The sequence below is a fragment of the Macaca nemestrina genome, chromosome X, assembly GCF_043159975.1.
Source record: "Macaca nemestrina isolate mMacNem1 chromosome X, mMacNem.hap1, whole genome shotgun sequence".
Lineage (NCBI taxonomy): Eukaryota > Metazoa > Chordata > Mammalia > Primates > Cercopithecidae > Macaca > Macaca nemestrina.
Genome location: NC_092145.1, coordinates 103,462,329 through 103,534,417, shown reverse-complemented (window position 1 = coordinate 103,534,417; position 72,089 = coordinate 103,462,329). Strand labels below are relative to the sequence as shown.

The 72,089-nt window shown below is 39.2% G+C and overlaps 1 protein-coding gene and 1 pseudogene across 11 annotated transcripts; both read right to left on the bottom strand.

Annotated features, from left to right (window-relative positions):
- Positions 1-40,174: 40,174 nt before the first annotated feature.
- LOC105465868 (spindlin family member 3) lies at positions 40,175-65,189 on the bottom strand. Of its 11 annotated transcripts, none has more exons than XR_011618347.1 (4): positions 63,413-65,188; positions 52,877-54,140; positions 48,229-49,079; positions 40,175-46,846 (listed from the first exon to the last, which is right to left on the bottom strand). XR_011618347.1 is itself a non-coding variant. In XM_011714512.2 (2 exons), the coding sequence occupies exon 2, from the start codon at positions 64,576-64,578 to the stop codon at positions 63,802-63,804; it is 777 nt and encodes a 258-aa protein (XP_011712814.1). In that variant the 5' UTR covers positions 64,579-64,580; positions 64,885-65,189; the 3' UTR covers positions 60,462-63,801. The 11 variants fall into 11 exon arrangements, 2 of the variants coding, with proteins under 2 accessions (XP_011712814.1, XP_070945060.1); XR_011618346.1 differs by having other exon boundaries at positions 40,175-48,395; positions 48,949-49,079; XR_011618350.1 differs by having other exon boundaries at positions 40,175-48,309; positions 48,949-49,079.
- A 3,506-nt stretch (positions 65,190-68,695) lies between these two features.
- Positions 68,696-69,807, bottom strand: LOC105465869 (peptidyl-prolyl cis-trans isomerase D pseudogene; annotated as a pseudogene).
- Between the last annotated feature and the right edge of the window lie 2,282 nt (positions 69,808-72,089).

Genomic DNA, 72,089 nt, shown 5'->3' with positions numbered 1-72,089 from the left:
CCCAAATCTCAATTTGAATTGTATATCTCAGAATTCCTACATGTTGTGGGAGGGACCCTTGGGGAGGTAACTGGATCATGGTGGCTGGTCTTTCCTGTGCTATTCTTGTGATAGTGAATAAGTCTCATGAGATCTTATGGGTTTATCAGGGATTTCTGCTTTTGCTTCTTCCTCATTTTCTCTTGCTGCCTACATGTAAGAACTACTTTTCACCTCCGGCCATTATTCTGAGGGCTCCCCAGCCATGTGGAACTGTGAGTTCAATTAAACCTTTCCTTCCCAGTCTCGGGTATGTCTTTATCAGCAGCATCAAAATGGACTAATGCATGCTCAAAAGTCAAGGATAAAGAAAAAATCCTACAAGCAGCAAGAGAAAAGGAACAAATAGGCCAGACACGGTGGCTCACGCGTGAAATTCCCGCACTTTGGTAGGCTGAGGCGGGTGGATTGCTTGAAGTCAGGAGTTCGAGACCAGCCTGGCCAATATAGCAAAACCCCACCTCTACTAAAAATACAAAAATTAGCTGGGCATGGTGGCGGGTGCCTGTAATCTCAGCTACTCCAGAGGCTGAGGCAGGAGAATCACTCAAACCCGGTAAGCAGAGGTTGCAGTGAGCCGAGGTCATGCCACTGCACTCCAGCCTGGGAGACAAAGTGAAACTCCATCTAAATAAATAAATAAATAAATAAATAAATAAAATAACATACAAAGGAGCTCCAATATATCTGGAAGCATATTTCTCAGTAAAACCTTATAGACCAGGAAAGAGTGGCATGACATTTAGAGTTCTGAAGAAAAAAAAGAGAAAACTTTTATCATAAAATAGTATCTCCAGTGAAAATATGCTTCAAACACAAATGAGAAATAAAGACTTTCCCATACAAACAAAACCTGAGGAATTCCATCAACACCAGACATGTCTATGAGAAATGCTACAAATGTTTCCTTAATTTGGAAAAAAAGCTCTTAATGAGCAATAAGAAATCATCTGAAGGTACAAAACTCACTGGTAATACTAAGTTCATAATACTAAAATTGTGTTGTATGAACTACTCATATCTTGAGTAGAAACAGTAAAAGATGAACCTATCAAAATAATTACAACTTTAAGGCATAGTCAATATAATAATGTTTAAGTCGAAAAAGCAAAATGTTAAAAAGTAGAGGGGGGATAAATTAAAAGTATAGAGTTTTTATTAGCTTCCTCTTTGCTTGTTTGTTTTTGCAATCAGTGTTAAGTTGTGATACATTTAAGATAATAGGATATAAGATGTTATTTGTCTCATGGTAACCTCAAATTAAAAAAAAAACCCTACAAACCTACAACAGATAGACAAAAAGTTAAAAAATAAAATAAAATAAAACATACTACCTGAGAAAATCACCATCACCAAAAGGAAGACAGAAAAGAAAGAAGAAAGGAAAAAAAAGACCACAAAACAACCAGAAAACAAATAACAAAATGGCAAGAGTACGTTCTTAATTTTTTTTCTTTGACATGGAGTTTCACTCTTGTTGCCCAGGCTAGAGTGCAAAGGCACGATCTCGGCTCACTCATATATATATATGAGATGGGGTTCTCCATGTTGATCAGGCTGGCCTCAAATTCTTGACCTCAGGTGATCCACCCACCACAGCCTCCCTAAGTGCTGGGATTACAGGCATGAGCCACCATGCCCAGCCAGTTCTTACTTATTAATAAGAACATTGAATGTAAATGCACTGAACTCCCTAATCAAAACACATAGAGTGGCTGAATAGATTTATTTTAAAGAAGACCAAATGATCTGTTCCCTTCAAATAACACATGTCACCTATAAAGACACACATAGAATGATAATAAAGGGATGTATCTATACCTCTCTCAGTCAAAACTGATTTGAAGACAAAAACTATAAAAAGAGACAAAGAAGGTCATTACATAATTATAAAGATATCAATTAAACTAGAGGACATAATAATTGTAAATGTATACACCCCCAACACTGAAGCACCCAGATATAAAGCAAATATTATTAGAGCTGAAGAGAGAGATAGGCCCCTAAACTGTAATAGCTGGAGACTTCAAGACCCTACGTTCAGCATTAGACAGGTCATTTAGATAGAAAATAAACAAAAATATCAGACTTAATCTGCACTATAGACCAAATGACCCTAAGAGCTTTACAGAATATTTCATCAAGCAGGTGCAGAACACACATTCTTCTCCTCAACACGTAGAACAACACAAACAATAGACTATATGTTAGGTCACAAAAAGTCTTAAGTTTTTTTTTAAAATAATATTAACCATCTTCGATCACAATGGACCAAAACTAGAAATCAATAACAAAAGTATCTGTACTAATTACAAAAACACAGGGAAATTAAAAAAAAAATGCTCCTGAATAACAAGTGACTCAGTAAAGAAGTGAAGAAACATTTCAGTAAAAAATTAAAACAAATGAGCTGGACGCGGTGGCTCACGGGCTCACGCCTGTAATCCCAACACTTTGGGAGGCCGAGGCAGGCAGATCACGAGGTCAGGAGATTGAGACCATCCTAGCTAACACGGTGAAACCCCATCTCTACTAAAAATACAAAATATTAGCTGGGCGTGGAGGCAGGTGTCTGTAGTCCCAGCTACTCAGGAGGCTGAGGCAGGAGAATGGCTGTGAACCCAGGAGGCAGACCTTGCAGTGAACCAAAATCGCGCTGCTGCACTCCACCCTGGGCGACAGAGCGGGACTGTCAAAAAGAAAAAAAAAAAAAAAAAAAAAATGGAACTGCAACCTACCAAAACCAATGGAAGAAGAAAGTTTATAGCAATAAGAACCTACACCAAAAAAAGTAGAAAAACTTTAAATAAACAACGTAACAATGTATCTTGAAGAACTATAAAAGGAAGAACAAACCAAAACCAAAATTAGTAGAAGAAAAGAAATAACAAAGATCAGAGCAGAAATAAAGTTGAAACAAAAATACAAAAGATCACCAAAATAAAAAATTTTTCTTGTGAAAAGATAAAAATATTCATAAACCTTTAGCCAGACTAAGAAAATAAAGATCCGAACAAATAAACTCAGGGATAAAAAAGGGATCATATAACTGATCTTACAGATATTCAGTGGATTATTTAGAGACTACTAAGAGCAATAATATGCTGATAAATTGGAAAAGCTAAAAAAATAGATAAATTCCCGGACATATGCAACCTACCAAGATTGAAACATTAAAAAAAAAAAATTCAAAATCTGAATAGACCAATAAGAAGTAGTGAGATCAGCTGGGCATAGTGACTCACGCCTGTAATTCCAGCATGTTGGGAGGCCAAGGTGGGGGGATCATTTGAGGTCAGGAGTTCACAACCAGCCAGGCCAGCATGATGAAACCTCATCTCTACTAAGAATACAAAAATTAGCCAGGCGTGCTGATGTGCACCTGTAATCCCAGGTACTCAGGAGGCAGAAGCAGGAGGAATGCTTGAATCTGGAAGGCAGAGGTTGGGGCGAGCCGAGATTGTACCACTGCACTCTAGCCTGGGAAACAGAGTGAGACTCTGTCTCAAAAAAAACCCCAAACCAAACCAAACCAAAACAAACAAACAAACAAAAAAAACCCAGTTAAGATTGAAGCTGCAATAAAAAGTTTTCCAGCAAAGGAAAGCATAGGACTCAATAGCTACACTGCTGAATTTTACCAAACATTTGTTGTATAACTAATACCAATTCTACTCAAACTCTTTAAAAAAAATAGACAAGGAGATAATACTTTCTTTTCTTTTTATTTTAAGTTCTGGGATACATGTGCAGAATGTACAGGTTTGTTACATAGGTATACATGTGCCATGGTGGTTTGCTGCACGGATCAATCCATCATCCAGAGTTCAAGCTGCGCATGCATTAGGTATTTGTCTTAATGCTCTCACTCCCCTTACCCCCTAACCCCTGACAGGCCCCAGTGTGTGATGTTACTGTCCCTGTGCCCAAGTTGAACAAGTGCTCATTGTTCAACTCCCACTTATGAGCGAGAACATGTGATGTTTGATTTTCTGTTCCTGTGTTAGTTTGCTGAGGATGTCTTTCAGCTTCAACCATGTCCCTTCAAAAAAACACGATCTTATTCCTTTTTTATGGATCCATAGTACTCCATGGTGTATATGTGCCACATTCTCTTTATCCAGTCTATCATTGATGGGCATTTGGGTTGGTTTCAAGTCTTTGCTATTGTAAATAGTGCTGCGATAAACATATATCTGCATGTGTATTTATACTAGAATGATTTACTTGCTGGGTCAAATGGTATTTCTGGTTCTAGATCCTTGAGGAATTGCCACACTGTCTTCCACAATGGTTGAATTAATCTACACTACCATCAACGGTGTACAGGTTTTCCTATTTCTCCACAGCCTCATAAGCATCTGTTGTTTCCTGACTTTTTAATAATTTCCATTCTAATTGGCATGAGATGGTATCTCATTGTGGTTTTGATTTGCGTTTCTCTAATGACAAGTGATGATGGGCTTTTTTTCTTTTTCATATGTTTCTTGGAAATATAAATGTCTTCTTTTGAGAAGTGTCTGTTCATATACTTCACCGAGAATTTAATGGGGTTGTTTCTTTGTTTGTTTTCCTGGAAATTTGTTTAAGTTCACCATTTATTAAATAGGGAATCTTCAACCTGATTGCTTGTTTTTGTCAGATTGGTTGAAGATCAGGTGGTTGTAGATGTGTGGTGTTATTTCTGAGGCTTCTGTTCTATTGCATTGGTATATATATCTGCTTTGGTACTGGTACCATGGTGTTTTGGTTACTGTAGCCTTGTAACATAGTTTGAAGTCAGGTAGTGTGATGCCTCCAGCTTTGTTCTTTTTGCTTAGAATATACAGGCTCTTTTTTGGTTCCATATGAAATTTAAAGAAGTTTTGCCTAATTCTGCAAAGAAAGTCACTGGCAGCTTGATGGTAATAGCATTGAATCTATAAATTACTTTGGGCAGTATGGCCGTTTTCACAGTATTGATTCTTCCTATCCATGAGCATGGAATGTTTTTCCATTTGTTTGTGTCCTCTCTTATTTCCTTGAGCAGTGGTTTGTAGTTTTCCTTGAAGAGGTCCTTCACATCTCTTATAAGTTTTATTCCTAGGTATTTTATGCTCTTTGTAACAATTGTGAATGGGAATTCACTCATGATTTGACTCTCTGTTGGTCTATTGTTGGTGTATAGGAATGCTTATGATTATTGGACATTGATTTTGTATCCTGAGACTTTGCTGAAATTGCTTATCAGCTTAAGAAGTTTTTGGGCTGAGATGCTGGGGTTTTCTAAATGTATAATCATGTCATCTGCAAACAAAGACAATTTGATTTCCTCTCTTCCTATTTGAAGGTGCTTTATTTCTTTCTCTTGCCTGATTGTACTGGCCAGAAATTCCAATACTATGTTGAATAGGAGTGGTGAGAGAGGGCATCCTTGTGCTGGTTTTTTAGGGGAATGCTTCCAGCTTTTCCTATTCGGTATGATATTGGCTATGGGTTTGTCATAAACAGCTCCTATTATTTTGAGATATGCTTCAATACTAGTTTATTGAGAGTTTTTAGCACGAAGGGATGTTGAATTTTATAGAAGGCCTTTTCTGCACCTATTGAAATAATCATATGTTTTTTGTCATTGGTTCTGTTTATGTGATGAATTACATTTATTGATTTGCTTATGTTGAACCAGCCTTGCATTCCAGGGATAAAGCTGACTTGATAATGGTGGATAAGCTTTTTGATGTGCTGCTGTGTTTAGTTTGCCAGTATTTTGCTGAGGATTTTCCCATCGATGTTCATCAGGGATACTGACTTGAAATTTTCTTTTTGTTTGTGTGTATCTGCCAGGTTTTGGTATCAGGATGATGGTGGCTTCACAAAATGAGTTAGGGAGGAGTCCTTCTTTTTATATTGTTTGGAATAGTTTCAGAAGAGATGGTACCAGCTCTTCATTGTACCTCTGATAGAATTTGGCTGTGAATCTATCTGTTTCTGGGATTGTTTTTGTTGGTAGACTATGAATTACTGCCTCAATTTCAGAACTTCGTATTGGTCTATTAGGTGATTTGACTTCTTTCTGGTTTAGTCTTGGGAAGGTGTATTTGTCCAAGAATTTATCCATTTCTTCTAGATTTTCTGGTTTATTTGTATAGAGGTGTTTATAGTATTCTCTGATGGCTGTTTGTATCTGTGGGATCAGTATTTGGATTCCCTTTATCATTTATATTGTGTCTATTTGATTCTTCTCTCTTTTCTCCTTTATTAGTCTAGCTAGTGGTCCATCTATTTTGTTAATCTCTTCAAAAAAACAGCTCCTTGATTTATTGAAGTGTTTTTCATGTCTCTATCTCCTTCATTTCTGCTCTGATCTTAGCAGTTTCTTGTCTTCTGCTAGCTTTTGAATTTGTTTGCTCTTGTTTTTCTTTTCTTTTAATTGTGATGTGAAGGTGTCAATTTTAGATCTTTTCCACTTTCTAATGTTGGCATTTAGTGCTTTAAATTTCCCTCTTCACACTGCTCTAGCTGTGCCCAGAGATTCTGGTACCTTTTCTCTTTGTTCTCATTGGTTTCAAAGAACATCTTTATTTCTGCCTTAATTTCGTTATTCACTCAGTTGTCATTCAGAAGCAGGTTGTTCAGTTTCCAGGTAGTTGTGCAGTTTTGAGTGACTGTCTTAATCCTGGGTTCTAATTTGATTGCACTGTGGTCTCAGAGACTGTTTGTTATGATTTCCATTCTTTTGCATTTGCTGAGGAGTGTTTTACTTTTAATTATGTGGTCAATTTTAGTATAAGTGCTATGTGGTGCTCATAAGAATGTATATTCTGATGATTTGGGGTGGAGAATTCTGTAAATGTCTTTTGGGTCCACCAGGTCCAGAGTTGAGTTCAAGTCCTGAATATCCTTGTTAATATTCTCTCTCATTGATCTGTTTTATATTCACAGTGGGGTGTTAATGTCTCCCACTACTATTGTGTGGGAATCTAAGTCTTTTTGTAGGTCTCTAAGAACTTGCTTTATGAATCTGGGTGCTCCTGTACTGGGTGCACATATATTTAGGATAGTTAGCTCTTCTTGTTGCATTGGTCCCTTTACCATATTTTTGTTCTTTGCTGGTTTAAAGTCTGTTTTATCAGAGACAGATTTGAACTCTGCTTTTTCTACTTTCCATTTGCTTTGTACACATTCCTCCATTTCTTTATTTTTAGCCTGTGTGTATTTGCATGTGAGATGGGTCTCCTAAATATACCATGTCAATGGGTCTTGACTCTGTCAATTTGCCAGCCTGTGTCTTTTAATTGGAGCATTTAGCCCATTTACATTTAAGGTTAATATGGTTATGTGTAAATTTCATCCTTTCATCATGATGCTGATTATTTTTCATATTAGTTGATGAAGTTTCATCATAGTGTCATTGGTCTTTATATTTTGGTTATTTTGGTGTGTTTTTGCAGTGGCTGGTACCAGTTTTTCATTTTCATGCTCATTACTTCCTTCAGAAGCAGGTCTCGTGGTGACAAACTCTCTCAGCATTTGCTACTCTGGCAAGTTTTTTATTTCTCTTTTGCTTATGAAGCTTAGTTTGGCTGGATATGAAATTCTGGGTTGAAAATTTTTTTCCTTAAGAATGTTGAATATTGGCCCCTACTCTCTTCTGGCTTGTAGGGTTTCTGCAGAGAGATCCACTGTTAGTCTGATGGGCTTCCCTTTGTCCGTAACCTGGCCTTTCTCTCTGGCTGCCCTTAACATTTTTTCCTTTTTTCAATCTTGGAAAATCTAACAATTATGTGTGTTGAGGTTGCTCTTATAGAGTAATATCTTAGTGGTCTTCTCTGTATTTCCTGAATTTAAATGTTGGCCTGTCTTGCTAGTTTGGAGAAGTTCCTCTGGATGATTTCCTAAAGTGTGTTTTCCAACTTGGTTCCATTCTCCCCATCACTTTCAGGCATACCAATCAAAAGTAGCTTTGGTCTTTTCATATAGTTCCGTATTTCTTGGAGGCTTTGTTTATTCCTTTGCATTCTTTTTTCTCTAATCTTGTCTTCATGCCTTGTCTCAGTAAGTTAATCTTCAATGTCTGATATCCTTTCTTCTGCTTGATTGATTTGTCTATTGATACTTGGATATGTTTCACGAAGTTCTCATGCTATGTTTTTCCGCTCCATCAGGTCATTTATGTTCCTATCTAAGGTGGTTATTCTAGTTAGAAGTTCCTGTAACCTTTTATCAAGGTTCTTAACTTCCATGGATTGGGTTAGAACATGCTCCTTTAGCTCAGAAGAGTTTGCTATTACCCACCTTCTGAAGCCTACTTCTGCCAATTCATCAAACTCATTCTCTGTCCAGTTTTGTTCCCTTGCTGGAGAGGAGTTGCAAATTTTTGGAGAAGAGGCATTCTGGTGTTTTGAATATTCAGAATTTTTGTGCTATTTTATTTTCTCATCTTTGTGGATTCATCTACCTTTGATCTTTGAGGATGATGATCTTTGGATGGTGTTTTTGTGTGTGTGGGGGTCCTTTTTGTTTATGATGATGTTATTGCTTTCTGTTTGTTAGTTTTTCTTCTAAGAGTCAGGCCCTTGTTCTGCAAGTCTGCTGCAGATTTCTCGAGGTCCACTCCAGACCCTGTTTGCCTGGGTATCACCAGCAAAGGCTGCAGAACAACAAACATTGCTGCCTGTTCCTTCCTCTGGGAGCTTCGTCCCAGAGGGACACTTGCCTGATGCCAGCCAGAGGTCTCCTGTATGAAGTGTCTATTGACCGTTGCTGGGATGTCTCTTAGGCAGGAGGCATGTGGGTCAGTGTCCCACTTGAGACAGTCTGTCCCTTAGCAGAGATCAAGCTCTGTATTTGGAGAATCCTCCTTGTTAAGATCAGCTGCTGTCTTCAGATCTGGCAGGCAGAAAAGTTTTTTTTTTAAAATTTATTTATTTATTATTATTTTTATACTTTAAGTTCTAGGGTACATGTGCATAACGTGCAGGTTTGTCACATATGTATACTTGTGCCATGTTGCTGTGCTGCACCCATCAACTCGTCAGCACCCATCAACTCGTCATTTACATCAGGTATATCTCCTTATGTTATCCCTCCCCCACCTATGAGGCAGAACATGCAGTGTTGGGTTTTCTGTTCTTGCGATAGTTTGTTGAGAATGACGGTTTCCAGCTGCATCCATGTCCCTACAAAGGACATGAACTCATCCTTTTTTATGGCTGGATAGGATTCCATGGTGTACATGTGCCACATTTTCTTAATCCAGTCTGTCACTGATGGACGTTTGGGTTGATTCCAAGTCATTGTTATTGTGAATAGTGCCACAATAAACATATGTGTGTATGTGTCTTTATAGCAGCATGATCTATAATCCTTTGTGTATATACCCAGTAATGGGATGGCTGGGTCAAATGATATTTCTAGTTCTAGATCCTTAAGGAATCGTCACACTGTTTTCCACAATGGTTGAACTAGTTTACAGTCACACCAACAGTGTAAAAGTGATCCTATTTCTCCACATCCTCTCCAGCACCTGTTGTTTCCTGATTTTTTAATGATTGCCATTCTAATTGGTGTGAGGTGGTATCTCATTGTGGTTTTGATTTGCATTTCTCTGATGGCCAGTGATGATGAGCATTTTTTCATGTGTCTGTTGGCTGTATGAATGTCTTCTTTCGAGAAGTATCTGTTCATATCCTTTGCCCACTTTTTGATGGGGTTGTTTGTTTTTTTCTTTTAAATTTGATTGAGTTCTTTGTAGGTTCTGGATATTAGCCCTTTGTCAGATGATTGGATTGCAAAAATTGTCTCCCATTCTGTAGGTTGCCTGTTCACTCTGATGGTAGTTTCTTTTGCTGTGCAGAAGCTCTTTAGTTTAATTAGATCCCATTTGTCAATTTTGGCTTTTGTTGCTCTTGCTTTTGGTGTTTTAGACATGAAGTCCTTGCCCATGCCTATGTCCTGAATGGTATTACTTAGGTTTTTCTTCTAGGGTTTTGATGGTTTTAGGTCTAATATTTAAGTCTCTAATCCATTTTGAATTAATTTTCGTATAAGGAGTAAGGAAAGGATCCAGTTTCAGCTTTCTACTTATGGCTAGTCAACATTCCCAGCACCATTTATTACATAGGGAATCCTTTCCCCATTTCTTGTTTTTCTCAGGTTTGTCAAGGATCAGATGGCTGTAGATGTGTGGTATTATTTCTGAGGGCTCTGTTCTGTTCCATTGGTCTATATCTCTGTTTTGGTACCAGTACCATGCTGTTTTGGTTACTTTAGCCTTGTAGTATAGTTTGAAGTCAGGTAGCGTGATGCCTCCAGCTTTGTTCTTTTGGCTTAGATTGTCTTGGCAATGAGGGGTCTTTTTTGGTTCCATATGAACTTTAGAGCAGTTTTTTCCAATTCTGTGAAGAAAGTCATTGGTAGCTTAATGGGGATGGCATTGAATCTATAAATAACCTTGGGCAGTATGGCCATTTTCACTATATTGATTCTTCCTATCCATGAGCATGGTATGTTCTTCCATTTGTTTGTGTCCTCTTTTATTTCACTGAGCAGTGGTTTGTAGTTCTCCTTGAAGAGGTCCTTTACATCCCTTGTAAGTTGGATTCCTAGGTATTTTATTCTCTTTGAAGCTATTGTGAAGGGGAGTTCATTCATGATTTTGCTCTGTTTGTCTGTTACTGGTGTAAAATAATCCTTGTGATTTTTGCACATTGATTTTGTATCCTGAGACTTTGCTGAAGTTGGTTATCAGCTTAAGGAAATCTCGGACTGAGACAATGGGGTTTTCTTTTTCTTTTTCTTTTTCTTTTTTTTTTTGAGATAGAGTGTCGCTCTGTTGCCCGGGCTGGAGTGCAGTGGCCGGATCTCAGCTCACTGCAAGCTCCGCCTCCTTGGTTTATGCCATTCTCCTGCCTCAGCCTCTTGAGTAGCTGGGACTACAGGCGCCTGCCCCCTCGCCCAGCTAGTGTTTTTTTTTTTTTTTTTTTTGTATTTTTTAGTAGAGATGGGGTTTCACCGTGTTAGCCAGGATGGTCTCAATCTCCTGACCTCATGATCCGCCTGTCTCGGCCTCCCAAAGTGCTGGGATTACAGGCTTGAGCCACCGCGCCCAGCCACAACAATGGGGTTCTCTAAATATACAATCATGTCATCTGCAAACAGGGACAATTTGACTTCTTCTTTTCCTAACTGAATACCCTTGATTTCTTTCTCTTGCCTGATTGCCCTAGCCAGAACTTCCAACACTATGTTGAAAAGAGTGGTGAGAGAGGACATCCCTGTCTTGTGCCAGTTATCAAAGGGAATGCTTCCAGGTTTTGCCCATTCAGTATGATATTGGCTGTGGGTTTGTCATAAATAGCTCTTATGATTTTCAGATATGTTCCATCAATACCGAATTTATTGAGAGTTTTTAGCATGAAGGCCTGTTGAATTTTGTCCAAGGCCTTTTCTGCATCTATTGAGATAATCATGTGGTTTTTGTCTTTGGTTTTGTTTATATGCTGGATTACGTTTCTTGATTTGCATATGTTGAACCATCACGTTTTCTTTATCCATTCATCTGCTGATGGACTCTTCGATTGCTTTCAAATCTTGGCTACTGTGAACAGTGCTGCAACAAACATCAGAGTGCAGATATCTCATCAATATACAAATTTCCTTTCTTTTGGATATATACCCAGCAGTGAGATTACTAAATCATATGGTAGCTTTATTTTTGGTATTTGGAGGAACCTCTAAACTGTTCTCTATACTGGTTTTACTCATTTACATTTCCACTAACAATGTACGAGGGTTCCCTTTTCTCCAAATCCTTGTCAGCATTTGTAACTGCCTGACTTTTGTATAAAATTCATTTCAACTGGGGTGAGATGATATCTCATTGTAGTATTGATTCGCATTTCTCTGATGATCAACAATATTGAGCACATTTTCACATGCGTGTTTGCCATTTATATGTCTTCTTTTGAGAAATGTCTATTCAGATCCTTCACCCATTTCAAAATCAGTGTATTAGATTTTTCCCTATTGAGTTTTTGAGCTCCTTATGCATTGTGGTTATTCATCATTTTTTAGATGCGTAGCTTGCAAATATTTACTCCCATTCTGTAGGTTGTCTATTTGCTGATTGTTTCCTTTGCAGTGTAGAAACTTCTTAACTGGGTGTGATCCCATTTTTCTATTTTTTGCTGCCTGTGCCTGTGGGATATTACTCAAAACATTTTTTCCTAGAGCAATGTCCTAGAGAGTTTCTCCTTTTTTTTTTTTTTTTTTTTTTCCGGTAGTAGTTTCATAGTTTGAGGTCTTAGATTTAAGTCTTTATTTAACTTTTACTTGATTTTGGTATAAGGCAATATATGGTCTAGTTTCATTATTCTGAATATGAATATCGTGTTTTCTCAGCACCATTTATTGAAGAGACTGTATTTTCCAAAGTATATGTCCTTGGAACCTTTGTTGAAAAGGGGTTCACTGTAAGCTTGTAGATTAGTTTCTGGGTTCTCTGTTCTGGTTCCTTGGTCTATGTGTCTGTTTTATGCCAATACTATGCTGTTTTGGTTACTATAGAGCTGCAGTATTATTTGAAGTCAGGTAATATGATTGCTACAGTTTTATTCTTTTTGCTTATGATAGCTTTGGCTATTCTGTTTTTTTTTTGTGATTTCACATAAAAGATAGGATTGTTATTTCTATTCTGTGAAGAATGTAATTGGTATTTTAATAGAGATTGCATTGAATCTGTAGATTGTTTTTAGTAGTATGAACATTATAATAACACTTATTCATCCAATTTATGAATATAAAATATCTTTCAATGTTTCATGGTTTTCATGAAAATTTTGCACTTTTTTGTTAATTCCTAGGTATATTTATTTATGGCTATTGTAAGTGAGATTACTTTTTAAATTTCGGATTTTTCGCTGTTGGCATATAGAAATGCTACTGATTTTATTATGTTGATTTTGTATCCTGCAACTTTACTGAATTTGTTTATTAGTTCTAATAGTTTTTTGGTGGAACCTTTATGTGTTTTCCAAATATAAGGTCATGTCATCTGCAAACAAGGATGATTTTACTTCTTGCATTTTAATTTGGATGTCTTTTATTTCTTTCTGTTGTCTGATTGCTCTATCTGGTATTTATTACTATGTTGAATAACAGTAAAGAAAGTGGACTTTCTTGTCCTGTTACAGAGCTAAGAGAAAATGCTTTCGGGTTTTTCACATTCAGTACAACACTTGCTGTGGTTCTGTCATATATGTCTTTTAAGATGTTGAGGTATGATTCTTCTATATTCAGTTTTCTGAGAGTTTTTATCATAAAAAATGTTAAATTTTATCAAACACTTGTTTCAGCATCAATTAAAAGGATCTTATAGTGTTGTCCTTAATTTTGCTGAAATGATGCATCACATTGATTGATTTGCATATGTTGAACTATACTTGCACACCTGAAAAGCATCTCACTTGGTCATGATGAGTAATCTTTTATTATTTTTTGTTATACTTTAAGTTCTAGGGTACATGTGCACAACGTGCAGGTTTGTTACATATGTATACTTGTGCCATGTTGTTGTGCTGCACCCGTCAACTCATCAGCACCCATCAACTCGTCATTTACATCAGATATAACTCCCAATGCCATCCCTCCCCCATTCCCCCTCCCCATAAGGCCCCGGTGTGTGATGTTCCCCTTCCAGAGTCCAAGTGATCTCATTGTTCAGTTCCCACCTATGAGTGAGAACATGCGGTGTTTGGTTTTCTGTTCTTGCGATAGTTTGCTGAGAATGATGGTTTCCAGCTGCATCCATGTCCCTACAAAGGACACAAACTCATCCTTTTTTATGGCTACATAGGATTCCGTGGTGTATATGTGCCACATTTTCTTAATCCAGTCTGTCACTGATGGACATTTGGGTTGATTCCAAGTCTTTGCTATTGTGAATAGTGCCGCAATAAACATACATGTGCATGTGTCTTTATAGCAGCATGATTTATAATCCTTTGGGTATAGACCCAGTAATGGGATGGCTGGTCATATGGTATTTCTAGTTCTAGATCTTTGAGGGACTGCCATACTGTTTTCCACAATGGTTGAACCAGTTTACAATCCCACCAACAGTGTAAAAGTGTTCCTATTTCTCCACATCCTCTCCAGCACCTGTTGTTTCCGGACTTTTGAATGATTGCCATTGTAACTAGTGGGAGATGCTATCTCATTGTGGTTTTGATTTGCATTTCTCTGATGGCGAGTGACGATGATCATTTTTACATGTGTCTGTTGGCTGTATGAATGTCTTCTTCTGAGAAGTGTCTGTTCATATACTTTGCCCGTTTTTCAGGGTGTTGTTTGTTTGTTTTCTTGTAAATTTGATTGAGTTTTTATAGGTTCTGGATATTAGCCCTTTGTCAGATGAGTAGATTGCAAAAATTTTCTCCCATTCTTTAGGTTGCCTGCTCACTCTGATGGTAGTTTCTTTTCCTGTGCAGAAGCTCTTTAGTTTAATTAGATCCCATTTGTCAGTTTTGGCTTTTGTTGCCATTGCTTTTGGTGTTTTAGACATGATGCTCTTGCCCATGTCTATGTCCTGAATGGTATTACCTAGATTATTTTCTAGGGTTTTTATGGTTTTAGGTCTAACATTTAAGTCTCTAATCCATCTTGAATTAATATTTTCGTATGAGGAGTAAGGAAAGGATCCAGTTTCAGCTTTCTACTTATGGCTAGCCAATTTTCCCAGCACCATTTATTAAATAGGGAATCCTTTCCCCATTCTTGTTTTTCTCAGGTTTGTCAAAGATCAGATGGTTGTAGATGTGTGGTATTATTTCTGAGGGCTCTGTTCTGTTCCATTGGTCTATATCTCTCTTTTGGTAACTGTACCATGCTGTTTTGGTTACTGTAGCCTTGTAGTATAGTTTGAAGTCAGGTAGCGTGATGCCTGCAGCTTTGTTCTTTTGGCTTAGGATTGTCTTGGCAATGCGGGCTCTTTTTTGGTTCCATACGAACTTTAGAGCAGTTTTTTCCAATTCTGTGAAGAAAGTCATTGGTGGTTTAATGGGGATGGCATTGAATCTATGAATTACCTTGGGCAGTATGGCCATTTTCCCAATACTGATTCTTCCTATGCATGAGCATGCAATGTTCTTTATTTGTTCGTGTCCTCTTTATTTCACTGAGCAGTGGTTTGTAGTTCTCCATGAAGAGGTCCTTTACATCCCTTGTAAGTTAGATTCTTAGTTATTTTATTCTCTTTGATGCTATTGTGAAGGGGAGTTCATTCATGATTTGGCTCTTTGTTTGTCTGTTACTGGTGTATAAGAATGCTTGTGATTTTTGCACATTAATTTTGTGTCCTGAGACTTTGCTGAAGTTTCTTATCAGCTTAAGGAGATTTTAGGCTGAGACGATGGGGTTTTCTAAATATACAATCATGTCATCTGCAAACAGGGACAATTTGACTTCTTCTTTTCCTAACAGAATATCCTTGATTTCTTTCTCTTGCCTGATTGCCCTAGCCAGAACTTCCAACACTATGTTGAATAGGAGTGGTGAGAGAGGGCATCCCTGTCTTGTGCTACTTTTCAAAGGGAATTTTTCCAGTTTTTGCCCATTCAGTATGATATTGGCTGTGGGTTTGTCATAAATAGCTCTTATGATTTTGAGATACGTTCCATCAATACCGAATTAATTGAGAGTTTTTAGCATGAAGGGCTGTTGAATTTCGTCAAAGGCGTTTTCTGCATCTACTGAGATAATCATGAGGTTTTTGTCTTTGATTCTGTTTATATGCTGGATTATGTTTATTGATTTGTGAATGTTGAACCAGCCTTGCATCCGAGGGATGAAGCCCACTTGATCATGTCGGATAAGCTTTTTGATGTGCTGCTGGATGCAGCTTGCCAGTATTTTCTTGAGGATTTTTGCATCGATGTTCATCAGGGATATTGGTCTAAAATTCTCTTTTTTTGTTATGTCTTTGCCAGGCTTTGGTATCAGGATGATGTTGGCCTCATAAAATGAGTTAGGGAGGATTCCCTCTCTTTCTATTGATTGGAATAGTTTCAGAAGGAATGGTACCAGCTCCTCCTTGTACCTCTGGTAGAATTCAGCTGTGAATCCATCTGGTCCTGGACTTTTTTTGGTTGGTAGGCTATTAATTATTGCCTCAATTTCAGAGCCTGCTATTGGTCTATTCAGGGTTTCAGCTTCTTCCTGGTTTAGTCTTGGAAGAGTGTAAGTGTCCAGGAAATTATCCATTTCTTCTAGATTTTCTAGTTTATTTGCGTAGAGGTGTTTATAGTATTCTCTGATGGTAGTTTTTATTTCTGTGGGGTCGGTGGTGATATCCCGTTTATCATTTTTTATTGCGTCTATTTGATTCTTCTCTCTTTTCTTCTTTATTAGACTTCCTAGTGGTCTATGAACTTTGTTATCTTTTCAAAAAACCAACTCCTGGATTCATTGATTTTTTGGCAGGTTTTTTGTGTCTCTATCTCCTTCAGCTCTGCTCAGATCTTAGTTATTTCTTGCCTCCTGCTAGCTTTTGAATGTGTTTGCTCTTGCTTCTCTAGTTTTTAATTATGATGTTAGAGTGTCAATTTTAGATCTTTCCAGCTTTCTCTTGTGGTCATTTAGTGCTATAAATTTCCCTCTACACACTGCTTTAAATGTGTCCCAGAGATTCTGGTATGTTGTATGTTTGTTCTCATTGGTTTCAAAGAACATCTTTATTTCTGCCTTCATTTTGTTATATACCCAGTAGTCATTCAGGAGGAGATTATTCAGTTTCCATGTAGTTGAGTACTTTTAATTGAGTTTCTTAGATCTGAGTTCTAGTTTGATTGCACTGTGGTCTGAGAGACAGTTTGTTATAATTTCTGTTCTTGTAAATTTGCTGAGGAGTGCTTTACTTCCAATTATATGGTTAATTTTGGAATAAGTGTGATGTGTTGCTGAGAAGAATGTATATTCTGTTGATTTGGTGTGGAGAGTTCTGTAGATGTCTATTAGGTCTGCTTGCTGCAGAGATGAGTTCAATTCCTGAATATCCTTGTTAACTTTCTGTCTTGTTGATGTGTCTAATGTTGAGAGTGGGGTGTTGAAGTCTCCCATTATTATTGTATGAGAGTCTAAGTCTCTTTGTAAGTCTCTAAGGACTTGCTTTATGAATCTGGGTGCTCCTGTATTGGGTGTATATATATTTAGGATAGTTAGCTCTTCCTGTTGAATTGATCCCTTTACCATTATGTAATGGCCTTCTTTGTCTCTTTTGATCTTTGATGGTTTAAAGTCTCTTTTATCATAGACTAGGATTGCAATCCCTGCTTTTTTTTTGTTCTCCATTTGCTTGGTAGATCTTCCTCCATCCCTTTATTTTGAGCCTATGTATGTCTCTGCATGTGAGATGGGTCTCCTGAATACAGCAAACTGATGGGTCTTGAGTCTTTATCCAGTTTGCCAGTCTGTGTGTTTTAATTGGACCATGTAGTCCATTTACATTTAAGGTTAATATTGTTATGTGTGAACTTGATCCTGCCATTATGATATTAACTGGTTATTTTGCTCGTTAGTTGATGTTGTTTCTTCCTAGCCTCAATGATCTTTACATTTTGGCATGTTTTTGCAATGGCTGGTACTGGTTGTTCCTTTCCATGTTTAGTGCTTCCTTCAGGGTCTCTTGTAAGGCAGGCCTGGTGGTGACAAAATCTCTAAGCATTTGCTTGTCTGTAAAGGATTTTATTTCTCCTTCACTTATGAAACTTAGTTTGGCTGGATATGAAATTCTGGGTTTAAAATTCTTTTCTTTAAGAATGTTGAATATTGGCCCCCACTCTCTTCTGGCTTGGAGAGTTTCTGCCAAGAGATCTGCTGTTAGTCTGATGGGCTTCCCTTTGTGGGTAACCTGACCTTTCTCTCTGGCTGCCCTTAAGATTTTTTTCCTTCATTTCAACTTTGGTGAATCTGGCAATTATGTGTCTTGGAGTTGCTCTTCTCGAGGAGTATCTTTGTGGCGTTCTCTGTGTTTCCTGGATTTGAATGTTGACCTGCCCTACTAGGTTGGGGAAGTTCTCCTGGATGATATCCTGAAGAGTGTTTTCCAACTTGGTTCCATTTTCCCCCTCACTTTCAGGCACCCCAATCAGACGTAGATTTGATATTTTTACATAATCCCATACTTCTTGCAGGCTTTCTTCATTTCTTTTTCTTCTTGTTGCTTTAGATTTCTCTTCTCGCTTCATTTGATTCATTTGATCCTCAATCGCTGATACTCTTTCTTCCAGTTTATCAAGTTGGTTACTGAAGCTTGTGCATTTGTCACGTATTTCTCATGTCATGGTTTTCATGTCTGTCAGTTCGTTTATGGCCTTCTCTGCATTAATTATTCTAGTTATCAATTCTTCTACTCTTTTTTCAAGATTTTTAGTTCCTTTGCGCTGGGTATGTAATTCCTCCTTTAGCTCTGAGAAGTTTGATGGACTGAAGACTTCTTCTCTCATCTCGTCAAAGTCATTCTCCATCCAGCTTTGATCTGTTGCTGGCAATGAGCTGCGTTCCTTTGCAGGGGGAGATGTACTCTTATTTTTTGAATTTCCAGCTTTTCTGCCCTGCTTTTTCCCCATCTTTGTGGTTTTGTCTGCCTGTGGTCTTTGATGATGGTGACGTACTGATGGGGTTTTGGTGTGGGTATCCTTCCTGTTTGTTAGTTTTCCTTCTAACAGTCAGGACCCTCAGCTGTAGGTCTGTTGGAGATTGCTTGAGGTCCACTCCAGACCCTGTTTGCCTGGGTATCAGCAGCAGAGGCTGCAGAAGGTTGAATATTGCCGAACAGCGAGTGTCTTGTCTGATTCTTCTTTGGAAGCTTCCTCTCAGGTGTGTACTCCACCGTGTGAGGTGTGGGGTGTCGGTCTGCCCCTAGTGGTGGATGTCTCCCAGTTAGGCTACTCTGGGGTCAGGGACCCACTTGAGCAGGCAGTCTGTCCGTTCTCAGATCTCAGCCTCCATGTTGGGAGATCCACTGCTCTCTTCAAAGCTGTCAGACAGTGTCGTTTGCATGTGCAGAGGTTTCTGCTGCTTTTTGTTGTTGTTGTTTAGCTGTTCCCTGTCCCCAGAGGTGGAGTCTACAGAGACAGACAGGCCTCCTTGAGCTGCTGCGAGCTCCACCCAGTTCGAGCTTCCTAGTGGCTTTGTTTACCTACTTAAGCCTCAGCAATGGTGGGTTCCCGTCCCCCAGCCTCCCTGCTGCCTTGCGGTTAGATCACAGACTGCTGTGCTAGCAATGAGGGAGGCTCTGTGGGTGTGGGACCCTCCCGGCCAGGTGTGGTATACAATCTCCTGGTGTGCCCGTTTGCTAGGACCCTTGGTAAAGTGTAGTATTGGGGTGGGAGTTATCCGATTTTCCAGGTGTTGTGTGTCTTAGCTCCCCTGGCTAGGAAAAGGGATTCCCTTCCGCCTTGCACTTCCCAGGTGAGGCGATGCCTCGCCCTGCTTCAGCTCTTGCTGGTCGGGCTGCAGCAGCTGACCAGCACCAATTGTCCGGCACTCCCTAATGAGATGAACCCAGTACCTCAGTTGAAAATGCAGAAATCACCTGTCTTCTGTGTCTCTCACGCTGGGAGCTGGAGACTGGAGCTGTTCCTATTCCGTGAGTATTCTTAACTTATGGGAATATAATTGTTTGCATCAGTGCAATAGGAATCCATTTTTGAGGCCGGGCGCAGTGGCTCACGTGTGTAATCTCAGCACTTTGGGAGACCAAGGTGATTGGATCATTTGTGGTCAGGATTTCAAAACCAGCCTTGCCAACATGGTGAAACCCCATCTTTACTGAAAATACAGAAATTAGCCGGGCGTGGTGGTGGGTGACTGTAATCCCAGCTAATTGGAAGACTGAGGCAGAAGAATTGCTTAAGCTCGGGAGGTGGAGGTTACAGTGAGCTGAGATCATGCCATTGGACTCCAGCCTGGGTGACAGAGCAAGAGTCCATCTCCAAAAAAAAAAAAAAAAAAAAAAAAAAAAATGTCAATTTTTCTTTTGCAAAAGGACACAATTGGAAAAACTGGTAATTTTACCAAGGCTTTAACTGGAAGGGTATGCTTTCCTTTAAGGGGTCATCTCAACTTGCAGAGCCACTAAAACCCAGTGGGGAAACTGGCCTCATACCCTCATCTACACAGTCTCTGTAAAGGGTTCCTGACCTGTGGTCAGTAAAGAATGTCACATTCTAACAGGTCTAGGAGCTCCAAGTTTATTTGGGGCTTTAAGAGAAGAGGATCACCCAACTCACAGGTATTTGGGGATATAAACCCATGGCTGGGCTCAGCTTTAAAAGGTCTTATTTAAGATTCCTTGTGGAACAAACTTCCATTAAAGCCAATCTAGAAAGCCTATGTAGAAATAATTGTTCTTGCTGCACTTTATGCAGATAATCAGGCCATGTATAAGACTAAAGTATAAATTTCAAACCATTCAGTCCTATAATGATTTTTTAACAAAAATGAGGACTGGAGAAAGAGAAATCGTGTTTCAAAACTTATCATACATTTGTTATTAAATTCTAAACTCACTAGTTGTTTTCAAGTTTTCGCCTACATTTTAGGCTAACCCTGCTTGTTCCTGTGAACCAACCAGCAATCTCCAGCTGCACCTCCGAAAGAACAAGAGGAATGGGCAATGTAAAAATCTGGATCAATATTCTAGTTCTGAGCAATTATCCTGCAAATCCTGCCAGGTGATGAGAATAAATAGGATTCGTATCAAGAGAAGTTTTCCTTTTTGGGAAAGTAAGACCAAGGGAACTCACCAAAGCCAAGCATCATGCACCGAAACCTTAGCAAGCACTATAGCCAGCAGTTATCTGGGTGTGTTGCAAGACATCCTTTTCTCTCCATTGCTGGAGGAAGACTCAGGTCCACAGGTGCACCTTAGCATTTGGCTTACAATAACGAGTTAATGCAACACTCCCCTGAGACACATTTTTTTTTCCAAACTCAATTCCAACCTTCAGGTTAAAACTCGAGGAAGGAAAACTGGATCTGAGCAATCCAGAGGCATACAATAACAGAGGTTAAAAGGCACAGCACAGGTGAGTGTGGCTGATTCCTGTAGATTAAGCCAACCCGAAGCTTCTTGTTTCATGGATAATATCCATGGCATAAATGAGGTCTAGGGAACTCCAAGGCTACTGACAGTAGGTGGGAAAGAGACATAGGTCAGAGCAGATAATTTCTATTCTCTAGGCCCCCTGCTTCATGGGTGCAAGCCGCTTTGGTACTCATGGTGGACCTGCCAAGGTCACTGGGATTCGGGGATGCAAGGATAGAAGAGGGAAAGAGGATGCTCTTCTCTCTCTCTCTCTCTCTCTCTCTCTCTCTCTCTCTCTCACCCCTGGTATCTGCTAGGAAGGGAAGGAAACCAGAGACACCTGCTTCCCTCTTTCTAGATGGGTAGCCATTCAGCCTCAGTCTCTACCCCTTTAAAATGCATCCTAAACCCTTGGAACTCCTTTAAAAAGTGCCTTCTTTTATTCATTTCTCCTCTTCAGTTCTCTCTTCACTGATTGGTAATTGTGTCTCCATACTATTAGAGACTCCCCTCAGATGCATCCTCTAAACTGGAAAGAGTTAATTTCCCAAACCTTAAACTGGATGGCTTAGGATTGGACTCAGGGGAAGGGAACCCAGAAGCCCAACATGCTAGCCAAAAGGAAAAGTCATTTTTACCAGTCGGGCTTTTGGCCTCCCTCTCCCTGTGCAAACTGGAAAAAGGCCTTGGAATTTTTGAGCTGTCCTTACCTCCCCTTTGTTTCGTTTTGATATATGTTTTCTAACAACTTGATTTGTTTGTTCTTGCCTTTAGGCCATCAAACTCTAAACAGTCATGCAACCGAAGCCTCTGACAATGGCCCTTTCTGCTAGGAACTTCTAGATAGGCCTCTGAGGGAGCTCTGACTGCCGTTTCCCCAAAACAGCACCTGCTGTCAGTAGAAAGCAGTTAAGATCAGTCTTTGTCTTTATCCTTAATCTAACGGCAGTCAGATGTACTTCTTTAGAGTGGGGAATGATACAGCCAGGTGAGAGGGGGTCCCTAAAGAAACTCCAAGCGGCCTGCCCACTGGAGTGGAACCACAGAATTTCCCGCCCTTTGTAGTGGGAGGAGCCAGGCTCCTCCTCCTCCTGGGTAGAACCTGGGATTTATGGTGGGCAGGAAGCACTCTAGCGGAGGGCCTCTGGCCTCTCGAGAGTCCCTGTTTCCCCCTCTTCTTCCTTTTTTCACTCAATAAAACCCTGTTTTACTCACCACTTAAATTGTCTGCAAACCTGAATTTTCATGGCCATAGGACAAAGGACTCTTTCTTTAGCTGAACTAAGGAAAAGTTCTGCAACACTGGGTTCTTTTCCAGCTTCACTGTTTACTACTCCTGTAGCATTTACTACAATTTCCAGCTCATTATGCTTCAGGTCATGTCCCTCAACATCCCTTTTTGTTTCAATGGTTTTATTTCATATATATATCTATACACATATGTATATGTGTATATACATGTATACATATATATGTGCATGCATAAGTATACATGTATATGTGTACATATATGTATGTGTGTGTGTCTATATATAGACACACCCACACTGTGGAGGGTACTCTCATTTTCAACATACATATGTGTGTGTATATATATAGAGTCGATCTCGTAGCTGATTTGTCCTGCAAATGCACACCCACATGCACACACATACATAGTGATACATAGTGTGTGTGTGCTTGTATGTGTGTTTAGAGGCAGGTGTCTTGCTATGTTGTCCAGGCTGGTCTCAAAATCCTGACCTCAAGTGATCCTTCCACCTCAAATTCTCGAGTAGCTGGTATTACAGGTGTAAGTCACTGTGTCTGGCCCTTTTTGTTTTTTGTGTAATTCCCTGTCTCATTCTGCACCTGTAAGTGAAATGTCAATTTGTTGATTGGATACATAGAAAATTGTTAACTAGGTATATGACATATTAAGGTTTTAACCTATATAAGCCATGGTCTTTGATTACACAGATTAATAGAATTCCAGAGCTGTGTGGGCCTGAAGATTATCTAATCTACTTTCTCATTTGTATAGAGTGTGAATCAGATCCAGAGAGAGAAGGGATTTAAAGTACTACAGTAATGTCCTGTAAGTCAGGCCCTAAAGTAATATTTTCTCATTCTCAGGCCAGGTTGCGACTGTTGCTGCTCTTCCTTTTGTCTTTCAGTCATTGATTAATTGATTGACACTGGGATCTGGTTATGTTGCCTAGGCTGGGCTCAAACTCCTGGGCTCAAAGGGTCCTCCTTCCCCTGTCTCCCAAGTAGCTGGGACTATATCCTTCTGTTTTTTTCAAAGGAAATAAAACATTCAATATGAATTTGTAGCCCTTATTGTGTCCCTTCCCCATTTATTCCTCTTTGCCCCCGAACTGAGGTTGGTATAGTGAAATGTTTGTAATTTCACTATATGTTTCCCCGAAATGTATAGTAGAGATGAGGCAGGAAAATAGGGTCTGGAGGCAGGGAACATAAGGCTGATTCACACTTGAGCTATAACAGGAAATATCCTCTCCATAGTTCGTACACTGAGTAAATGACTTTGTAACTTTACTTCCTCCTTTTCACTTACATAGGGTGTACCCCAGTGTAGGTATTTAAACTCACAAAAACTCTGTAACAGGGTCTTTGAGCCCCTATGCTCAGGCCCACTCCCACACTGTGGGGTGTTCTTTGAGGAGGCTTTAATTGCTGTCAGTGTTTGAGATTTAGCAGGACTTGGTGTCTTTAATGCAGGAGTTAATGCCCTGTAACTCAATGTTACAAGGACTTTAAAAGCACATACAGAACATGAATATAATAACCTTAATTAAAAAAAAGTTGGCCGGACATGGTGGCTCACGCCTGTAATCCCAGCACTTTGGGAGGCCGAGGCAGAGAATTGCTTGAATCTGGGATATGGATGTTGCAGTGAGCTGAGATCGTGCCACTGTACTCCAGCCTGGGTGACAGAGTGAGACTGTCTCAAAAAAGAGAGAGAGAGAGAGAAATATATCATTTTGTTTTCCTAAGTAAAGCAAAACTTAATAGTATGACAACTTGATTATATAAAAGTTTTTTTTTTTTAATATATATAAATCCTCTTATTGTGACTTACACTGACTGTTCATGACATGGTCGGACTTTCTGATTTGTTCTCAACATCTCTCCTTTTTAAACAACCAGTTGTTTTATTTTAGGACTAATGTTACCACACAAGATTCTCATAAAAATAATTTATGTTTAGCTTTTTTACCTCAAAAAATACTTCTTTACTTTTATAACTTTCTTTACATCTTTTTTTTATTCCTGGATTCTTTCACCTTGTTTTATACATAACCTTTAAATAAGGTTTGAATTACACAAAACTTATTCACTATTTTTTAAAATTTATTTATTATTATTATACTTTAAGTTGTAGGGTACATGTGCATAACGTGCAGGTTTGTTACATATGTATACTTGTGCCATGTTGGTGTGCTGCACCCATCAACTCATCATTTACATCAGGTATAACTCCCAATGCAATCCCTCCCCCCTCCCCCCTCCCCATGATAGGCCCCTGTGTGTGATGTTCCCCTTCCTGAGTCCAAGTGATCTTATTGTTCAGTTCCCACCTATGAGTGAGAACATGCGGTGCTTGGTTTTCTGTTCTTGTGATAGTTTGCTAAGAATGATGGTTTCCAGCTGCATCCATGTCCCTACAAAGGACACAAACTCATCCTTTTTGATGGCTGCATAGTATTCCATGGTGTATATGTGCCACATTTTCTTAATCCAATCTGTCACTGATGGACATTTGGGTTGATTCCAAGTCTTTGCTATTGTGAATAGTGCTGCAATAAACATACATGTGCATGTGTCTTTATAGCAGCATAATTTATAATCCTTTGGGTATATACCCAGTAATGGGATGGCTGGGTCATATGGTACATCTAGTTCTAGATCCTTGAGGAATCGCCATACTGTTTTCCATAATGGTTGAACTAGTTTACAATCCCACCAACAGTGTAAAAGTGTTCCTATTTCTCCACATCCTCTCCAGCACCTGTTGTTTCCTGACTTTTGAATGATTGCCATTCTAACTGGTGTGAGATGGTATCTCATTGTGCTTTTGATTGGCATTTCTCTGATGGCCAGTGATGATGAGCATTTTTTCATGTGTCTGTTGGCTGTATGAATGTCTTCTTTTGAGAAATGTCTGTTCATATCCTTTGCCCACTTTTTGATGGGGTTGTTTGTTTTTTTCTTGTAAATGTGTTTGAGTTCTTTGTAGGTTCTGGATATTAGCCCTTTGTCAGATGAGTAGATTGCAAAAATTTTCGCCCATTCTGTAGGTTTCCTGTTCACTCTGATGGTAGTTTCTTTTGCTGTGCAGAAGCTCTTTAGTTTAATGAGATCCCATTTGTTAATTTTGGCTTTTGCTGCCGTTGCTTTTGGTGTTTTAGACATGAAGTCTTTGCCCATGCCTATGTCCTGAATGGTACTACCTAGGTTTTCCTCTAGGATTTTTATGGTATTAGGTCTAACATTTAAGTCTCTAATCCATCTTGAATTAATTTTCGTATAAGGAGTAAGGAAGGGATCCAGTTTCAGCTTTCTACTTATGGCTAGCCAATTTTCCCAGCACCATTTATTAAATAGGGAATCCTTTCCCCATTTCTTGTTTCTCTCAGGTTTGTCAAAGATCAGATGGCTGTAGATATGTGGTATTATTTCTGAGGACTCTGTTCTGTTCCATTGGTCTATATCTCTGTTTTGGTACCAGTACCATGCTGTTTTGGTTACTGTAGCCTTGTAGTATAGTTTGAAGTCAGGTAGCGTGATGCCTCCAGCTTTGTTCTTTTGACTTAGGATTGTCTTGGAGATGCAGGCTCTTTTTTGGTTCCATATGAACTTTAAAGCAGTTTTTTCCAATTCTGTGAAGAAACTCATTGGTAGCTTGATGGGGATGGCATTGAATCTATAAATTACCTTGGGCAGTATGGCCATTTTCACGATATTGATTCTTCCTATCCATGAGCATGGTATGTTCTTCCATTTGTTTGTGTCCTCTTTGATTTCACTGAGCAGTGGTTTGTAGTTCTCCTTGAAGAGGTCCTTTACATCCCTTGTAAGTTGGATTCCTAGGTATTTTATTGTCTTTGAAGCAATTGTGAATGGAAGTTCATTCCTGATTTGGCTCTCTGTTTGTCTGTTACTGGTGTATACGAATGCTTGTGATTTTTGCACATTAATTTTGTATCCTGAGACTTTGCTGAAGTTGCTTATCAGCTTAAGGAGATTTTGGGCTGAGACAATGGGGTTTTCTAAATATACAATCATGTCATCTGCAAACAGGGACAGTTTGACTTCTCCTTTTCCTAACTGAATACCCTTGATTTCTTTCTCTTGCCTAATTGCCCTAGCCAGAACTTCCAACACTATGTTGAATAGGAGTGGTGAGAGAGGGCATCCCTGTCTTGTGCCAGTTTTCAAAGGGAATTTTTCCAGTTTTTGCCCATTCAGTATGATATTGGCTGTGGGTTTGTCATAAATAGCTCTTATTATTTTGAGGTACGTTCCATCAATACCGAATTTATTGAGCGTTTTTAGCATGAAGGGCTGTTGAATTTTGTCAAAAGCCTTTTCTGCATCTATTGAGATAATCATGTGGTTCTTGTCTTTGGTTCTGTTTATATGCTGGATTATGTTTATTGATTTGCGAATGTTGAACCAGCCTTGCATCCCAGGGATGAAGCCCACTTGATCATGGTGGATAAGCTTTTTGATGTGTTGCTGAATCCGGTTTGCCAGTATTTTATTGAGGATTTTTGCATCGATGTTCATCAGGGATATTGGTCTAAAATTCTCTTTTTTTTGTTGTGTCTCTGCCAGGCTTTGGTATCAGGATGATGTTGGCCTCATAAAATGAGTTAGGGAGGATTCCCTCTTTTTCTATTGATTGGAATAGTTTCAGAAGGAATGGTACCAACTCCTCCTTGTACCTCTGGTAGAATTCAGCTGTGAATCCATCTGGTCCTGGAAATTTTTTGGTTGGTAGGCTATTAATTATTGCCTCAATTTCAGAGCCTACTATTGGTCTATTCAGGGATTCAACTTCTTCCTGGTATAGTCTTGGAAGAGTGTAAGTGCCCAGGAAATTATCCATTTCTTCTAGATTTTCCAGTTTATTTGCATAGAGGTGTTTATAGTATTCTCTGATGGTAGTTTGTATTTCTGTGGGGTCGGTGGTGATATCCCCTTTATCATTTTTTATTGCATCTATTTGATTCTTCTCTCTTTTCTTCTTTATTAGTCTTGCTAGTGGTCTGTCAATTTTGTTGATCTTTTCAAAAAACCAACTCCTGGATTCATTGATTTTTTGGAGAGTTTTTTGTGTCTCTATCTCCTTCAGTTCTGCTCTGATCTTAGTTATTTCTAGACTTCTGATAGCTTTCGAATGTGTTTGCTCTTGCTTCTCTAGTTCTTTTAATTGTGATGTTAGAGTGTCAATTTTAGATCTTTCCTGCTTTCTCTTGTGGGCATTTAGTGCTATAAATTTCCCTCTACACACTGCTTTAAATGTGTCCCAGAGATTCTGGTATGTTGTATCTTTGTTCTCATTGGTTTCAAAGAACATCTTTATCTCTGCCTTCATTTCGTTATGTACCCAGTAGTCATTCAGGAGCAGGTTTTTCAGTTTCCATGTAGTTGAGCGGTTTTGATTGAGTTTCTTAGTCCTGAGTTCTAGTTTGATTGCACTGTGGTCTGAGAGACAGTTTGTTATAATTTCTGTTCTTGTACATTTGCTGAGGAGTGCTTTACTTCCAATTACGTGGTCGATTTTGGAGTAAGTACGATGTGGTGCTGAGAAGAATGTATATTCTGTTGATTTGGGGTGGAGAGTTCTATAGATGTCTATTAGGTCTGCTTGCTGCAGAGATGAGTTCAATTCCTGGGTATCCTTGTTAACTTTCTGTCTCGTTGATCTGTCTAATGTTGACAGTGGAGTGTTGAAATCTCCCCTTATTATTGTATGGGAGTCTAAGTCTCTTTGTAAGTCTCTAAGGACTTGCTTTATGAATCTGGGTGCTCCTGTATTGGGTGCATATATATTTAGGATAGTTAGCTCTTCCTGTTGAATTGATCCCTTTACCATTATGTAATGGCCTTCTTTGTCTCTTTTGATCTTTGATGGTTTAAAGTCTGTTTTATCAGAGACTAGGATTGCAACCCCCGCTTTTTTTTGTTCTCCATTTGCTTGGTAAATCTTCCTCCATCCCTTTATTTTGAGCCTATGTATGTCTCTGCATGTGAGATGGGTCTCCTGAATACAGCAGACTGATGGGTCTTGACTCTTTATCCAGTTTGCCAGCCTGTGTCTTTTAATTGGAGCATTTAGTCCATTTACATTTAAGGTTAAGATTGTTATGTGTGAACTTGATCCTGCCATTATGATATTAACTGGTTATTTTGCTCGTTAGTTGATGCAGTTTCTTCCTAGCCTCGATGGTCTTTACATTTTGGCATGTTTTTGCAATGGCTGGTACCGGTTGTTCCTTTCCATGTTGAGTGCTTCCTTCAGGGTCTCTTGTAAGGCAGGCCTAGTGGTGACAAAATCTCTAAGCATTTGCTTATCTGTAAAGGATTTTATTTCTCCTTCACTTATGAAACTTAGTTTGGCTGGATATGAAATTCTGGGTTTAAAATTCTTTTCTTTAAGAATGTTGAATATTGGCCCCCACTCTCTTCTGGCTTGTAGAGTTTCTGCCGAGAGATCTGCTGTTAGTCTGATGGGCTTCCCTTTGTGGGTAACCCGACCTTTCTCTCTGGCTTCCCTTAAGATTTTTTCCTTCATTTCAACTTTGGTGAATCTGGCAATTATGTGTCTTGGAGTTGCTCTTCTCGAGGAGTATCTTTGTGGTGTTCTCTGTATTTCCTGGATTTGAATGTTGGCCTGCCCTACTAGGTTGGGGAAGTTCTCCTGGATGATATCCTAAAGAGTGTTTTCCAACTTGGTTCCATTTTCCCCCTCACTTTCAGGCACCCCAATCAGACGTAGATTTGGTCTTTTTACATCATCCCATACTTCTTGCAGGCTTTGTTCATTTCTTTTTCTTCTTTTTTCTTTTGGTTTCTCTTCTCGCTTCATTTCATTCATTTGATCCTCAATCGCAGATACTCTTTCTTCCAGTTGATCGAGTCGGTTACTGAAGCTTGTGCCTTTGTCACGTATTTCTCGTGTCATGGTTTTCATCTCTTTCATTTCGTTTATGACCTTCTCTGCATTAATTACTCTAGCCATCAATTCTTCCACTTTTTTTTCAAGATTTTTAGTTTCTTTGCGCTGGGTACATAATTCCTCCTTTAGCTCTGAGAAATTTGATGGACTGAAGCCTTCTTCTCTCATCTCGTCAAAGTCATTCTCCATCCAGCTTTGATCCATTGCTGGCGATGAGCTGCGCTCCTTTGCCAGGGGAGATGCACTCTTATTTTTTGAATTTCCAGCTTTTCTGCCCTGCTTTTTCCCCATCTTTGTGGTTTTATCTGCCTCTGGTCTTTGATGATGGTGATGTACTGATGGCGTTTTGGTGTAGGTGTCCTTCCTGTTTGATAGTTTTCCTTCTAACAGTCAGGACCCTCAGCTGTAGGTCTGTTGGAGATTGCTTGAGGTCCACTCCAGACCCTGTTTGCCTGGGTATCAGCAGCAGAGGCTGCAGAAGATAGAATATTTCTCAACAGCGAGTGTACCTGTCTGATTCTTGCTTTGGAAGCTTCCTCTCAGGGGTGTACTCCACCCTATGAGGTGTGGGGTATCAGACTGCCCCTAGTGGGGGATGTCTCCCAGTTAGGCTACTCAGGGGTCAGGGACCCACTTGAGCAGGGAGTCTGTCCCTTCTCAGATCTCAACCTCCGTGTTGGGAGATCCACTGCTCTCTTCAAAGCTGTCAGACAGAGTCCTTTGCATCTGCAGAGGTTTCGGCTGTGTTTGTTATTGCCCTGTCCCCAGAGGTGGAGTCTACAGAGACAGGCAGGTTTCCTTGAGCTGCTGTGAGCTCCACCCACTTCGAGCTTCCCAGCAGCTTTGTTTACCTACTTAAGCCTCAGCAATGGCGGGCGCCCCTCCCCCAGCCTCGCTGCTGCCTTGCCGGTAGATCACAGACTGCTGTGCTAGCAATGAGGGAGGCTCCGTGGGTGTGGGACCCTCCCGGCCAGGTGTGGGATATGATCTCCTGGTGTGCCTGTTTGCTTAAAGTGCAGTATTGGGGTGGGAGTTACCCGATTTTCCAGGTGTTGTGTGTCTCAGTTCCCCTGGCTAGGAAAAGGGATTCCCTTCACCCTTGCGCTTCCCAGGTGAGGCAATGCCTCGCCCTGCTTCAGCTCTCGCTGGTCGGGCTGCAGCAGCTGACCAGCACCGATCATCCAGCACTCCCCAGTGAGATGAACCCAGTACCTCAGTTGAAAATGCAGAAATCACCGGTCTTCTGTGTCGCTCACGCTGGGAGTTGGAGACTGGAGCTGTTCCTATTCGGCCATCTTCTAACAACATCTCACTTTTTTTTTTTTTTTTTTTTTTTTAAAGGACACACTTTTTTTTCTTTAGTAAGGATGTTTTCCTACTATATATATTTATTGAAAAATACTGAAATAATAAAATATCTACTATTTAATATAACTTTATATTCTAAATTATGACCAGTTTGTTTTACACGTATTTATCCCATTACATTTATCAATTTTTTTAATTGTTTACCTAGATTATTTATGAAAACTGCAACCGTCATGATATAAAGTTATACAACCACCATTGCAAAATTATGATTGAGACAATGAAAAAAGATTTGACCTGACTCCATATTGCTCTTAACTTCCAAGCTGTCTTTGTTTATCCCTCAGCATAGGCCAAACTAACTTTGGGCAAAACTTAGTTTATAGTTTAGCTTTGAAACAAAGACAGTAACAGTCCTTTCCCAAAACTAACCTCCTTATTGTCTGTGAACTAGACTGCCTAAAGCCACAGGATTAGAAGTTATGGTAATTTTACTAAATTCAAGATGCAGTTATTTTCATTAATTCCATATCAATGCCTGATTTATTAAAAATTGCACAAGCAAAGATCATTCTGTTTTGGGCTGGGTGTATAGTTTTGTAACCCCTATGCCAAAATGTTGACACCTTATATTATTTGTCAGGGATAAGTATAAAATTGCTTGATTGATAAATGCAAACAAGAATGTATGCTGGGCAATTCTTAAGATATTTCTAATATTACTTTACCAATAATTTAAAAACTAACTTATTTATTAAAGATTTTACTTAAGTTATGTAAACTTGAAAAAGCATTTAACTCATCATTTCTTTTTTAGTATCTAATTTAAGCACTTATTAAAGACAATCAATTAGAGTTCTTTTATATATTTTTAGTAGTGAAACATTCTGTACACAATACCTAAACACATATAAAAATGTATTAGACATGCCGAGGGAAGTACATTTTACAGATTTATAATGATCCCCTTCTTTTTTTTTTTCCAGTCTTAGACTTTCAGATTCTTGATAACCTGTTTCACAACCCTAGACAGTTGTCAGCTAAATATCCTTAAATTTGCACATTAAAATAAACAACTCAAATGCAAATAAAATAAAAAAAATTTACATCATAAACTACAGAGAGGAAAAGTCCGGTGGTGCTAGAGGAAGATATTTTTATTTTTCTTTGAGCCAAATTAAACACAGAATTAAATTACGCTCTTCCTTAAAAACCAAAGGGTAGCCTCTGTTGCAGTAACTATTTTATTTAAAAAAAAAAACAAAACAAAACTGAGGTGAACATAAAATTCGGTCAACTGAGAAGAAAAAGGAAAAAAAAAGTTTGCTCAAAAAAACAAAAAACAAAAAACAAGGTCTTAGGAGAGAAAAACAAACAAAAAACCCCTCAAAACATGAAGGCCTTTCAAATACAAACATGCACACATACCCACATACCTCTTGGATGTTAGCCTTTTAATTAAGCTGACTTTTTAACCATTGAACTCCTTTAAAAACAATTTTTTTAATCTTTGGGTTTTTGTTTTTTTTTTTGAGTTTCACTCTTGTTGCTCAGGCTGGAGCGCAATGGTACGATCTCTGCTCACCACAACCTCCACTTCCAGGGTTCAAGCGATTCTCCTGCCTCAGCCTCCCGAGTAGCTGGGATTACAGGCATATTCCACCATGCCCGGCTAATTTTGTATTTTTGGCAGAGTCAGGGTTTCTCTGTGTTGGTCAGGCTGCTCTCGAACTCCCAACCTCAGGCAATGTGCCCACCTCAGCCTCCCAAAGTGCTGAGATTACAGGCATGAGCCACCGTGCCTGGCCTAACTTTTAAAATCTTATTACCATACTTCAGCTAGGACAAAATGCTGCTGAACTAACAATGATTACACAAATTATACAATCTCTGACTGTTCTACGTGTAGGCAGAAATTAACACCAGCTGGTTGTTAAATGCTAACTTTAGTCATCTAAAAGGAATTTGCAAGACAGAATCCCAAACCAGTTTCTTACCTAGTGATGAGTCTCAGGCTATAGACTGCTCTCCTAGAAGCAGGAAAACAAAATTCATCTTCCCTGTTGGAAGCGAGCTCAAATTCTATAAAAGAGTTACCTACCTTCCATTGTCATGGAAGCAGGAAAACTTGCCTTCCTGTTGGAAGCAAATAAATCTCCAAAAAACAAAAGAGGAGTTGCACAGCAAATTAGACTTTGGATCTCGACCAAATTTTGGGAGATCAGGGATTCTCTGGAGGGGGTACTCACAAACCTCAGCAAATTTTCCTATTGATTCCAGCCATAAAGATAGCTCATGCTGGTAATAGGAGATTTGTCAAAGGTCAGGGACATCTCCACTCAGAATTCCCCCCGTGGTTACCAAAAACATGAAATCCGAAAATCTGAGAAAGGTCTCAGTTAATTTAGAAAGTTTATTTTGCCAAGGTTGAGGACACGCTCGTGACACAGCCACAGGAAGTCCTGACGACATGTGCCCAAGATAGTCAGGGCACAGCTTAATTTTATAAATTTAGAGAGACAAGAGACATCAATCAATATACGTAAGAAGTACATTGGTTTGTCTGGAAAAGCAGGACAACTTGAAGCAAAGGCAGGAAGACTGGAAGTGGGGAGGGAGCTTCCAGGTCACAGATAGGTGATATACAAATGGTTACATCTTTTGAATTTCTGATTAGTCTTTCCACATGTGGCAAATCAGATATGCATCTATCTCAGTGAGCAGAGTAGTGACTTTGAATATAATAGGAGGCAGATTTGCCCTAAGCAGTTCCCAGCTTGAGTTTTCCTTGGTGATTTTGGGGCCCCAAGATAGTTTCCTTTCACAAATCTGTAGATTGCTTTTGACAATACAGTCATCTTCTTTTCTTTTTCTTTCTTTTTTGAGAGGGAATCTTGCTCTGTTGCCCAGGATGGAGTGCAGTGGTGCAATCTTGGCTCACTGCAACCTCCGCCTCCCAGGTTCAAGTGATTTTCCTGCCTCAGCCTCCGGAGTAGTTGGGACTACAGGTGCCCACCACCATACCTGGCTAATTTTTGTATTTTTAATAGAGATGTGGTTTCACCATATTGGCCAGGATAGTCTCAAACTCCTGACCTTGTGATCTGCCCGCCTGGGCTTCCCAAAGTGCTGGGATTACAGGTGTGAGCCACCGCACCCGGCCACTATGGCCATTTTCACAATACCGATTCTACCATCCATGAAAATGAAATGGGTTTTCATTTATTTGCGACATCTGTAACTTATTTCAGCAGTATTTTGTAGTTTTCTTTGTAGAGATCTTTCACCTCCTTGGTTAAGTATATTCCTAAGTATTTTATGTATTTTTTGCAGCTGTTGTAACAAGGATTGAGTTCTTGATTTGATTCTCAGCCTACCTATCATTGATGTATAGCAGTGCTACTGATTTATGTACATTGATGTTCTATCCTCAGACTTTGCTGAATTTATTTATCAGATCTAGGAACTTTTTAGATGATACTCTGGGGTTTCCTTGGTATACAATAATATTATCAGCAAACAGCAACACTTTGACTTTCTCTTTACTGACTTGGATGCCCTTTATTTCTTCCTCTTGTCTGATTGCTCTGACTTGGACTTCCAGTACTATGTTGAATAGAAGTGGTGAATGTGAGCATGTGGGTCTTGTTTCAGATCTCAGGAAAAATGTTTTAAACTTTTACTCAGGATGATGTTGGCTGTGGTTTTTTCATAGATGGCTTTTATTACTTTGAGGTATGTCCCCTCTATATCAGTTTTCTTGAGGGTTTTTGTTATAAAGAGATGCTGGATCTTGTCAAATGTGTTTTCTGTATCTATTGAGATGATCATAAAATTTTTAAAAAAATTATGTTTATGTGGGCCAGGTGTGGTTGCTCACATCTGTAATCTAAGCACTTTGGGAGGCTGAGGTCGGTGGATCACCTGAGGTCAGGAGTTTGAGACCAGCCTGGCCAATATGGTGAAACCCAGTCTCTACTAAAAATACAACAATTAGTCGGGTGTGGTGGCATGCATCTGTAATCCCAGCTCCTCAGGAGGCTGGGGCTGGAGAATCACTTGAACCCTGGAGGCAGAGGTTGCAGTGAGCCAAGATCGTGCCATTGCACTCCAGCCTGGGCTACAGACTGAAACTTCATCTCAAAAAAAAAAAAAAAAATTCTGTTTATGTGATATATCACATTTATTCACTTGTGTATGTTAAACCATTCCTGCATCCCTCATGTAAAACCCACTTGATCATAATGTATTATCTTTTTAATATGCCGTTGGATTGGTTAGCTAGTATTTCATTAAGGATTTTTGCATCTACCTTCGTCGTTCTGTATTTTTTTGTTATGTCATTTCCTTGTTTTGGTATTAGGGTCATACTGGTTTCATAGAATGATTTAGGGAGGTTTCCCTCTTCCTCTATCTTTTGGAATAGTTTCAGTAGGATTAGTTCCAATTCTTCCTTGAAGGTCTGATAGGATTCAGCTGTGAATCCACCTGGTTGTAAACTTTTTCTGTTGTTCATTATTGTTATTATTGATTCAATCTCACTGCTTGTTATTTGTCTGCTGAGAGTTTCTCTTTTGATGGGATGTATTCTAGGAGGGTTGTATATTTTCAGGAAATCTTCCACCTTCTCTAAATTTTCTAGTTTTTGCATGTTAAGGTGTTCATAGTAGCCTTGAATGATCTTTTGTATTTCTGTGGTAGTTGTAATATCTCCCATTTCATTTCTAATTGAGTTTATTTGGATCTTCTCTTTTATTTACTTGGTTAATCTCCCTAATGGCTTATCAATTTTGTTTATCTTTTCAATGAATCAGCTTTTTGTCTCATTTATATTTTGCATTTTTTTGTTTCAATTTTATTTATCTCTGTTCTGATCTTTGTTATTTTTCTTTTGCCGAATTTGGATTTAGTTTGTTCTTGTCTAGTTCCTTAAGGTGCGACATTAGGTCGTCTGTGCCCTTTCAGACTTTTTGATGTAGGCATTTAATTCTATGAATTTTCCTCTTAGCACTGCTTTTCCTGTATCCCAGAAATTTTAATAATTTGTGCCACTATTATCATTGATTTCAAAGAATTTTTAGATTTCCATTTTGATTTTATTCTTGATCCAAGATCATTCAAGAGCAGATTATTTAATTTCCATGTATTTGTGTAGCTTTAGGGTTACTTTTGCAGTTTGTTTCCAGTTTTATTCCACTGTGGTCTGAGAAGATACTTGATATGATTTCGATTTTCTTAATATATATTGAGACTTATTTTGTGTCCTATAATATGGTCTATCTTAGAGAATGTTCCAAGTGCTGATGAGAAGAATGTATATTCTGCAATTGTTGGGTAGAATGTTCTGTAAATATCTGTTAAGTCCATTGTTTCTTTGTTGACCTTCTGTTTTGATGATCTTTCTCATGCTGTCAGTGGAGCACTGAAGTCTGCCACCATTATATTGTTGCTGTTTATCTCATTTCATAGGCCTAGTAGTAATTGTTTCATAAATTTAAAAGCTTCACAGTTGGATGCATATATATTTAGAATTGTAATATCTTTTTGCTGGACTAATCTTTTTATCATTAGGTAACGTTCTTCTTTGTCTATTTTTACTGTTGTTGCTTTAAAGTCTGTTTTGTCTGATATAAGAATAGTGACTCCTACTCACTTTTGGTTTCCATTTGCATGGGATATCTTTTCCCATCCCTTTACCTTAAGTCTATGTAAGTCATTATGTTTTAGTTGGGTCTACTTTTTTTTTTTAAATTTTTTATCCATTCTGTCTTTCTGTATTCTTCTTCTTATTTTTTGAGACAGAGTTTCACTCTTGTTGCCCAGGCTGGAGTGCAATGGCACAATCTCAGCTCACTGCAATCTCTTCCCAGTTTCAAGCAATTCTCCTGCCTCAGCCTCCTGAGTAGCTGGAATTACAGGCATGCACCACCATGCCTGGATAATTTTGTATTTTTAGTAGAGACAGGGTTTCTCCACATTGATCAGGCTAGTCTTGAACTCCTAAACTCAGGTGATCCACCTGCCTTGGCCTCCCAAAGCATTCCGTTTTGTAGTAGTAGTAGTAGTTGTTGTTGTTTTTTAGATGTAGTCTCACTCTGTCACCCAGGCTGGAGTGCAGTCGTGCAATCTCAGCTCACTGCAATCTCTACCTCCCGGTTCAAGCTATTCTCCTGTCTCAGCCTCCCGAGTAGCTGGGATTACAGATGCATGCCACCATGCCCGGTTAATTTTTGTATTTTTAGTAGAGATGGTGTTTCACCATGTTGGTCAGGCTGGTCTTGAACTCCTGACCTCAGGTGATCCACCCACCTCGGCCTTCCAAAGTGCTGGATTACAGGCGTGACCCACTCCGCCTGGCCAGCATTCTGTATTTTTAAAGTGGAGAATTTAGGCCACTGATCTTCAATGTTAGTATTAAGATGTTAGATACTGTTCTATTTATGATGTTAGTTGTTGCCTAAACGCCTTGTTGTTTTCATTGTGTTATTGTTTTATGGGCCCTGTGAGAGTTATGTTTTAAGGTGTCTGTTTTGGTGTATTTTGAGGTTTTTTTTTTTTTTTTTAAGGATTTAGAAGTCTTTTTATCATTTCTTGTAGCGCTTATTTGTTATTGGGAAATTCTATCAGTGTTTGTCTGAAAAAGACTTTATTTCTCCTTTACTTTATGAAGTTTAGTTTTGCTGGTTACAAAATTTGTGGCAGACAATTATTTTAAGAAGGGTAAAGACAGTACTCCAATCCTTTCTGGTTTGTAAGTTTTCTGCTGAGAAATCTGCTGTTAATCTTATAGGTTTTCCTTTATAGGTTACATGATGCTTTTGTCTCACAGCTCTTAAGATTCTTTTCTTCATCTTGACTTTAGATAACCTGATGACTATGTGCCTTGGCAATAAACTTTTTGTGATGAATTTTCCAGCAGTTTTGTGAGCTTCATGTATTTGGATGTCTAGATCTCTACCAAAACCAGGGAAACTTTCCTCAATTATTCCTTCAAATAAGTTTTCCAAACTTTTAGATTTATCTCCTTCCTCAGGAATACTAATTATTCTTAGGTTTAGCCATCTTATATAATCTCATTTTTTTTTTGAGACTTTGTTCATTTTTTAAAAATTCTTTTTTGTCTTGTCTTATTGGGTTAATTTGAAAGCCTTGTCTTCCAGCTCTGAAATTCTTTCTTCTACTCGTTCTAGTCTTTTGTTGACACTTTCCACTGTATTTTGTATTTTCCTACGTGTTTCTTTCATTTCCAGAAGTTCTGATTGTGATTTCTTTATGGTATCTATTTCTCTGGAAAATTCTTTATCCATATCCTGGATTGTTTTTAAAATTTCTTTAAGTTGGTCTTCAAGTTTCTCTGGTATCTGCTTGAGAAGTTTAATAATCAACCTTTTGAATTCTTTATGTGGCTATTGAGAGATTTTTTATTGTGTTAGATCCATTGCTGGGGAGCTAGTGTGATATTTTAAGCATGTCATGCAACCCTGTTGTGTCATATTACCATAATTACTTTTGTGGTTCCTTCTCATTTGGGTATACTCTTTCTTCAAATTTCTTGAATTTTTGATTGGACTGTGTTTTTTCTTTTTAATTTCTTTTTCTTCCTCTCATAAGCATCAGACATTAATTTTAGCTTAATTTGATTTTTGGTGCTTTTAGTGGTGAAGGCTCTTTATGATTTCCTTAGTTACAGAGAATCTTTGTGCACTGGCTATTTCCAGATGCTGGTTGTAGTAGTTATGTTCTTGATGTGCGGCAAGTTCACTGTCTCTTGTGAGGCTGGAATGGCAGGGATCTCTTGAAGTTTATCTCGTTCTCTTGTGGTGTACATTTTATTTATTTATTTTTTTTCCCCTGGTAGTTTATTTACTGAGTTGATGATTCAGGCTTTAGGCCAATAGGGAAGGTATAGTTGTAGCTAAGGCAGGTGGGTAGATGTAATATCCAGCAGTGGAACAAGGTCCCAGCCTTGATAAGCGTGGCTGGGAGAGCTCTCAGTTAGATGTGCTAAGGTTTTATGAGGGTAAAAAGTGGGAGCTACCTCAGCTCCCCTGCCTGGCAAGCAGGAAATCTTTTCACCCCACAGGCTCATTCCTGTCCCAGTGTTTTGGCTATTCAGGTCAGACAGGCACCTCTCATCATTTGTAGGAATGTTGATGTTCCAAGTAGGGAGAAATTGTGACTCTGCCTCTCATGCAAGCCTCAATCTGGGGGTACTCCTCCTGTGGGGCTGTGTTCACCATGGATTGTTCCAGGAAGTCAGCAAGATTTTTAATGTGAAAGGTCAAATAGTAAATATTTTAGACTTTGCAATCCGTATGGTTGCAATCACAACTACTCTGTTCCTTTTTCTTTCTTTCTTTTTACTTCTGAGACAGCATCTCTGTCACCCAGGCTGGAGTGCAGTGGCAGAACCTTGGCTTACTGCAGCCTCAACTTCCCTAAGCTCAGGTGAACTTCCCACCTCAGCCTCCCGAGTATCTGGGACCACAAGTGTGTGCCACCATGCCTGGCTAATTTTTAAAGAATTTTTAGTAGCGACGGGGGTTTTGCCATGTTGCCCTGACTGGTCTAGAACTCCAGGGCTCAAGCGATGTTCTTGTCTTGGCCTTCCAAAGTACTAGGATTATAGGTGTGAGCCACCACACCTGGCTCCACTACTCTGTTTTGGTAGCAAATGCAGCTATAGATAGTATGTAAGCAAATGAGCGTGGCTGTTTCAACAAACTTTGTAAAAACAAGTGGTCATTAAATTTGCTTCCATGGTTATATCTTGCTAACCCCTTTACTACATATATGTCCTTGCTTGTAAGGCAGATGTTGGGTAGTGGCTTAAAGAAAAATGTTTAAGAGAAACATAAAAGTGATACAGAGATAGCAGCATTTAAAATATTAAAGGGAAACTATTTTCCATATTGAAGTATCCAAACGTTTCTCAGTCTAGATATCAACCTCTGACCTGCTGCCCATTTGATGTGGATTGACAAGTGTATACACGCAAACACAGCAGGTGCTTCATTAATGTCATTTCATTTAATGTCTTTTGTTATAATTTTGATGACAAAAAGTTAATTGCTGTCTGGGGGCCACTGTCTACAGAGATTGTACTTTCTCCTTATGTCTGCATGGGTTTCCTCCAGGTACTCTGGCTTCCTTTCATATCCCAAGAATGTGCACATTAGGTGAATTGTTGTGTCTAAATTGTCTCAGTTTGATTGAGTATGGGTGTGTGTGAGTGTGCCCTGTGATAGAATGGCATTGAGTCTATGGTTGCTTTCTGCCTTGTGCCCTGAACTGCTGAGATAGGCTCTGGACAGCCAAGACTGAACTGGAATAAGCCAGTTGGAAAATAAATGAATACAAATTGTTGGCAAATAAAAAATTTATAGACTATACTATAATCATACAAGTGCATGACAGTAAACAATTAGGTATGAAAATGTTCACTGAGTCCCATATATGTTATTCTTTTGAACTTTATGGTGGTAGTGTTATCAGAAAGTGGTCCCGATCCAGACCCCAAGAGAGGGTTCTTGGATCTCACACAAGAAAGAATACAAGGAGAGTCCATACAGTAAAGTGAATGCAAGTTTATTAGGAAAGTAAAGGAATAAAAGAATAGCTACACCATGCTGCCCAAGGTAATTTATAGATTCAATGCTATTCTCATCAAACTACCATTAACATTCTTCACAGAATTAGAAAAAACTACTTTAAATTTCATATGAAATCAAAGAAGACCTGTTACTTCACTTCAAACCATACCACAAGGCTACAGTAGCCAAAACAGCACGGTACTGGTACCAAAACATATAGACCAATGGAACAGAACAGACACCTCAGATAATAACACCACACATCTATAACCATCTCATCTTCAACAAACCTGACAAAAACAAACAATGGGGAAAGGATCTCCTGCTGGAAAAACTGGCTAGCCATATGCAGAAAACTAAAACTGGATCCCTTCCTTACACCTTGTACAAAAAGTAACTCAAGATGGATTAAAGATTTAAATGTAAAACCCAAAACCCTAAAAGCCCTAGGAAAAAACTTGGGCAATACCATTTAGAACACAGGCATGGGCAAAGTCTTCATGACAAAAATGCCAAAAGCAATTGCAACAAAAACCAAAATTCATAAATGAAGTCTAATTAAACTAAAGAGCTTCTGCACAGCAAAAGAAACTCTCATCAGAGTGAACAGGCAACCTACAGAATGGGAGAAAAATTTTGCAATCTACCCATCTGACAAAGGTCTAACATTCAGAATTTACAAGGAACTTAAACAAATTTACAAGAAAAACCGAAACAACTGCATCAAAAAGTGAGCAAAGGATATGAACAGACACTTCTCAAAAGAAGACATTTACGCAGCCAACATACATATGAAAAAAGCTTAACATCACTAATCATTAGAGAAATGCAAATCAAAACCACAATGAGATACCATCTTATGCTAGTCAGAATGGCGATTATTAAAAAGTCAAGAAACAACAGATGCTGGCGAGGCTGTAGATAAATAGAAATGTTTTTACACTGTTGATGGGAGTATAAATTAGTTCAATCATTATGGAAGACAGTGTGGCAATTCCTCAAGGATATAGATCCGTAAATACCATTTGACCCAGCAATCCCATCACTGGATATATACCCAAAGGATTATAAATCATTGTACTATAAAGACACATGCACATGTGTGTTTACTGCAGCACTATTTACAATACGAAAGTCATGAAACCAACCCAAGTGCCCACTAATGATAGACTAGATAAAGAAAATGTGGTACATATACACCGTGGAATACTATGCAGCCATAAAAAGGAATAAGATCACATCCTTTGCAGGGACATAAATGAAGCTAGAAGTCATCATCCTCAGCAAACTAACACAGGAACAGAAAACCAAACACCACATGTTCTCACTCGTAAGTGGGAATTGAACAATAAGAACATATAGACACAGGAAAGGGAACAACACACTCTAGGGCCTGTTGGTGGGTTGGGGGAGAGGGGTGGGAACTTAGAGGACAGGTCAATAGGTACAGAAAACCACCATGGCACATGTATACCTATGTAACAAACCTGCATGTTCTACACATGTATACTGGAACTTACAAAAAAAGACAGCTACTCCATAGACAGAGCAGCCCAAAAGGCTGCTGGTTGCCTATTTTTATTGTTATTTCTTGATTATATGCTAAACAAGGGGTGGGTTATTCATGCCTCTCCTTTTCAGACCATGTAGGGTAACTTCCTGTCATTGCCATGACATTTGTAAACTGTCATGATGCTGGTGGGAGTATAGCAGTGAGGATGACCAGAGGTCATTCTTGTTGCCATCTTGGTTTTGGTGGGTTTTAGCTGGCTTCTTTACTGCAAGCTGTTTTATCAGCAAGGTATTTATGACCTGTATCTTATGCTGACCTCCTATCTTATCCTGTGACTTGGAATGCCTTAACCATCTGGGAATGCAGCTTAGTAGGTCTCAGCCTCATTTCAGCTAGCTGCTTTAAAGATGGAGTCACTCTGGTTCACACACCTCTGACAGTAGAACGTACTCATTACAGTTTTCCCTTTGGAAAATATTTATTCCCCGATTTAACCCATGACCACTATAACCACCATCATTCATTGATTCACCACATATTGGGTAAATAATAATCTTACTTGTTACTTCATGTTTATTTCAATGTTTAATATTAGATGTGTTTGAGGACTTCATTTAGAAGTTTGGCGAGGTTTTTGTCCAGAAATATGCCAAAGGAACGGAACAGTTGTTTATATCAATTATTCTATGGTAAAATTTGTTTCATCATACATCATTTCACTTAAAGTCAGTTTCCAAGGACCTATAGGTGACATTAAATGAAGATTTACTATATGTGTAAAATACACACACACACACACACCCTACCAGTGGTAAATACAGTAACAGAGGGATGGAGATATGAAAGGAAAATAAATCTTGAGGCACCAAAATCATGAAGCTAAATGGAAAAGTCTAGCTGGGAACTGCTTAGAGTAAATGTGCCTCCCATTCTATTCAAAGTCACCCCTCTGCTCACTGAGATAAATAAATGCATATCTGATTGCCTCCTTTAGAGAGGCTAATTAGAAATTGAAAAGAATGCTACCATTTGTCTCTTATCTACCTATCAGCTGGAAGTCCCCTCCCCACTTCAAGTCATCCTGCCATAGCTTCCAGTTGTCCTGCCTTTTCAGACCAAACCAATGGTTATCTTACATATGTCGATTGATGTCTCAAGTCTCCATAAAATGTATAACAACCAAACTGTGCTCTGACTACCTTGGGCACATGTCTTAAGGACCTCCTGAGGCTGTGTCATGGGCACCAGTCCTCAACCTTGGCAAAATAAACTTTCTAAATAAACTGAGACCTGTCTCAGATATTTGGGGTTCACAGAGCGTAGGTGAGTGAAAAAAAAGGGCATAACTTATCTAACTACAGTTTCAAGGAAAGGCTCCAGACACAAGTTATGTAAGTTCAGAATAATCTGCACGATTTTACCCAGCAAATGCAAAGGGAGAAAGTGAATTCCATGTAGGAGAAACTACAAATACAAAAGGAAGATTTAAAACACTTGGGATGTTGAGGGGCATGGCCTAAAGCATAAGGAGCTGGAAACTGTAGTAAATGCTGCAGGAGTAGTAAATAGTGGAGTTGGAAAAGGAAAAGGAGCCAGGTCATGAAAGCTTTTAGTTGCCAGACTGAAAAAGTGGTTTTTATTCAAGAGGGAAGTACTTTAAGAGTGTCCTACAGATCAGAGACCTCCCGGGGTACATTCTCACCTAGAAAATTTGAATTCACAGGTTGCATTTTCTCTTTTCTTCTGTTTTGTGACACCATCAGTTATTAGTATTATATCAATTAGTATAATACCAATACATTAATAAGTCAAAGCTTTTTCGGAGGGTGCCTCCACAATGGATATATAAATGTACGGGTGGATTTTTCAGATGCACTGGCAGAGCAAATATCGGTTTTATATAAAAAGTAAGCATAGCCAATTGGATAAATGTGAAGGAATGCTTCGAACTACTCATCACATCCTAATCACAAAAGCAGAAAGGACAATGGATAAAGACAAAAGCAAATGCAGTTATCACAGTCTGGCCTTATACAACTATTAGGACAAGAGAGGAGGGAGAAAAGCAGGCCCAGGTCAGTTTAAAAATGTCGTGTAAGTCAGGTACCTTGAAAACAATCACAGGCTTTGTTCCAGCAAGGCTGAAACCGCCTTTGCAAAAATTGTAACTGAGGAAATTATGACAGTAAAAGAGATCAGATCTAACTGACTCGACTCCATCTTGCTTCTAACCTTTAAGCTGGCCTTGTTCATTCCTGGGCATAGGCCAAACTAACTTTGGGAAGGAATTTAGTTTATAGTTCAACTTTGAAACAAAATTAATAATAGTGCTTTCCCGAAGGGGAAAGAAAAACAAAACAAATCACCCCTTCTTGCCTAGAGACCAGTCTGAGTCTCTCTTTGTAGGACTAACAAACTAGCTACAAGATTGGAAATTATGGTTTGGGGCCATGCAGCCTCTGGCTGCAAGTGTCTGAACCTCCTCAAATTGCTCCTGGGAATAACATCACTACTGCAAAATCTAACATCCGTGCTTGAGATATTTTGCAGACCCTGCACTCCAGGTCTGGTAATCTGGCTCAACTAGATTGAGTCAGGTAATCTGGATCAACCAGCTCTGCGATTTCACCCAAGAACAGAAGACAGCAAGAGAAACTCACTTTTACCCCCTATGATTCCATCTCCAACCCAACCAATCAGCACACCCCACTTCCCGAGCCTCTCCCCAGCAAATTATCCTTAAAAACTCTGATCCCGGGGAAGGCTTGCGGAGACAGATTTGAGTAATAATAAAACTCCAGTGTCCCATACAGCCTCTCTGCATGAATTACTCTTTCTGCATTGCAATTCCCTTGTCTTGATAAATAGGTTCTGTCTAGGCAGCGGGCAGGGTTTCTAGGAGGCTGACAAGGAAAACAAACAAACAAACAAAAATTTGCCTTACAACCAATAGGGCAGAGGTCGGGATGGGGGCAGATGGGTGAGAACTAACAAATTAGCTCAAATTTTGGCCTCTCCTGGCCTCCTTCCATCTGGGAATTGGGGGAACCTTCCAGTAACAGCCGGGAGATTGTGCTTTTGTGGTGAGTGGGGGCAGTGTGTGGAGGAAAAGAGTGAAACTCTGTAAAATATTTGAAAAGATTTATTCTGAGACAAATATGAGTGACTATGGCCTGTGACACAGCCCTCAGGATATCCTGAGAACATGTGCCCAAGGTGGTTGGGGTGCAGCTTGATTTTATACATTTTAGGGAGACATGAGACATTTAAATACATTTCAGATACACATCGATTCGGTCCAGAAAGGCGGGACAACTGGAAGCAGGGGATGCTTTCAATTTATAGGTAGATTTGAAAATTTTCTGATTGGCAACTGGTTGAGTTATTATCAATAAAATGCAATGTCTGGGTTATAGTAAGAGAATATAAACACCAAAGTTTCATCATCCTGATGGAGCCCGGCTTCAGAGAGAATACATTAGAATATTTCTTATCATACTTAAGGTCTGTGTTTATGCTAATGTTGGAGGGTATAATGATGCAGGTCCGACCCCCTCACTTTCTGTCATATCCTGAACCAGTTTTTCAGGTTAAATTTTAGAGTGCCCTGGCAGAGGAGGATGTCCATTCAGATGGTTGGGGGGGGCTTAGAATTTTATTTTGGGTTTACAGTAGTTTAGTCTTTTATGAGAATGAAAGCCCGGGGTATGGCTGGCTGGTTAGTGTGGGTTGGAACTCCACAGTTTATTTGTAGCCAGTAGAGACAGCTTAGGTTTGGGATGACTCTGCCTAATCCATTTCCTGTGGAATTGTTCCCCGTCGTGGTAGGCACTGAAGGGTCTGAAGAGCTACCTTATTGAGTGGTTCATTTTTAACTTTTCCTAGTCCTTAGAGCTCCTAGATGTGTGTATAAGCCTAACGCCATAGGGATTCCCCTTATAGGGTAGTAAATGGGAGGTGAGGGTAATTACACTGATGTGTATAGTTCTCAGAATGAAAACTGTGTCACAGTCCAAGTCTTTAATGGCTTGGTTCAAGAATGCGAAGCTTGGGAGAAAACATCTTGGTGGACAGTCTGAATAAATTGGGAATCATAACTTTTATGGAGTTTTGATAGATATTGAGAATACTGTACATTGTTTGGAAAGGAAATTCAGTGGAAAATGGAGAATCGAATAAGTATGGAGCGAGTCCTATCTAAATAACCTTCGTTAAACTGTAAATCTTTAGATCTATTTTCTTTTTTGTCCTTACAAAAACTATATCTGACTAGAATTATTCTGTGTGATTGGTACATGGATATTTCTACTACTATTACTCTTTATAACCTTCACACTGTTAGAGACGTGGTTTTGCATTAATTAAACATTTTATCGAAAAATATTACATCTCTTATAAAAGGGTACATATGTAAAAAGAGAACAAATTTTCGTTCCATTGCAATTTCTCTGAGGAAATTAAAAAGCTGCCTTCAAAATAAGAGGCTAAAACAGAAATGATTCTAAAAGTTAATGTCCTAATGATCAGCAGAAGATGGCAACTTCAGTTAGGTAGAGAAAAACTTGTGAGTGGCTATGGTAACTTAGAGAAACTTTCAGTTTAGTAGGGAAGAAAAACGTATCATGGAAGACGTGAGCATATTGATGCTAAAACAGTTTTACCTGCCACTGAAATTTATGCTCTAGAGGGAAAAGAAGACTATCTCATCGTTCTTGAGGGAAGCTGCTAGGATAGCAATGGCCCATGACTGTTTCACTGGGGAGAGTATGAAATAATCTTTAAACTCAAATAAATGGACCAAATTAAATTTGTCAGTATAGATTTAGTAAAATAAGATTGCTAGCCAATAATTACAGAAAGAAAAAGTACCACATTTGTTCACAAAGTCCAATATTTTGTTTGTTTAAAACACAGCTTTGAGTGGAGCTGTTACCTATTTATGTAATTTTTCTTGTTGAAATGAACAAAATAAAATTCCCTAAAAACTGTAGTAAAATCAGAGAATTGTATACCTCCGAGACTATAAAGCATCTATTGAATATTGTGAAACTGGGACCAGGTCAAAGGAGGATGTTGAGCATATCTTCTGTAATCTCAAACTTAGTCTAGAACTCCAAAGGACCTACCCAATATTTTACCTGGAAAGATAAGAAATAAATATTTGAATTAACAGGTCACCCTATTGAAATTCACGTATAAGTACACATTATATGTGTATGACAATGTTCTTGGTGACATTGTTCATAATAACCAAATTTTGGAAACTGTTCGAATATATATGAACAAGGATTTGCTAAATAAATTATGCTTTATTCACACAACGGAATACTATATAAAGAAGTAACTGTGTATAAAAGAACCTACAAACATGTTCACATTCTATTAAGTGGAGAAATTTATAGAGGAGGATATATACTATGGTTCCATTTTTACAACTTCATATATGTGTACATAGATGGATTTAATGTACAGGTGTATATATGCATTCTCTGCCTCTCTAGTCCTCTCTCTCTGTGTCTCTACAAACGTGTACATGTGTGCACACAAATACACAGAAAGGAAATGCTATGGTTTGAATATTCCCTCTAAAACTTATGTTGAAACTTTATCTCCAATATGGCAGTATTCAGAGGTATGGCCTTTAACAAGTGATTGGAACATGAGGGTTCTGCCCTTGTGAATGGATTAATCCACTGATGGATTATCATGGAAATAGAACTGGTGGCTTTATAAGAAGATAAAAAGAGACCTAAGCTACCATGTTAGCATACTTAGTCCCCTTGCCATGTGATACCCTGCGCTACTTCAGGACTGCAGAGAGTTTCTACCATCAAGAAGGCCCTCACCACATGTGGCCCCTCAATCTTGAACTTCCCAGCCTCCAGAACTGTAAGAAATAAACTTTATTTTTTAAATAAAATTTCAGGTATTTTGTTATAAGCAACAGAAAACGGTTTAAGACAGGTGCCATGAGAGTGAACCTCCAGAGTTTATGATCATTTGATGCCTAGGAGCTGTGTTGGACTTGACATAGCCAAACCTTGATCCGACTGTTGATGGCCTACATGTGATATAGGAAATATATTGGATATTGTGATTGTCTTTAATCAAACCATAAAGCTAGACCACACTGCTTTAGGCATAGACAGAATTTCCTCTAAAGGTAATATGTTGCCACTGTCAGATTCAATGTATGAATATGAAATAAAGACCTAGAAGGCAGTCCTTACATTGATTATGAATGAAGAAAAAAAATACTCCTTCCAGTATCTGGGGCTGGTGAAAAATTTGGCCTTGATCTCCACCTTGTGGAGAGATGTGGAGATGCTCTAAACACTTCCAGTGATTGGAAGGTGAGCTGTCTGAAGCCAAGTGAAGGCAGAAAAGGAAGACAGACAGGAGAGTCAACTTGGTAAGAGACTCTGGGATTGGTCTGTGCCTGAATAGTTATAATTATATTCAGTGTAGCATTTTTCTTCTTATACTCCAATACTTTCAGTAAAATCTTACAAATGCTTACCTTATGCCCACTCTTAGGATTAAATAGAAAAGAGGCCATCCTGTTGGTTTCACAGCAGTCACCCATGAAGAACAGCTGTTCCTAGGACAGATGATTGCCCAGGGTTTAGCACCACCAGAAGCAGGAACATGCTACCATCACAAGACGGGAGCAGAAGATCTGAGAGGCTTGTTCATGAGCACATGTGGGGATAATAACATTAAGGATAAATCATCTGAAGGCTCTATAAATGGTGAAACCCTTTTAATTAACAGTATTTACCTGAGGACAGGACTCAGTGAGGTAAATATGATTTTATGTGGAGTCTTGCAATAAGTTTGTCTCCCAGCCTCCAGCCACTCCAGCCCTAATATACATATACCCTTTATACTTCTAGACCTTTTAAAGCATGCATCTGATCCTATTGTCACTGCTCAAAATCATCAATACTTTCCCTTCTGCCTGCAGAATAGATTCCAAATTCCTTAAACTTTCATTGAAAGGCCATTGTAGATTACAGTGTTAGATTAAACACAACATATATTTACAACCTCAGCAATCTCTATACATCTTTTCACAATCTTTAGGTATATGAGAGTCCTAGCTGTTCTACAAAACCTGACAGTGTAATTTGGCAAACATAGTAATTTTGGCTTTTATCCAGCTTGGCCCTGCTGGTTTTTTTTTTTCAAGAGGTCTGAGTCTGCATTGGTTACCAAGAGTTTCTTAGTCAAGCCCTACCTATATGGCAGTCAGTAGGAATTTCTGCCAGAGTATGGTGAACCAATCATTGAGGTTCTCCAGTCCATCATGGATTATTCAGTGAGAGAGTAAAAGTAGATGAAGCATCATCAGTTTGCCACCATCTTAACCTAGAAACAAAAACACAGTAAAAAGGAAAGGACACTAAAAGAACCAACCAGCAAACAAAACAACCAGTATTCCAAGTGAGATTTATTTTTTTATGTTCTATTTTTCTGTTAGTGGCCTCTTAAGTTGCAAAATATAACTGAATATGAATTAAACTGTAAATACATAATTGACTCATTTATCTATTTTTCTCAGAGACAAAGGCATAGTGCTAGTTTTCTTTGAAAACATTCTAAACCATGCTAAAACATGTCCAGTTTACAACCGGCCTTTAGAATTTGTATAGGGCTGATTTTCTGCTTCGAAACTGATGCTATTATGTCTCTTCCAGCTTTACTAAAAAGGATTTTGTACTGTATGTTTATATCAGATCTAAAGCCCTCACAAAACATGAAGACATAATTAAATGTAATCATTTTTGCTGATTCTCTGGACATGGTCCTAATGTAGATAAAATTAAGACCTCATTCATAGGAAAAGTTGGTCATTCATCCAGTGTCTACCTATGATCATTGTTGTCCATACACTGACTTAAAATTGCCCCTTCACGATTCATGACACAGCACTGTCAACAACTTCACATGTGTTTTCACACTCTCGTTCTGCTTGGATCCTCACTAAATCTTGTGACGTACTCAGAGCAGATTCGGGTTTCACCTGACACACCCATGTAACTATTCTGAAGAGAAGTTTGGTATTCTCTAGCAAAATCAAAGATGTGCCCACCCTATGACCCAGCAATTCTAGGCATATGCACAACAGAAATTCATGTGCAAAAGGAGAAATGTTTAAGGATATTTTAGAACAAGAACTAAAAAAAAAAAAAAAAAAAAAAAAAAAAAAGAAAAAAAAATCCCAAATTGACAATTACCTAAATATTCATTCTTTGGGAATATATACATTGTAGTACAGCCACAAAATGGCATTTTATATATCCATATGAAAAGGTCACAAAAATAGAGTTAAAAAAGCAGGATACAAAAATACTGGCATAGTACATGATATGGGTAAAAATTTAAAACACAAAAACAATATATATTTTGGGGATACATATATAGTGAAAAAATAAACTAATAGGAAGGACATATCAACTACAGTTCAATGACAATGGAAAAAAATGGGGTTGGAATAAAATAAGAACTAAAAATATCTCTCTTTTTTAATTTCCTTCACAAAAAAAAAGGGACAAAAGAAGGAGAAGAGGCAGCAGCAGTAGCAGTGTGGCTTGGGAGTCAGATACACTGATTTAAGATGTGACTCCTATAGGACCTTACAGTTACTTTAAACCCTTTCCACTCTCTGGACCTGTTTCATACTCTGTACAAATGAGGAGGGAGACTAGATAATCTCAAGGCCCACACAGCTCTTAAATTCTGTTTTTCTGTCCTTACCACCAGTCCTTGTCTGTATATGCTTATGTTCTGTATTTCCATATACCCAGTTAACAATCTTCTGTACATCTAAGTAACAAATTGGCATTTCCTCTCCTGGTACAGAATGTTACGGGCATTAAAAATTAAAAAAAAAAAAGAAACATATTAGTTAATTTTTTTTTTTTGTAAGTGCCAGAAAATGAAAGCAATATATTGACTAATAATACCGGACAAACAGAGGGAAGAAGAGGCCTAAAGTCTCTCTAAATCCACAGATTCAGGACTGGTACAATGGCTCACACCTATAATCCCAGCACTTTGGGAGGCCGAGGTGGGCGGATCACCCGAGGTCAGGAGTTGGAGACCAGCCTGGTCAACATGGTGAAACCCCGTCTCTACTAAAAATACAAAAATTATCCGGGCATGGTGGTGGCTGGTATCTGTAGTCACAGATACTTGGAAGGCTGAGACAGGAGAATCATTTGAACCCTGAAGATGGAGGTTGCAGTGAGCCAAGATCACACCACTGCACTCCAGTCTGGGAGACAGAGTGAGACTCCATCTCAAAAAAAAACCCCCCCAAAAAAAAAAAAAAACCAAAAAAAACCTGCAGATTCAAATGTTATAATCATGATAAAGTTTTTGTTTGTTTGTTTCATTTTGTGATTTGGTTTCCCCCTGTGGGTACCTTTATTCTTATGCATATCTTCTCTATATACTTTCAAAGGTGGCCAGCTAAAGGTCCAGATTTATGACATTATTAAGGTAAACTTTATCAATGGATAAAAAGTTCCTCAGCTTCAAATCCCCAAAACTACAGCTCTAAACTCTCTTATAATTCCTATCATGGCATAGATGAGCACTGCAGATATTAAACTGGTTTCTGGATTTTATGCTTATTTCCTATCTGCATTTTCCTGCAAGAGTAATATTCACTCACTGATTTATGGTAACATTTTTTTACACTTAAATATCCCATTGCACTTCACAAGTGTTTCTTTGCTCATTACATGACTAGAGCATCACAAAAAGCCTGTGAGGTGCATGGCTTGTCAGTACCATACCCCACCCTCAATTCCCTGTGCCTTTCATTTTGTTTCAGGAATTAATGGATCCAAAAGGAAGATAAGTTGACTGACTTCCTCATGTCTCACAGGCAATAGGTGATAGAATTGGAGCAAGAAGGTTCTCCATTATCTGTTGCTTCCCTCTGAGTTTGTTCACAATGTACAGCTAAGTGATAGGTGAGAAAACATCTTTGTTGTCCTGAGGCTGTCCGGAGATGGACACTTGACTCCATGGTTACTTGGAGAGGTACTACATCCTCTCAGGGTAAATGGGCTCACCCTGGACAGCATCACGGACCACCCAGGATCATGATGGCATTCTCAGGGCCAGAAGCAACATATGGAGAAACCCCTTATCCTGAATGCATCCAGGTCAGGCTTGAGCTATAACTTCTGCCCAGATTCAGGGGAGCTGGAGCAGGAAGTTTAGGGTCTGGTGTTGGGAGCCCAAGGTTGGAGTTCCAGCCCCACTGCTGATTGGCTTGGGGGATCTGGGAGACCTGCCACTTCCCTTCTCAGTTTCTTCTTGTGAGAAAAGAGAGGCAAACATCTGACCTCACAGAAGCACTGGAAGTTATCATCTGAAAGAATGGCCATAAGATTATTACTGTCACCTCAGTTCTCTTCTCCAGTGCTTCTGTGGACCCTCGTGGCAAATCCCTTCTACTTGTCTTGAGAAGAAAATACCCAGGGCCAGCATTGCTTCTCTCAGCCAATCAGTTAGTCAAAAAGTACTTTCTGATGCCCCAGAAAGAACCTTGTCTGTGCTGGGCAACGTCTAGGATATAGAGAGGAATTCAATCACACAGCTGTTGCCTCTGAAGAGATCACAGAGAAGCTGTCATTCTGGGGAAACAGGAGGTACCAGTAAATACTGTAACAAAGGGATAAAAGATATAAGAGTACAAAGGAGTGATCAATCGACCAAGCTGTGGAATTAAGTAAAGACTTCAGATATGAAATGTTTAAGTAAGTCCTGTTTCCACCCAGGTAACGCAGTGAGAGGAAGTGCATTCCAGGCAGGAGAAACAAGTGCAAAAACCAAGAGACTTGAAACAACTTGGACTGTTGAAGGAAATGGCCTGAAATATAAGGACCAGGGAGTCATAGTAAATAATGCAGTAGTAAATAGTTAAGCTACAAAGGTAGAAAAGAGCCAGATCATGAAGGGCCTTGAATGCTGGGCTGAAAAAGTGGTCTTCATTCCAGGCAAATTATGTAATGCTCTCATGCAGTTTAGTGACCCCATTTGTCATGCAAAATTACAAACTGCATTTTCATTCTGTGAAACTATCCACTTTAAAAGGCATCATCAATTTCAGACAATACTGATATGTTAATATTTATTCCAAAACCTGCCTTTCCTTGTGCAGGGTGATAAGTTTTCAACAGTCACTCTTGAGACATCTGTTCTTTTCGTGCCTTCCAGCTGGTGGTACTCATGTGTGCAGGGTACTCACATTTTAGTGAATGAGGGGAAAAAGGAGAGTGAGAGAGAAGGAATAAGAGGTGAGGATTAGAAAACTTTGAGATTCTCTACCCTTCCCCCAGCCATCCCACTACTCTTCAGTTCTTTTCTCTCTTCCCATGCAGAATGGAATCTCCTAAGAAACAGTCACAATCTCATACAGGGTAACTGATAGCATGCCAAGTGTCTGAGGTTTCGGAAAGAAGTGGGCCAAGTACCATTTGAATTACTGTGTGGGTGAATCTGATAGTTTGTGCGCAGTGATTTGTCTATTTCAGTGTTTAAGCAAGGGAGGCCCTAAAGCCAACGAACATCCACAGTTATCAACAAATATTCAGCAAATAATAAATCAACAGATATCCATGGGAATCAACAGTTTCAATAGACCTGAGTGAGTGTGATGAGCAAAGGCTCTGCAAGGTCAGTACTATGCCAGGGTGGGGCTTGACTACTGGGGACCCCACTGAGGCCATCTGCACGAGAAATATTTTGTGTTCCATACTAAATGCTGGTAAGAAGAGGCAGATCACCGAATGATAGCATCTGGGTGGTGCTTGGCTATGTATGTGTAATAGAGGACTGATATAATAGAGCTGTAGGTTAACTAGGGCTCTCCTTTCATTGGCCCTGACTTCCTTCTTTTATTTTAGTTTTTTAGAGATGGAGGTCTCACTATGTTGCCCAGATGGGACTTGAACTCCTGCACTCAGGGATCCTCTCACTTTAGCCGTCCCAGCAGCTGGAACTACAGGCACACACCAGCGCGGCCCTCTAATTTCCTTCTTTAATTAGTCAACCAAGCTTTGAGTTAGGCTTTCAGAGCCCACCTCCCCTCTCTCTCGTTCACGAAGGCACTGTTTTGTGACACTTGCTCCATCCATTCCATTTGCTTTCTGCTGTGTTATAGGGTGCAAAGAGGAGATTAAAAAAATAACCTCTTACCTTCCAGATGTTTGCTGTTGGTCTCCTGGTCTCATTCATAACATTGGGGTGGGGTGAAGGACACCATACTGTCCCTCAAAATCTTTCCAGCTTTAGAGATGTCTGAGGAAGAAGTGAGTTGCTGGTGCTCACACCGGTGGACACATTACTTTGATACAATGAAAAGAAAGTCATGTATAGGTTCTTGGTGGTGGGCAGGTTTATTCAAAGGAGCTGTAAAGCAAAAAAATACAGTGGAGGAGCTGACATTTCAGATTAAGTGAAAAAAAAAAATTGTCACAAAGAGATTTACGGGGAGGAGGAAAACCAAAAAGGACTTCCAAGACATCACACTCTTCGTTTACCTCCTACCTCACTGATGGTGACTTCTCAGTCTCTTGTTTTGTCTCCTCTTCTCTCTGATCTCTTTAAGACCCAGGGGTCTGTGCATGGTCATCTGTTGTTCTCTATGTACACCTACTCCCTAGGGTGATCTCATACTGTCCCATGGTTTTAAGTATCATTTACATGGAGAAATTTCCAACTTATGTATCCAGCTTAGTCAGACCTCTCCCATGAACTGCACACTCCAATAACTGCTCAACAGCCCCACTTAATGTCCTAAAAACACCTTCAAACTCAACTTGTCCAAAACTGATTTCCTAGCCTCTCCTCTTCCTAGAACCCATCCAAACCACAGCCTTCCTCATCTCTATCAGTGGCAACTCCATCTTCCCAGTTTTTTTTTGGAGCCATCCATGACTCCTCTCTTTCCTTACATTTGTGAGAAAATTCTACTTACTCTTCCTTCAAAATATACCCCCAATTTAAATACCTCTCACCACCTCCATTGTTACCTCTCAGATATCATAATCTCACATATGGGAATACTGCGATACTCTAACTAGTTTCCCTGCTTCCTCACTTTCTCCTTTATAGCCCATCCTTAAAACAGCAGAGAGATTTTTTAGAAACATAAATCAGGTCAATTATCTGCTGAAAATCCACAGTGGGTTTGTGGACATGGGATGCAACACCCAGGTTATGCTTCAGTGATGGACTTATCATGCTGCTTCAGCTCTCACCCCCATTAGAGATTGCCTCAGGTGCTGAAAGCAACCTTGTCCAAGGCTACATCCCTTCCTGGGGCAGCCCACATCCAAAGAGTGATTAGTGTAGGGGTTCAAAGGCCTGTAAATATTACCCCAACTCTGAACGGCCATTCTAGTTCCAAAGCTTCCTGTGGGTGTGGTTGACACTGTCACTGAGTCTTTTTCAGAGCTTCACTTTCTTTGTGCTCCTGCTGCTTTCCCATTTATTCCCCAGGTATTGATCCCAAGGGCACTGCTTAATAAATTTTCTACAAGATTAACTTTGTTTCTGGGTCTGTTTCCTGGGAAAACCCAACTTGTGACAGGCTCCCCATTTCATGCGGAGTAAATGTCAAGTCTTAAAAATGCCTTATATTATTTAGACCCTTACTTCCTCTCTGACTTCTCCTGTGTCTTTCTCCTTCACCTATGTAGCTCTAGCTAAATAAGCCTCCTTGTTAGTCTTTGAACATGCCAAAGACACACTTATCTCTTAGGCCCTTTCCTCTAGTAGTTCCTTTTGCCTAGAATACTCTTTCTCTAGATATATGCTTGGCTAACTCACTTCCTTCATTTATTTGCTCAAATATTACCTTCTCCATGAAGTCCACCCCAATCTCCCTATTTACCATGGTGATCTACCACTTCCCTTCCCTCTTACCTTGTTCTAATTTTCTTTTTTATAACAGTTATCACTTTTTGACATCCCACATAATTTACTATGTTTTTTGTTTGTTTGTTTGTTTGTTTGGGGGTTTTTTTAGTGTTAGCCTCCCCTTGCTTGAATGTAAGCTCCACGAGGCATCACTGAATTCTTTGTTCATGAAATATCCCAAATGCCTAGTTAAAGTGCCTGGAACAAAGTAGGCACTGAATACATTTGTTGAACAAATGAATGAATAAAGTAAATTTAACAGTAGGAACAAAGTGTATGTAGAAAGAGGGTGATAGAGAGGGAAGAATATGAATGGGTCATGAAGAAAAATCACAGCTATGAATCACTTCTCCCTTGGTGCTAATGTTTCTTTCCCATTTCTTTATGCAAATATTAGGAAAAAATGATAATTAGAGCATTACTTGGCATCAAGGGACCTAGTTTCAGTCCAGCACTCTTACTAGCCGTGTGACCCTGGTTTCCTTTTTCTCTTTAAGCTTAATCTCCTTATCTGAAAAATGGAGGTAGTAACACTCAGCTTCCAGTATCCTGTGAAGATTAAGATGTGCCCAGCACATACTAGGTGTCCAACAAATGTTTACTGACATCCCGACATCCTCCAAAGGCAAATGATTTAAACTAATAATGCAAATGTCTTGTAGTATATGCTTGAAAATGTAACCAGAAAAATAGGTATACACATTCATTACATTATATGTGACCTTCAACTTTATGTTATGTACCTGTTTCATAGATTTGGGGTAGAGGAAGAAATCTGCCCCATTTCCATTTAATCAGTGACCTCTTAGCTACTTTACTTGCTTTCTAGGATAGCAACAGAAAAACATATTTAAGGCCAGGCACGGTGGGACATGCCTGTAATCCCAGCACTTTGGTAGGCTGAGGCAGGCGGATCACCTGAGGTCAGGAGTTCGAGACCAGCCTGACCAACATGGTGAAACCATGTCTCTATTAAAATACAAAATTAACCAGGTGTGGTGGTGCCTGCCTATAATCCCAGCTACTCAGGGAGGCTGAGGCAGAAGAATTGCTTGAACCCGGAAGGTGGAGGTTGCAATGAGCCACGATTGGGCCATTGCATTCCAGTCTGGGCAACAAGAACGAAACTCAAAAACAAACAAACAAAAACCATATTTAAAAACTCCAAAAAAAAAAAATACCAGAAAACAACAGAGGTATAGTGTTAGCTGTGCAGAACAGTAGAGAAGAATCACAGGCCCTAGGTTTCAATGTTAAACACATTACTGAATTAATAGCTATGGATAAATGACATTAGGTATTCCAGCCTTTCAACTTGTTTTTTTCTCTCTAGAACACTCCTTCCTCAAATCATTGCATGGGCTGGCTTCGTTAGTTATTTGCTAATCCACTCAGGCCTTCCTCTGAAAACCTTTTGCTGAAGTAGTTCCCTTATTTCAGTTCATCTCTATCCATTGCTCTGCCTTTTTGTTCTTCATACAACTTATCACTCTCTGAAATCATACAGGTTATTTAGGTTATTTGTCTACATCTTTGTTGCTTTTCTCCCCTCTATGAGAATGTAAGCTCCCTGACAGAATGGACAGTATCTATCTCATTCATGACTATCGGGCAAATGCATCAAAAAGTAGCTGAATGAATGAATGAATGAATGATTGCATTCAGGATAATAACCCTGCTCTCTTAACTGTCCAGTAATGTTATAAAGATTAACGAGCTCTCTGGGAAAACAAACTCAGTTCTTAACAGAGATTAAAAGAGCTATGTACATCCAAAGAATTATTTAAATAATTTCTTTCACATTTCAGTAATAGAATTTCTAGACCTATATTCACTAGTTAAATGTCACTGGAGCATTGCTAAATATAAAGGTTAACCAAAAGGACATGTGGTTTACCCTCTTGAGAATTAAAGGGAATTCACCTTTATTAAGCATCTGTGCTGTACAATGCTACATGCTAAGGATATAGTTTCTCATATACCTCTAAACAGAACTGAGTAAAGAGTGTTACCCTCACTATCAAGAATAGGAATAGACTCACAAAGATTAAGTAACTTGCTAGTACAGAGCTAGTAAAAGCTGGAATTAATGTCGAATCAGCTGACTTTATTGTTTTTTTCGCTTATTCCATCCTTTCTTGAGGAGCATGTGGCCCTCAGATCTGTGATTCTTAGGCCAAGATCAAGCATACCATCTCCATTGTTGAAATGGGCTTATTTGAAAACAGTGAAAGAAGAAAACAAAACTTTGCTAGTTTAGTCACTGGTTTCGTGAAATCCCAGTGGAAAGAGACATGGATAATTTGGAACTTTGTATGATTTGAAAAGCCAAGTTTTTTGCCCCAAATTAAGCTTAGTGAGAACAAGGGCAAGTAGATGGAAGACATATTAGGAAATAAGACTAGGGGCAAGAAAAACCTAATTTTCTAGATCAGTGTTTCCTAATCATTACTGATGATAAAGAATCACCTGGGGTATCTTGTACAGCTGTCCCAGGTCCCTTCCCAAGAGATTTTGATTCATTACATCTAAGATAGGGCTCGGCAATTTATATTTAACAATTGCTCCAGGTAAATCTTATCAGGCAAGTATAGGAAATAATAACTCTGACCTCACTCAATTGCCACCTATAAATCAGTGATTTTCAATGTGGGGTCCCAGGACCAGCAGCATCAGTCTCATGTGGGAACTTGTTATAAATATAAGCCCGTGGACCCTACCCTAGACCTGCTAAATCAGAATCTCTGTAAGAGGGCCCCAGAAATTTGTATTTTAACAAGTTCTCAAGGTGATTCTGATGTGTACTAAAGTTTGAGAGCTACTGTACTAAATAATCTCTAATTATAGCCAATAATTAGAAAACCTTCGATTGTTCAACCCCCAGGTGCAAGAAGTAGCATAAGATGAAATAGAATGACCAGTTCAACCCCCAAAAAGGGCATCCACCCAAGATATGCCTCCAAGGGAGAACGTCTCAGAGAACACAAAGAGGTATTTGACCAAAAGAGTCACTCAACTGCTAGGATAGGTAGTCCTTGTCTAACAGGTTATGATATATGCTTTGGACCAGAAACTACTATGCATTGTTTCCTATTTCCTCCCTTTTTTAAATGGTAGTTTTGATTATATTTTTCTGGTTATCTCCTCACTACTGTATACTGGGTGTGTTGAGAAGAGTAGTTTATAATTTAAGTATAGATGACCAGACTGCTAGGAAGATGGATCTAAAGATGGCTGCATATCAACTAGGGATCTTGAACTTACTGCTAAATGCAGTAACTGGATAAGACTTCAAGTTTTTCTCCTTTGGGGACATGAATGTATCACACTTGTGTGTGGCATTTTTTGAAAGAGGATGTGTAGGAAGAAATGTGTCCATGGATGCTAGGTATTCAAATGAAGAAGCTATACTAGATATTTGTGATTGGTGAATAGCATTCATTCTTCATTTCCCCAAAGCCCTTGATTCTACTGGAAATCCACCTGGTTCCAGAGAGATACATCCTAGGGCAGGGGTTCCCAACCCCTGGGCCACTGACAAATACAGGTCCATGGCCTGCTAGGAACCAGGCCGCACAGCAGGAGGTGAGCTGCAGGTGGGTAAGCAAGCGAAGCTTCATCTGTGTTTACAGCTGCTCCCCATCACTTGCATTACCACCTGGGCTCTGCCTCCTGTCAGATCAGCAGTGGCATTAGATTCTCATAGGAGCACGAACCCTATTGTGAACTGTGCATGCAAGGGATCTAGGTTGCATGTTCCTTATGAGAATATAATGCCTGATGATCTGTTGCTGTTTCCCATCACCCCCAGATGGGACGGTCTAGTTGCAGGAAAACAAGCTCAGGGCTCCTACTGATTCTACATTATGGTGAGTTATATAATTATTTCATTATGCATTAGAACATAATAATAGAAATAAATTGCACAATAAATGTAAGGCATTTGAATCATCCCCAAACCACCCCTTCCCCTCACCCATCCTCTCTGTGGAAAAACTGTTTTCCATGAAACCAGTTCCTGGTGCCAAAACAATTGGGGACCACTGCCGTAGAGAGTTTAGGGATGGAACACATGACCTGCTAAGCCAATCAGTGTATTTCATCCCTGAGATTTTAGTGATTGGTCAAAGTATCTGACCTAAGCCAGCAGAGAATACATCATAGGACACAGGCTATCTATCTTTCTCTAGATTGGACTGCTGTAGCCTGGAACTGCTGGTCCAATTTTGCTACCATAAGAAAACACAGCCTGAGAATGAAACTGACACACAGAAGGAAAATCCTAAAGAATCATAAACACTGATCCTGAGCCCCAATTCAAACTATGCCTGAAGCCCATCTGAGCTCTGGATTTTTTTTTTATTTATATTGATCAATGCTTGGTAACTGTTTAAGCCTGTTTGAAATGGGTTTCCTGTTACATGCAGGCAAGTTCTGTTAGAAAAGGCAAATCAAAGCTATAAATATGAATTTGCATATGGCAGTAGATAAATAATTGTTCATTTCGTTTCTGGATTAATTATATAGTACCTTAACTTTCCCCACAGCTTCAATATAAATTGGTTTTCCTTTTAACTTCCCTCAGTAAAAATATATTGGCCTCTCTCAAGAAGTTCCTCTCACAGAATATATTATGTTCACATATATTTCACATTCTATTATCGAGAAAAATTAGACTGGCAGAAATTGTGGGTTGGTAGGGTCATGTAAGTTTTCATTAAACTGGGTTAGGGTTTGAAGGTTTGAATTAATTACACCTCCTTCCCTTCCAGATTATGAACCAATTAAAAAATATACACAGAAATCAAATAGGGATTAAGATATCAGCTTTAATATATTGTTCAGTGAAAAAAGCAAAATTCAGAACAGCATGTATAGTATGCCACCATTTGTGTAAAAAAAAAAAAACCTGATACACACATACCCACACACAATATGCTTGTAAATACATGGAATATCTCTGGAATGATACATAAGTAACTGGTAACAGTTGTTACTTTTTGAAAATGGGATGGGGGAACTGAGGCCAGGGGTGAGAAGGAGGAAAAGAGACTTACTTTTTAATTGTATACCCTTTTGTACTGTTTGACTTTTACCATAGGCATGTGTTATTTTTCTAAAAAACAATTTATATATTAAAACTGTAAAAAAGAATAAAAATAGATACCAGCTTTATAGCTGATAGAGCTGGATTGGAGAATACGGCTTGGACCTGAGGCTGAAATGAACTTCTACCATAAGTCTAAGGACTTTGGGATCCCCCACCCCAAGGAGAGATAGTTGGGTCTACAAAGCAGATGTTTACCCAGCCATGTAGTGAAGGACTGCAGTTTTTCCCACATCTTGCTGTGTGGAACAAACTCAAGATCCAAGAGCCGCCTAAGCTGCCTATCCATTATAACAATTTTCTCAATCTCATCAAGTTATTCCTCCTCCCAAGCATAAGATTGAATGAGTGTAAGAGAAGATAGGTGGAACTTTCTTCCAAACATTTTTGAGAGATGCAAGTCTTTTCCTTTTCTTGAGTCAGGAGCATGGAGAGAGGAAAAGGATAGATCCCATCACACCCTTGTACATTTTTATTCTCTTAAGCCACAATGGTTAACGCTCAAGACTCTGGTCAACAAACAGGGCTGTGGCTGTCCCCTTCCAGGGAGTCCAACAGTATGTTAGAAAAGTTCTGCTCCCATCAATGTAAGATTGGTAAGCAGTTCTGTTTTTGCCCCCAAGAGGCTCTGAAATAAGTCAAAATAGAACAGTAATTAAATTAACTCCAAGGCTACATTACACCCTAGGCTGAAAATTTGATCACAATTGTAGCCCTAATTTACAATTATGTCCAGCCATATTTCCTGACATAGCTGACAACAATTATACAATGACTCCCAAAGATAGCATTAAAATACTCCAAATAATACAATATCAACAACATAATAAAAATGCCTTAGTTTGAACTGTATGACCTCGCCCCCACCCCATCAACTATTAAACTCCAAGGGAAAAAGGACTGCTCAAAATTAAATTTCTAATTCAAAGTCCAAAAGAATTAACGTCCAAAATTCTGCCTTTCCAATTTCTCGTTTTTCTCATTTCAGCCATATAGATCTCACAAAGATGTCTGCCCAGATATGGGGTTCCTTCAGCAGCTGCAGCCTTGGCTGTCTTCCTCTTGACTGGGTGTAGTTCCTTCAGGACCTCAGGAGTTGAATTAATCTAACCCCACAATTGCATATCATACATATTAAAGAGTCCAAAGGGTCAATAAGACATAAGATTATCACAATATCAACCTCACATCAAAAAAATTAGAAAGCACACTAGTCCCCAGACACTAGAACAGTTTTTTAAAGCAAATGTATGACCCCAGGACTTAGAACATAGGGCAATACAGACTCACATTGCTGTTGTCAGTCAAACATCATAGTAGACACTTAGTGGCATTAATAACCAAAGTAGACAGATAAAACATAGGAGAAAAGAGAATATCTTCTTTGTTTCATCCTCAGCAGGATGCCAATCTGTGCCGGTAGTCTGGACTCCATGACCTGTGAACTTAAACTAATTTGGAAGATATCTTGCAGTACAGTCCCAATATGATTGTACTGCCTTGAGTCCCAGCCCCAAATGTGCAGAAGTCCATGGCCTTATTAGGCTGTTACTCCTATGGAGCTTCTGTGAGAACCCCAGTGAGAAAGCATTGGTTTTGGCCAGGTGCTTCTCTCAAAAACCATACTTATATTTCAACTTTTCTTTCCTAGGCTTTGGTTAACCTCCACCAATGCCTCTTTAATAATGGAAAGCTCAAAGGCCCTTCCATTGTTTTCTTTTCTGCCACAGTAGAACTCACCCTTATGTGCATATGAGTTTCTTAGAGACAGCCAAGAAACAGGATAGAGTTAAAAATCAAAACACTAACAAAAATCTATTAGATTTCTATCTACCAATGCCAGCACTTAAAACATGATTAAGCCTACAGATTACCTACCACTGACTGTGTTCCAAGTTCTGCTGGGATACCACAATAGATGAGCCCACCAGTCCCTGCAAGGAAGTATAGCCTGCTTTCAGCCATTCTTGGTTCTCACAAGTGCCTTGCCCACTTAATATGCTGGGACTCTGAAGTCTCCTAAGAATCAAATCTAAAACTTCTGAGTCTTTCTTAGCACAGCAAAGAAATCTGTATCTCAGCTTGATTCTAGGTTTCTGTTCTTTCATTTTGAGGTTCTGGACAGATCTGTCAACCCTTGCCAAACTCAGCCTTTGCCTTGTGACTGAGGATTCTAGCTAGAGCCTGGCTTAATGCTCCTCTGGGCTGGCAAAGACTACTTGTGCTAAAGTCTGCCTGCACAGCTTGTATCAGTTAAAACCCACTCCATGTCTGCAGATGCCAGCCAGAGCTATTGGAGACAAGAGAGACCCTAATGCCACTGATGACTAAAACCTTTCACTTAAGCTCCACCAGAAATCTGAATCTCTCCACTTGGAGTTTGGTCCCTAAATGCTTGTCTTCTTATCAGTTTTGCAAAGTTTCTCAGCCTATGCTTAGGTACTAAAATGCAAAGTAATTACCTTCTTAAATCTAAAACAGGTGAGCAATAGGTGAAAGAACCAGAAAGAGAGCAAAATTATTAGCCTTACTTTTAGTACAGTTAGAATTGAGAATGCAACTTGAACAAGAGACCAAAATGGGCTTCCCACTCTTTCCCAAGTTAGATTTTTGAAGCCACCTGGGGGAGATTTGAGATTGCAAAGACACTTACCCAGCCAGTCACATGGGGTATCTCAGCAAGCTTCACACCTCAATGAGTGTAGAGTCCAAGTGCCAAAAAGAATGAGGTGAGAGGTGTTCAGCTACCTTTAATCTATTAACACCACCCAAGATAAAAAAAAAAAAAAGTATGAGCCAATGGATGTCAGGTTTCACCCTTCTCACTAAACAGTTAAATTGTGGACAGGAACCAGTGAAAAGGTTGGACAGATGGGCAAAAGGTTTCTTCCAAAAACATAAGAGAGGGCAGAAGTTCCAATTTTTTGCCAAGCAAAACGTGCAAAAAGGGAGAAGATGGTTCTTACAAACTGGAAAGCAATCAAGACTTTTTGTGTCTACAGATTTAGAGTCTCATATATTTGGCAAATTTCAAGATGATCTCTAAGATGTTTTTACCAAATCGTAGACATAGATATGGAAATCATCATCAAATTTGATGAAGTAAACAGAGGGTTTTGCTTCTACCTGATGAATGACCATGCCAGTTCTCTTGGAGCCATCGTCTTTGGCATACTCCACCTGTTTGCCTACCAGGCTGTCTATGACTTCTCCTGGCTCCCTCTCTGCGGGAGGAGAATCATTGGAATCTTGAAGGATGCGGAGGTCACCGTCTTTATAATCATCTAAGAGCTGGTACATATATAATACAGGATCTTTCTCATAGGTAATGTAAAACCATGTGTTCATGACAGGTGCCTGAGCTAAGACCATCCCCCTCCATTCATTTTTGGAACCTTCCTCTGTCTCAAAAATATGTTCCACTGCTTTGCCAACCATTATTTCTGCCAAGTGTGTATCACTGATTCTAGATGATGCAACTCTATTAGGAAGGACTTCAAGTGATGACACTCTTTCATCTCTGTGAAGTTCCAATCCATAAACACAGTCAAATCCATCATATTTGATAAGATACAGAGAGGGGTTTACAGGTACCTGATCCAGAACGGTTCCTTTCCACTGTGTTAGAGGTTCATCTCCATCTTTCCATCCGTGCTGAATTCTACAGCCCACGATGTTCCTCCGAGGCTGGGAGATGGGTCGGCTCCTATGCTTCTTGTGTGCAGCCTTCCTCTTCATCATGGTAACAGACACGCTGCCGTGGCCAGCGCCTGTCCCAGACCGCTGCCCTGCAGCTGCCTTTCCAAACGGGGTCTTCATGCCTGCGTGGAGGAGCACAGTTGCCAGGTGGACCGAGAAAGGAAATTAACAAAATCAGTGCATAACACGGAGACCTTTTTCTCCTAATCAGCGCACCCCGTACACCCACGCCCGTTTTTCCCGAAAGCTACATAGCAAAGCTGGAAATCAAGGCACCCTGGCTGAATGCCTGCAGTAACCTTCCTCCCCAGCTCAGTCTGGCTAAGCTAGAGCAAGAGATCTGCGGTTCGGTAAAATAGTAAGCATTTCCCCATTCCCCTCGCCCTGCTTCCAACACTACCCGGCCAAGAGGCGCAGATTCCCCACCGTCCCGGATTGCGGGCCTCAAGTGCCCAAATCGGACACCTCGCCGTAGCCTCAGCAGTGAGCCTATAGAGAAGGAATATCAGCGGGCTAGCAGCCCGGTGCTTGCAAAAGCTGGGAGAGGATGATCCGTAGGCAAGGAGTGTCTCTAAGAGGGCGGCGGGGCAGGCGAAGAGGACCGTGGCGGCGTCCCTTGCTCTTGGCTCCTGCGTCCTCCGCCTTGCTGTTGGCGGTGGCAGTGGCGGCGGCCGCAGCCCCTCTGCCACATCCGACTCGCTCTAGTCGCTGCCGCGCCGCAGTCTCCTCCCTCTTTTTCTAGCGCAGCTTCCGGCCAGTAGAGAGGCCTCCTCTTCCTGCCAAACACCGCGCGGCGCTCCTCCCCCACCAACCTCTACCACAGCCCTGGGCGTGGAAGGTGCTCTTAGGCTCTCGGTCCCTCAGCTTCCCCCAAATCAGAAGCTGGGGATCCCACAACCACCTCTCTCTCACTGCATAGGTTTACCTCCCCTGGCTTAGCACTCCCCACTCCCCCCACCTCACCTCAACTCTCAGCGCCCCTGCCCCATCTGCTTTCCACCCTTCCGGAATTGGCACTTTCCTTTTCCCTCCCTCCCCGCGTCCCCCCACCCGCCATTGAAGGGGATTTGTTGTAGGACAAGAGAAATGCGCTAGTGCTCAATGTTCAGGCTGCCATCTTGACCCAATCTACGTAATTTTTACTGACTTGTCATTCCCAGACTTAACTTCTTGAGGATTTCTTTTCTTTTCTCCTGATTGCAAAATAATTGCATGCACAATATTGACACTGTAAAATTCAGAAAATTGGCATGAAGAGAAAATAACTGTAAGCCGGCCTCCCATTTTCCAGGGCTCACAGTGAAATAATAACACTCAGGATTTCCTTTTCCTTTTTTCTAAGCTCTTACAAAGCTTGGATAATTTTGCATACGCACTTTCATGCCCTGCCTATTTGCATATAGAATAAACATTTGCTCAGTTTTTTTAGATATTTTCTGAGAACATGTTTTGTAGTAGCTTCATAAAATTCAGCATTAGGATTTTTCATAATTTTGCCGTTGCCTCCTATCTTCAGACGTTTAATTTTTAAATACCTATAAATTGTGCTTTCTCATGAGTTATTCTGTTCACTTGAACAGAATAACCTAGACACTAAACTTATAACTCAGAACAATTGCTATAATTAAAACAGGATTTTGTGAGATCATAAATCTGTGGAGAAAGACATTATAGAAATGATTCCATCGTTTTTATCGTTACAGCCATCCTAGTGGGTATGAAGAGGTATCTTATTGTGGTTTTATTTTGCATTTCTCTAATGACTAATGAGAATGAGCATCTTTTTGTGTGCTTGTTGGACATTTGTGTATCTTTGGAGAAATGTCTATTTCAAGTGCTTTATTCATTTTTTAATTGAATTGTTTGTAGCAGGGCTGTTAATTGTTCTTTTTAAATTCTGGATAGGAGAACCTTACCAGATATATGATTTGAAAATATTTTATCCCGTTTTGTGGGGTGTCTTTTCACTTTCTTGATAGTATTTTTGATGCACAAAAGCTTAAAACTTGGTTGTGCTTTTGGAGTCACATCTAACTAAACGTTGCCAAATCCAAGTTCATGAAAATGTACCCCTATATTTTCTTGTAAAATTTTGTTTGTTTTTAGCTCTTATATTTATGTCTTTGACTCATTTTGAGTTAATTATTACATATGGTGTGATGAAGACATGGTGTGATGAAAGGGGACCAAATTCATTCTTTTGCACATGGATATCCAGTTGTCTCAGCACCTTCTGTTGGAGAGACAATTCTTAGCTCATTTAATTGTCTTGGCATACTTGTTGAAAATCAATTTACTACAGATGTATAGGCTTATATCTGGACTCCTAATTCTATCTCATAGAATTGTATGCGAAAACCATGTTTTTTATTTATCCTTATGCAAGAGCCACATTTATTTTTTGATTACTGTAACTATGCAGTGTGTTTGAAATCAGTAAGTGTGATTTCTCTGAAAATATTATTAAGATTTTATTAGCTGCCCATGGTCCTTTTTTTTTTTTTTTTTTTTTTTTTTGAGACGGAGTCTTGCTCTGTCGCCCAGGCTAGAGTGCAGTGACACGATCTCGGCTCACTGCAGCCTCCGCCTCCTGGGTTCAAGCGATTCTCCTGCCTCACCATCCTGAGTACTGGGGTTACAGGCGTATGCCGCCATGCCCAGCTAATTTCATGGTCGCTTTCGACTCCATATGAATTTTAGGATTGTCTTTTCCTTTTCTGAACAAAAGGACCATTGGGATTTTGATAAGGGTTGCACTGACTCTGTAGATAAACTTGGGGAGTATTGTTATCTCAACAATATTGCCTTACAATCCCTGAACACAGAGTTTCCAGAGGACATAATTTCCCACGAACAGGGTTTCCTATGAACACTGGGTATCTTGGAATTTATTTAGATCTTCTTTAAATTATTTCCGCAATGTTTTGTAGTTTTGGTTAGATTTATTTCTAAGTTATTTTATTCTTTTTGATGCTATGGTAAATGGAATTATTCACTGTGATGTTGTGAAATATATATTTACTCTTTGATCTCCTTTTCTGGCATACAGCCCCTAAAACCCTTGAAGTATCCTGAGCGATAAGAGTGTCTTTTGTATGCTAATAAGATGACTGATGATTGGCAGACCCTAGATATCTTCAGGATGTGGGCTGTTCACTGGAAAGACCAGGGCATGATTAGAAGATTGGAGCAGAGAGGAGTTAAAGGTTGAATCGATCACCAATGGCCAATGATGTCTACATAATGAAGCCTCCATAAGAACCCAAAATAACAAGGTTAAGAGAGCTTTGGGATAGCTGCACACCTGGAGGTTCCTGAAGGGTGCCTCACTTGAACAGGGCATGGAAGCCTGGTGCCCCATTCCACATACCTTGCCCAATATATCTTTTCCTTCTGGGTGTTCATCTGTATCTTCTGTAATATCCTTTTCAATAGATGGGTAAATGTAAGTGAAGTGTTTCCCTGAGTTCTGTGAGCTTCTCCAGCAAATTAATTGAACGAGAACCCTGATTTATAGTTGTTCTGTTAGAAGTACAGATCATAACCTGGAACTTGTAATTGGCATCTAAAGTGCAGGGCAGTCTTGTGGGATTGAGCCCTCATGATTTTTTTTTTTTTTTTTTTTTTTTTTTTACAAACTAAACTGTCATCTCTTTATTCAATAAGATGTGTCTTTACAAGTTTAAAAAGACTGGACACCATTATTCTTTATGAATAATGCAGATAACCATTTTTAAAAACATTTTACTTCATCGGGCATGGTGGCTCACACCTGTAATCCCAGCACTTTGGGAGGCCAAGGCAGGGGCAGATCACGAGGTCAGGAGTTCAAGACCAGCGTGACGTGACCAATATGGTGAAACCCCATCTCTACTAAAAATACAAAAATTAGCCAGGCGTGGTGGCATATGCTTGTAATCCCAGCTACTTGGGAAGCTGAGGCAGGAGAATCACTTGAATCCGGGAGGCAGAGGATGCAGTGAGCCGAGATCATGCCACTGCACTCCAGCCTGGGTGACAGAGCAAGACTCCATCTCAAAGAAACAAACAAAACCACTTTACTGACTGTATTGTGACACGTTTATTAAGCATGAACCCCTATCAGTACTCCTAAACTGTAAACAATAAGGAACTAAGGCGTCAAAAGAAACACATTAGGGATCATATTAATAGACAAAAAACTTTACATTTTCTTATTGCATTTACACAACACACAATAAGCAAAACTGAATGCTTTCTAAGCAAACATTTTTGCATATACTGCCTTCTCTTTCTCTTTCTGTGACTTTATCTTTTGTTTGACTTTCAACAGTTCTGCCTGGATAGCTTTATCTTCTGGTGCTATCTCCTCTGCTTTCTTAAGATCAGCCAATGCTTGATCATATTCTTTTAATCCTTGCCATCCTTGAGTTCTGCGGTACAATGCTTTGGTATTTGATGGGTCTATTTCAAGAGCCTCCAAACAACTGTCAATTGCTCCCTGCCAATTTGACATCTTCAGTTTACAAGCACCAATATTCAGTACACAGCTTAAAGCTGTAGGTTGCAGTTTGGCTCTATCTGCTGTCTCAATAACAGCCTTTGAACTGTCCACATATCTTAAAACTTTTGCATATTTTTTAATGGCCATCTCCCAGTTCTGGGATTTGAAAAAAGTATTTCCAATATTTTTTAAGTCTTCTGTTATTAATAAAATTTTATCTACATCTTTTAAATCTATATCCGCATCCTCAGGGAAATCTGGATGACTGCCGCCAGAGCCATCTTTTGGGAATATTCCCCAATCATCTCCTTCCTTCAATTCTCCACATTCTGCAATAATGCACAATTTAGCAGGTTTTTCATCTTTCACTTCCACATTTTCCAATATCCTTGTCACTCCTATTCCTTTAACTACTTGGCCAAACACCACATGTTTCCCATCCAAATGAGGAGTTGGAACTGTTGTGATAAAAAACTGAGAACCATTTGTGTTGCAACCTGCGTTTGCCATGCTCAGTAAACCCTCCCAATCATGCTTATAATGGAAATTTTCATCTTCAAATTTTTCACCATAAATACTTTCTCCACCTGTCCCATTCTGATTTGAGAAGTCTCCACCCTGAATCATAAATTTCTTAATAATTCGATGAAAAAGGCATCCTTTGAAATGGAGAGGTTTCCCAGTCGTGGGCCAATGCCTTTTTGTCCTGTACACAGTGCACGAAAATTTTCCGCAGTTTTGGGTACAATATCTGCAAACAATTCTAAGACAATTCGACCAACTCGCTCCCCTCCGATGTCCACGTCAAAGAAGACTCGAGGGTTACTGGGGTTGGAGGGCTTGACTTGGGGGGACGGATGCGACATCTCGACTTGCACACGCATTTGGACGCAGATCCTCGTGGCCGCCCGGCAACTCAAACTCCTCCCTCATGATTTTTAAGCATTGATACTGTATCTTGTCTTAGTTCAGGCTGTTATAATAAATTACCATAGAATGAGTGGCTGAAATAATAAACATATATTTCTCACAGTTCTGGAGGCTGGAAAGTCCAAGATAAGAAGTACAGGCCAATTTGGTTCCCGGCGATAGGCCCTCTTCCTGGTTCCAAATGGCTGTCTTCTCATTGTACCCTCACATGGTGGAGAGCAGAGAGAGAGCTAGTTCTCTGGCCACCTCGTATAAAGAGCACTAATCCCATCCATAGGGGCTCTGCCCTAATGACTTAATTATATCCCAAAGGCTCCACCTTCAAATATTATCACACTGGAGATTAGGCTTTAACATATACATTTAGGGGACAGGGCCACAAACATTCAATCCATAGCATATCCTGAAATTTGACTGAATCCTTTTGTTTCAGTAGTTACTAATGGATTCCTTAGGATCATCTCTATATACAATGGTATAATCAGCAAATAAAAATAGTTTTACATTTTCCTTTCTAATATGGGTGACTTGTATTTATTTATTTTCTTGCTCAATTGCCCTGTCTAGAACCTACTGCAGTACAATGTTGAATGGAAATAGTGAGGGGGTATTCTTGTCCTCTTCTTATACTTAGGGGGAGAAGTTTCAGCCTTTGACTGTTAAATGTGAATTTAGCTCTGTTTTTTAGTCACATGTGTCTCTTATCTTGAAGAAGTTACCTTCTATTCCCAGTTTGTTGACAGGTTTATTATTATTATTATTAGAGGGTGTTGGATTTTGTCAAATGCTTTTTTGTGTCAATTGAGATAATCATTTTTTCCCTTCATCCTATTGAGGTATATTATTTTTATTAATTTTATAAGATTTTTTAATTGGAGTAAACTATACTATAACATAAAATTACCACTTTAAGAGTACAATTTAGTGGCAGTAAGTACATGCACATTGTTGTGCAATCACCATTATCCATTTTCAGAACTGTTTTGTTATCCCAAACATAAAATATGTACCCATTAAAAAAATAATTCCCTATTCCTCCCTCCCTCAGTCCCTGGTAACTTCTTTTCCTTGGTGCCTCATACAACTGAAATCATACTATATTTGTTCTTTTATGTTTATTTCATTTAGCATACTGTCTTCAAGATTCATTTATGTTATAGCATTTATCACAATTTCATTCTTTTTTAAGGCTGAGTAATATTCCACTGCACCTATATATCACATTTTGTTTTTCAATTCATCTGACAATAGACAAAATGTTGTTTCCACATTTTGGCTATGTGAATGATGATGCTATGAACATTTGTGTACAAATATTTGTTCAAATCTCTGGTTTCCTTTCATTCGAGTATATACTGAGAAGTAGAATTACTGGATAATATGATAATTTAACTTTTTGAGGAGCTGCCAAACTGTTTTTCACAGTGGCTGTACCATTTTACATTCTCATCAGCAATGCACAAGTATTCCAAATTCTCCATATCTTCATTCACAGTTTTTATGTATTTATTTTTGTAATAGTCATCATAATGAATGTACAGTGGTACCTCATTGTACTTTTGACTTGCATTTCGTTAATGATTAGTGAAATTGAGCATCTTTTTATTCTTTTATTGGCCATTTGTATCTCTGAGAAATACCTATTCAATACATTTGCCCACTTTTTCGTTGGTGCTTGTTTATTATCATTAAGTTGTAGGAATTCTTTGTATATTCTGGATATTAATTTCTCATTGGATATATAGTTCACAATTTTTGTCTCATTCTGTGAGTTGTCATTTCATTCTGTTGATGTCCCTTGATGCATTTATTTTAATTTTAATAGAGTCCAATGTATCTCCTGTTTCCATTCCTGTGCTCTTTGTGTCATAGCTGATAAATTGTTGCAAAATCCTATTTCATAATAGCTTTCTCTCATGTTTCCTTCTAACAGTTTTACAATTTTAGCTCTTATGTTTAGGTCTTTCGTTCATTTAAGACAGCATAGTGTAAGGTATATGGTGTATATGATGTAAGGTAAGGGTCCAATATCTTTCTTTTGCAAGTGTCCATGTAGTTTTCCCAGCATTGACTGTTAAAAATATTTTCTTTCCTCATTTAATAGTCATGGCATTCTTGTCAAAAATCACTTACATAAATAAGCAAGAGTCTACTTCACAGCTCTCTTTTATTCCATTGGTCTATATGTGTGTGTTTACACCAGCAGCACACTAATTTA

Bases quoted from the DNA above. Each gene is read 5' to 3' on its own strand.
- LOC105465868 (XM_011714512.2), bottom strand. From the start codon at position 64,578: ATGAAGACCCCGTTTGGAAAGGCAGCTGCAGGGCAGCGGTCTGGGACA.